The sequence below is a fragment of the Suncus etruscus genome, chromosome 3, assembly GCF_024139225.1.
Source record: "Suncus etruscus isolate mSunEtr1 chromosome 3, mSunEtr1.pri.cur, whole genome shotgun sequence".
Taxonomy (NCBI): domain Eukaryota; kingdom Metazoa; phylum Chordata; class Mammalia; order Eulipotyphla; family Soricidae; genus Suncus; species Suncus etruscus.
In genome coordinates this window covers 163,487,636-163,559,724 of record NC_064850.1, presented here as the reverse complement: position 1 = coordinate 163,559,724, position 72,089 = coordinate 163,487,636, and the positions used below count along the sequence as shown (strand labels likewise).

Here is a 72,089-nt window from a genome sequence, read left to right as displayed (position 1 = left end):
ACAATTTGCTGATTTAACTATACTTCATCCATCCCTCACCTTTTTCAATGAAATTTCCTTGAAATTTCTTCCCAGGCCTGACAAACCTAGCTGTCCTCAGGTTTTGGAGTTTTTTGGTGGGTTTTTGTTTTGTTGTCGTTTTTGGCTTTGGGGCCACACCTGGTGTTAACTTCTTACTCTGCTCTCAGAAATCACTCTTGGCAGTCTCTCAGGACCATATGGCAGGGGTCCTCAAACTACGGCCCGCGGGCCACATATTGTATTTATTCCCATTTTGTTTCTTCACTTCTAAATAAGATATATGCAGTGTGCATAGAAATTTGTTCATAATTTTTGTTTTTTCCATAATTTGGCCCTCCAACAGTCTTAAGGACAGTGAACTGGCCCCCTGTTTAAAAAGTTTGAGGACCCCTGCCATATGGGATATCTGGGCAGGTCAGCAATGTGCCAGGCCCATTCTCCCTTATTCTTGACCATCTTTGAGTACCCCACTCAACATTTATAAAACATTGATGTGACATGCTCTCCAAGTCTATGATTTTCTAAAGTCAGGATGGTGGATATTTTCCCTCCATAAAGGGGAGGAAACTCACCCTTAGTTTTGTTGGTGGGTGTGGCCCAAAAACCTAAAGGGGGGGAGATTATTTTGGGATTGGTGAGAGAGCTCAAGAGGTTGGAGTGCAAGTTTTGCTTTCAGGAGGCCTGGGTTTGATTCCTGACACTGAATGTTGCCCCAAACACTGCCAGGAGCGATTCCTGAGCACTGATTTTGGAGTAGCCCCTAAGCATTGTCTTAAAGATACTAAGTTTACACACAAAGCATTATATAAAATTAAAAAAAATGTTTATATAGTCTGAGGCTAGAGGCAACAGGTAGGACACTTTGGTGTTTGTTTGTTTTTTTTTGGGGGGGGCCACACCCGGCAGTGCTCAGGTGTTACTCCTGGCTGTCTGCTCAGAAATAGCTCCTGGCAGGCACGGAGGACCATATGGGACACCGGGATTCGAACCAACCACCTTTGGTCCTGGATCAGTTGCTTGCAAGGCAAACGCCGCTGTGCTATCTCTCTGGGCCCTCATCTCTGGTTTTTATTGCTTTTCTTCTGCTTGTGGTTGGGTTCCTTTGGTCTTGGCTTTTTTGTTTGTTTGTTTGTTTGTTTTGGGGCCACACCCGGTGGTGCTCAGGGGTTACTCCTGGCTGTCTGCTCAGAAATAGCTCCTGGCAGGCACAGAGGACCATATGGGACACCGGGATTCGAACCAACCACCTTTGGTCCTGGATCGGTTGCTTGCAAGGCAAACGCCGCTGTGCTATCTCTCTGGGCCCTCATCTCTGGTTTTTATTGCTTTTCTTCTGCTTGTGGTTGGGTTCCTTTGGTCTTGGCTTTTTTTTGTTTGTTTGTTTGTTTTGGGGCCACACCTGGCGATGCTCAGGGGTTACTCCTGGCTGTCTGCTCAGAAATAGCTCCTGGCAGGCACAGGGGACCATATGGGACACCGGGATTTGAATCAACCACCTTTGGTCCTGGATCGGCTGCTTGCAAGGCAAACACCGCTGTGCTATCTCTCTGTTTTTTTATTTATTTTTTTAACAAAATATTATATAATCTTTCATAGTTTATATTCTAAGAAAAAATAGAAGATGAAAACTACAAAAAGAACACTACACAGAAGCAAGACAAAATACATATGTTAGAAACCGTAGAGAGGGAAGGCACTTGTCTGCCATTGGTCATCCTGGATTTAAACTGCAGCATCTCATGATTCCCTGAGCCCAGAGCTTGGAGTAAACTCTTAGCACCACAAGGTGTGGCCCAAAACAACAACAAAAAACCTAAAAGAAAAGGTTTAAAATCAGTTATTCACCTTAATCTATGAGAAAGGCCAGAGCAGCAATATAAAATGAGGGGAGGGAGTGATAGCGCGGTGGTAGGGCATTTGCCTTGTATGGGACTAACCCAATTTCAATTTCCAGCATCACATATGGTCCACTGAACTGCTAAGAGTTGTGCCTGAGTATAGACCCAGGAGGTAGCCTTGAGCACTGTCAGTTGTGGTCCAATCCCTCCCCCTTACTTTTTTTTTTTCCCCTCGCACTCCAGCTTCCAGGTAGAATACGTGGCAGTGGCACAATACAGTGATGGCAGAGCTCAAAGGATGTTACTTTAAACTCAGAAAAACCCTTCATTCTGACCAAAAGAACTCTTATACTAAGAGTGGTATAAATCCCCATTGCTTTTATTCTCTTGTGCCGTCAAACTGTGTGGACCAGGATACAGATAATTTAAGTAAAACTACAGAACGGGAAACTAACCCTAGTTTTCTGACTGGAGTACTTAAAGACTCATGTTTCTGGAGAAGATTAGGGTTATTGCAAAGATAAGAGAGATCCTCTAAGGACACCGAATAGCGTATCAACTCTATATATTGTTCACCTCTAAACTAAACATGATCCTAGTAAGGTTGCACAGATATTGATAATTGAGCTACTGGGTAAGATCTCCCCTCATGATTCAGACTGGCCAGTCAGTAGGTGGCATACACAAAGAATAGCTCCATGTGACCAGGCCAATTTTGAAAACAATCCTCGGAACCATAGCCTATGATGCAGAGCAGAATCTGTGGTGTGATACTAGCTTGTTCCTTGGAAGACAATAATAACAAAATATTCACATTCTCCTATATGATAATAGAAATCTGATGTAATTCAAATGCATAGGATACTAAGCAATATTTTAGTAGGTATAGTGAAGAAACAGGACTATTTTTATTGCCAAGGAAAAGAAAATCAAATCCTGCTAATCTCTGGGTGACATGTTAGTATTATAAAAAAACAAACAAAAAAAAAAAAACAAGATGAGCAGTATAACCATGATTCTAAAGAAAAACAATGGAAATTTTAGAGCTGAAAAAAATAAAACCACCGAGATAAACTTTCCATAAAATAGCTCAATGAAAGAATGCAGAGGGCAGAGGAAATAGCTGTAGGTCAATAATAAAAATTCAATCTAAAAAAACAGAATAAAAGAGTGAAAATCAACTACAAAAAAGAACTTATAACAAAAGTACAATTAAATCCTTTGTGAACATGGATACAGAAATCCTCAGCAAAACACTATCAAGTTGAACCAGTAATGTATAAAAAGAATAAAACACTCAAGCCAAATGATGTTTAATATGAAGATTATAAAACTTCCAATATTGAAAATCAAAATATTTCATTAGATTAGTAGTTTCAGAGAGAAAAATGCCATGGCCATATAAGATAAATGGATACAGAAATTTTAAATATTCAACATTTACATAAACTAAATATAGAGGGGTACTATAGCTCTCATATAAGATATTTAACAATTATTATAAAACTATTAAGCATATCCTGTTAACAGAAAGACAGATGTATAGGTCAATATAACATGAAAAAGTTCCAAAAGTAACCTATAAATATTGGCAATAGACTTTTTCTAAATATGCAAAAGGAATTCAATAAAAACAAATTTTCATCAAATGTAGCAATTATATATTTATATACAATCTCCCACAAACCCTTAGCCTATAATGCACACTTTATACACATATTAATATATAAAAATTAATTTAGCATTACATGTAAAAATATAAGCCTTTTTGAAAACTATATAAGAGAACATCTTTATACCCCTTTATGCCCTGGAATGAATATTCTTGGAGGATGTTGGGTTGGGATTCACACCTCAGTTTTCTGACCATTCCTAGCTTTGTGCTCAGGAATTGAACTAGGGTCAACTACATACAAGGCAAGCACCTTAACTCCTGTGCTACCTCTCTGGAACCTATTGTTGGTATTCTTATCAATGACATCAATGTATATATATATATATCTATATATATATATCTTATCCTTATTTTCTTTCATATATATGTATATGAAAGAAAATAAGGATAAGATGGAGTTAATGAAGATTAAACATTTTCTCTTTGAAACATTGTTAAGAGGATAAAAATAAGATTACAGGTCAGAAAAATTTGTAAATCACACATACATATATAGGATATATAGAGAATTGTGAAATTCAATTATGTGTGTGGGAGAGAGAGAGAGAGAAAGAAAGAGAGAGAGAGAGAGAGAGAGAGAGAGAGAGAGAGAGAGAGAGAGAATAGCAGGTAAGGTGCTTACTTTGCACAGAATTTACCTGCATTCAATCTCTTGTACCCATATGGTCCCCTAAATCCCATGGGAGTGATTCCTAAGCATAGATCCAGGAGTTAGCCTTAAGCACCATCAGGTGTGATCCCCCCCCCAAAAAAAACCCAAAACATTTCAAAAAGAAAAAGGAACCATTTAAAACATAAGGGGGAGGAAGAAATTTTGAAAAGCCACTTTAAAAATGAAAAGTTGCTCAACATCATTCACCTTTAGAGAAAGACAAATTAAAACCACATTGAGATATGACCATACACAGAATGATGAAACAATAATCATTCACTATAAAAGATACCACGTGCTGTAGACTTTGTGGAGCACCTGGAAAATTCATTGCTGGAATATAGAATGGTACAGGCACTCTGCAAAAACAGTTTGGCAGTTTTCTATCATGTTAAACATTTATTTACAATACAGACGTGTCAGGACCACTTGGCACAAGATACCATAGACAGGGTGGCTTAACTAACACGTTAGTAAAAGTAGTTTACTTCTAACTTCTGGATTGGGAAGTCCAAAATCAAGGTGCCCACTCATTGAATTCCCAGGAGCTGACACCCTTCTGGATTTGCTGTGTCATATTGGAGAGAGAAAGTACAGGCTGTGGCTCTTTTATCAGGCACTAATCATCACTATGGCTCCAGCCTCATCACCTGGTTTTTTTGCGGGGTGTTTGGTTTTTGGGTCACACCCAGCAGCATTCAGGAGTTACTCCTGGCTCTACACTCAGAAATCACTCATGGCAGGCTTGGGGACCATAGGGGATGCTGGGATTCGAACCACCATCCTTCTGCATGCAAAGCAAATGCCCTACCTCCATGCTATCTCTCTGGCCCTGATCACCTCTATTTTGGGGGGTGGGTTTTGGGCCACACCTGGCGGCACTCAGGGGTTACTCCTGGCTCTGTGCTCAGAAATCTTTGCTGGTAGGCTCAGGGGACCATTTGTGATGCCAAAAATCGAACCCGGGTTCGTCATTGTTTGGCCACGTACTAGGCAAATGCCCTACTGCTGTGCTATCAGGCCTATAAACCTGTCTTCTAAAATGTCTATCTTCTCTGGTCCTGAGAAACACAGCACAAGGGTTAAAGTGCATTTATGTGGTAGCTGACTCTGGTTCAGTCCCTAATATCACATGATTCTCTGAGCTGAGTACCACTAAACTGACCAGGTAATTGGGAACCACAGGTTCTGAACAGCACCGCATCCTATGGTCCTTGCATTGAACTGCTGGCCCAGCTGGCCAATCTGTTTCCTAGGAAGAGGTCAGGGAAGAGTTCTAAGAACTGTATGGAATCTCCCACAAGCCCTAATAAAGATCCATCTTCAAATACTACCTTGGGGATAAGGCTTCAATATATAAACCAGGGGTGTAAGCACAGCCAATCTAGTACTTCATGAACCAGCAAACCCACTTCTACGTATTTTTCCAAGAGGGATAAGTTCATACAAAAGCCTTTTCATGTGTATTTATAAGTAGCCTTTTCATAATCACCAACAACAACCAGAAACAGAAAGTTCTTCAATGGTTGGGTGGCTAAACAAATGTGATACCCACTGTAAAATACTCAGTATTTTATATATACCCACTGTAAAATAGTACTCAGCCATATAGTAAAATAAAGTGTGGCATAAAGCAATATAGACAAATCTCAAAGGCATTCTGCTGAATGAAAGGTATGTAAAAAGGTTACATACTTAGGATTCCATTTTTATTACAACCTGGAGAAGTCAAATCCATTTTGATGGATAATAAATCAGTGGCTTCACAGGTTAGGATTCTAGAAAAATTGTGTTAGGAAAGAATTTATGGAATGATGAAATTATTCTGTCATGATTTTGGTGATAATTTCACTATTCTCTATATATGTGTTAAAGTTCATCAAACCCATATTTGCTGGCATATAAGACAACCCTTCAACCCATGAAAAACTTCCTAAAAGTCTTAAAAGTAAGTTACTTCTTAAAAGTAAGAGGGGTGCGGATCACTCGTCCCTGAAGCTGGAACAAGTTTCAGCATGCCGTATACCAGCATATAATATGACTCCCAACTTTTAGGAAGTTTTTCATGGGTTGAAGGGTCGTCTTATATGCTGGCAAATACGGTATATGTTCAAACATTTTGCTACATATTACTTTTTAAAGGAACAAGACTATGAAATAAAGAACAAATCATAAAGCAAATGGATAAGACAAGGATTTGTTCTTAGAAAAATTAATAAAATTGATAAACTTCAAGAAAAGTGATAAGGAAAAAGAAAACAGAAGTTACTAATTTCAGGAATGAAAGAAAGGGCATCTTATTTATTTCTAATGGCTGTAAATAGGATAATAAGAAAATAATCTGAATAATTTATTCAAGAAGTGTGACCATTTGCTTGAATTAAATAAGCTTTTTGAAATACACATGCTTCTTTTCTTTATATCTCATTGGCCAGAAAGAAATCTTGTGACCATTCCTAGCAGCCAGGAAGGTAAAGTGAGGACCTGGCAAAGGGAATAAAATGGTATAGATAGCTAATCTCAAACACAATTTATTCCTGTTGGATGTCTACATTACTGCCCTCTGAAGGAACAAACAATAGGACTTTGTAGAAGTAAAGGTGCATTGTGTAGAAAAGTCTGAATGTCTACCACAGCTAGCTTTTTTAATTCATTTATAGCCAAAAGACTTGATTCAGTACACTTACAAACCAAAATTGAAAAATTTTAGACTTGCTTTTCTGCTTTCCTGTGTGAGGCAGCCAAGAAGACGAAATCGAACATAATGTCTTCAGGGGCCCGCAAGGGCAAGCTGTCCCCACCCAATAAAGGTGGAGCCAGAGGAGCACAGCTGCTCTACTGCATTTCATGGCCTCGGGCATCTTCTAGCAAACAAACCCCACCACAATACATAGTAAAAACCACACTACAAGCGTGGCAATGGGGAAAGAAGACATAAGACAACACCATGCATAGAAAATGAAGATGACAGCTCTGATGACCCGAAAAGTACCAACCACCTGGTTAGCCCCTCAGATAAGGAGTTTTGAACACAAATATGCAGAATGTTCAGAGAACTCATAGAAAACATAGATTGAACTGAACAGACCACAATATGGAAGTCAGAAAACTCCAAGTTCAAGTAACAGGACTGAAAAACTCAGTAGATGAAGTGAAGGCCTCAATGAAAAGCCAGAGTGGCAGCAGATGAGTACAGAATCAGTGAGCTAGAGAATGAGATGCAGAACAACTCCATACAGCAGAACAGATTGGAAAGGAACCTTAAAGCAAATGATCAAACAATGGAAAAAATAAACTCAAAGAACGTGAACAGATGAAAATAGAAGTCCTTCATAAACTCAACAGAAACAACATAAGAATCATTGGAGTCTCAGAGACCCAGGAAAAAAATCCACAGGAAAAATCAACAGTCAAGGATATCATTGCAGAGAAACTCCCAAAGATAAAGACTGCATACAACCAAATCCTGCATGCCAGAAGAGTACCAGCTAAAAGAGTCCCGAAGAACATTTGTCCCAAGACATATCCTAGTCACAATGAGAATCCCATAGATAGGGAAAGAATACTGAAAGCAGCAAGATCAAAAAGGGAAATTTCATTCAAAGGAGCATCCTTAAGATTTACAGACCTGTCACAAGAAACCCTCAGGGCCAGAAAGCAGTGGTGGGATATAGTGACAAAACTCAACAAAATGAATGCTTCACCTAGAATACTGCACCCAGCCAGACTTTGAAGGAAGTATACATAGATTTACAGATAAACAGCAGCTCAGAAACTTTACAGACTCAAAACCAGCCTTAAAAGATAAACTGAAAGGTCTACTTTAAGACAAGACAGGCCTCAGGACACACCAAACTTCTACACAAAGATGGCTAGAAATTCCATGACAATTATATTTCTCAACCATCAATGGGCTAAATCCAAAAAACAATTCGAAATATCAACGACAGCAAAAATTGGTTCTTTGAAAAAATAAACAAGATTGATAAACTACTAGCAAAACTCACAAAGGGAGAGAGAGAAACTTAATAAACTGGATTAAAAATGAAAAGGAGGAGATCACTACAGATAATACATAGATCCAAAGGGTAATCAGAGACTACTTTGAGAAACTCTATGTCATGAAACATGAGATCATGGAAGAAATGGGAAAAATAAAATAAAAGGAAAATAAAAGACATTATTGTAATAATGCCCAGAGACAACAGAGATGAGGACTGGAAGGACTGGTTCATGACATGAAGTTCACCACAAAGAGTGGTGAATGCAGTTAGAGAAATGACCACACTAAGAACTATCACAACAATGTTAATGAGGGCCGGAGAGATAGCATGGAGGTAAGGTGTTTGCCTTTCATGCAGAAGGATGATGGTTCAAATCCCAGCATCCCATATGGTCCCCCAAGCCTGCCTGGGGCAATTTCTGAGCATAGAGCCAGGAGTAACCCCTGAGAGCTGCCAGGTGTGACTGAAACCCCTCTCCCCAAAAAAACAATGTTAATGAGTAAGAGTAGAATGCCTGTTTACAATACAGGTGGTGGAGGGGAGAGAAGGGGAGCATTGGTGATGCAAATGTTGCACTGGTGAAGGGTAGTGTTCTTTATATGACTGCAACCCAACTAAAATTATGTCTGTAATCAAGGTGCTTAAATAAAGATATTTAAAAAATATATGATTCACTGTGTATGGCCCAGAGTATTCCCTGAGCACAGAGCCAGGGATAAATCTGAACACCACCTGTCTGGCCCCAAACCCAAAAATAAAAACAAAGAAGAAAAAGAATAAAAAGGTTATTTTTGTTTTGTTTTGGTTTGGTTTGGTCTTGGTTTTTTTGGACACACCCGGTAATGCTCAGGGGTTATTTCTGCTATGCACTCAAAAATCGCTCCTGGCTTGGGGGACAATATGGGACACTAGGGGATTGAACCGTGGTCTGTCCTAGGCTATCGCTGGCAAGGCAAACACCTTACCACTCCATGCCACTGCTCTGGCCCCAAGAAAAAAAGGTTTTAAAAGTTGGGGCCGGAGAGATAGCATGGAGATAAGGCATTTTCCTTGCACACAGAAGGATTGTGGTTTGAATCCCGGCATCCCATGTGGTCCCCCTAGCCTGCCAGGAGTGATTTCTGAGTGTTGAACAGGGGGTCTCAAACTCAATTAACCATGTAACTAGCTTCGACTGATGCAACATTCTCTTTGGTTGCTTTCTTGAAGAAATCTTGTTGCCTCATTAGACATCCTTTAAGACTGGCAACTCGCTTGGCTCTCTCATTTCCTTGATATTTTGCACATTCCTCAGCATGTTTAGTTGAATAATGGCGTTTCAAGTTGTATTCCTTGTGCACTGCAACTTTCTCTGAGCAAATAAGACATGTGGGGATGCCCCTGTGCTCAACAATGAAATACTGCATTTCCCACTTTTCCTGAAATTGTCTGTGCTCATCATCAATATTTCTCTTCACTGCAGGCTTTGGTGAAGTCATGATGAAGGTATGACAAAATCTAATTCTGTAATAAACTTCTCTCCCTTAGGCCTTCTATAATGCAAGGGACAGTGGGCAGAAGCAGTGGAAATGATGTCTGTGCTAGGCACAAAGTATTTGCGATTATTCACTTACTGAATATTTGCAATAAAAAATCGCATTAGTAGAAAAAAAATCACAAAATATCACATTAAGCATTTGCATACCCCAAACGGATCTGTTTGGGGTACGCGAATATTTAATGTAATTTTTTTCTTACTAATGCGATTTTTATTGCGATTATTCGGTAAGTGAATAATCGCAAATACTGTGATATTTGAAATGTTTACGGAGGGCCGCAAGTTTGATACCCCTGGTGTAGAGTCAGGAGTAACCCCAAGCGCTGCCGGTTGTGACCCAAAACCAAAAAACAAACAAAAAAAGTTTATGTGGTCCCCACTAATCACCAGAGGAGCCAGACCCTGCCTTCCTTGCACGTCTGAGATCAAAGTCAGGATCTATTACTTGAACTATCTCTTCCAGCTATTAAATTAAGCATTGACCTTAAAGTACCTAAAGTGGGGGACAATTTTTGTTTTTGGATTTTGGGCCACACCCGGTGATGCTCAGGGGTTACTCCTGGCTATGCAGTCAGAAATCACTCCTGGTTTGGGGACCATATGAGATTCTGGAAGATCAAACCGCAGTCTATTCTAGGTTAGCGCATGCAAGACAAACACCCTACTTGCACCACTGCTCCAGCCCCTGGGGTCAAATTTTTTGAGCTGAACAAAAGAGTAGCGTTCGGACTTCAGGGAAAACTTCTTTTATGCCTGTCTGCCTGTGCTTCTGAATCCCCGAAGGTTGCCTCAGAGGCCTAGGGAGCACACCCCCAAAAAACTGCATTTTGAAGCTGCTCAGTAAGTACATTCTAGCTGCGAGGGTCGCTGTCCAATAAGCTGAGGTCTCTGGCCTGTGGTGGCTCTGCCCTGCTGTGCCTTTGTTCACTCTGAGGACTGTCAACTAGAGGCAGCAGAAGAGCGCAGCGGCCGCGCACTCTTCCTAACCAATGAATCCCACCACAACACGCAGGAAAAACCACACTACAAGTGTGACAATGGGGAAACCTCACAAGCAAACACCATCCACACAAAAGCTCAGATGACCTAATAAATTCCAACCACCTGATTAACCTTTCAGATAAGGAGTTTAGAATAGAAATATGGAATATGTTCATAGAACTCAAAAAAAGCATAGATCGATCTGAAGAGAACAAAAAGACAGAAATCAGAAAACTCTAAACTGAAATAACAGATCTGAAAAACACGGTTGCTCAACTGAAAACCTCAATGGATAGCCTCGCCAACAGGGCATCAGCAGCTGAGGAGAGAATTGGAGTACTGGAAGATGAGATGCAGAAAAACTCAACACAAAAGAAGAAATTGGAAAAGAACCTTAAGACAAACAAACAGGCAATGGAAAAAGTACGAAGGCATGCGAACAGATGAAAATAGAAGTCTTTGATAAACTCAACAGAAACAACATAAGAATCATTGGAGTCCCAGAAACCCAGGAAGGAGATCTCCAGGAAGAATCAACTGTCAAAGACATCATCAAAGCGATACTCCCAGAGTTAAAGACTACATGCAATCAAATCCTGCATGCCCGAAGAGTACCAGCTAAAAGAGACCCAAAGAAAAACACCCCAAGACACATCCTCGTTACGATGACACATCCCACAGATAGAGATAAAATACGGAAAGCAGCAAGATCAAAAAGGGAAATTACATTCAAAGGAGCACCCCTAAGAGTTACATCAGACATTTCACAAGAAACTCTCAAGGCCAGAAGACAGTGGTGGGATTTTGTGACAAGACTGAATAAAATGAATGCTGCACCGAGAATACTGCACCCTGCCTGACTCACGTTCAGGTTTGAAGGAAGGATAGATAACTTCATGGATAAACAACAGCTCAGAAACTTCACAGATGAAAAATCAGCCTTAAAGAAAAAACTGAAAGGTCTCCTTTAACACAAAAGAGACCAACAAACACAGCAAACTTATCTACAAAGATGACATTAAATCCTAAGACAATCATCTCCCTCAATGTCAATGGACTAAATTCACCAATTAAAAGACACAGAGTGGCAAAATGGGTCAAAAAGATGAATCCAACCTTCTGCTGCCTACAAGAAACACATCTGAATAGTTAGAACAAACGTAGACTCAAAATCAAAGGCTGGAGGAAAATCATCCAATCAAAGAACACCCTCAAAAAAGCTGGTGTGGCCATATTAATATCTGATGACACCAACTTTATACTCAGAAAAGTGGTAAGGGACAAAGGTGGACACTATGTACAAATCAAGGGATATGTGCAACAGGAAGAAATCAGACTACTAAACACATATGCACCCAATGAGAGACCAGCAAATTATCTAATACAATTACTGACAAATCTGAAAGACGAAATCAATAATAACACAATCATTGTGGGAGACCTCAACACAGCCCTATCAACACTTGATAGGCCAACCAGATTAAAACCCAACAAAAACATACTAGCCCTGAAAAGCGTTATGGAAGAAAGAGGACTAGTAGATATATACAGGTCACTCCATCCCAAAAAACCTGGATACATATTCTTTTCCAATGTACATGGGTCATTCTCCAGAATAGACTAAATAAATAGACACATAAAGCATACCTCCATAAAATCAAGAGGATAGAAATCCTGCAGGCTACCTTTGCTGACCACAAGGCTCTGAAGTTAGATGTGAACTACAAAGCCACACAGAAGAAAAACTTTAACAATTGGAAATTAAACACCCTGCTACTGATCAACCTGTGGGTCCGAGATAAAATCAAAAAGAAAATCAAAACTTTCTTGGAAACAAATGATAATGAAGACACAAACTGCCAGAATCTATGGGACACAGCAAAAGTGGTCCTGAAAGGAAAATTTATAGCTCTACAAGCACACATCAGGAAGGAAGAAGGAGCATACTTGAATAACTTAATGACACAGCTCAAAAAATTAGAAAATGACCAACAAAAGGAACCAAAAATTAGGGAGACAGAATGAAATAACAAAGCTGAAAGCAGAACTCAATGAAGTGGAAAACCAAAAAGCAATCTGAAAGATCAACGAAAGCAGAAGCTGGTTCTTTGAAAAAATTAACAAGATTGATAGACCATTGGCAAAACTCACAAAGAAAGAGAGAGAAAGAGAGAGAAAAATCTGATAGCCTGTATTAGAAATGAAAAGGGGGAGATCATGACAGAAATTGCAGAGATCCAAAGAGTAATCAGAGACTACTTTGAGAAACTTTATGCTACTAAACATGAGAACCTAGAAGAAATGGAAAAATTATTGGACACTTATAACCTTCCACATTTAAGTAAGGAGGATGTAGCATATCTAAACACCCCCATCACTACTGAGGAAATTGAAACTGTAATCAAACATCTGCCCAAAAAGAAAAGTCCAGGCCCAGATGGTTTTCCTAATGAATTTTTTCAAATTTTTCAAGAGGAACTACTACCAATCCTAGCCACGCTCTTCCATAAAATTGAAAAAACGGGAACACTCCCAAACAGCTTTTATGAAGCCAGCATCACCTTGATACCAAAACCAGACAGAGACGCTGCCAAAAAAGAAAATTACAGACCAATATCTCTGATGAATGCTGATGCAAGATCTTCAACAAAATCCTGGCAAATAGGATCCAATGCATCATCAAGAAGATCATACACTACGACCAAGTAGGTTTCATCCCAGGAATGCAAGGATGGTTTAACATCCGTAAATCTATCAACATCATACACAACATCAACAACAAGAAAAATAAAAATCACATGATCATATCAATAGATGCAGAGAAAGCATTTGATAAGGTCCAACACCCATTCTTGATCAAAACTCTCAGCAAGATGGGAATAGAAGGAACCTTTCTCAATCTAGTTGGAGCCATCTACCACAAGCCAATGGCAAATATTATCCTCAATGGAGAAAAACTAAAAGACTTTCCTCTAGAGCTCTGGTCCTTTGGGCCTGGGAGGGCTTTCCTCCCTTCCTGGGGCAGGATTTTCAGCCGGCACGGGCTGGCTCCTGGCAGACCTCCGTATGTGCCAGGGGCCTCTTGGCCCGGCCTAGGGTAGGGGGGCCCGGACTTGGGTCACCCGACCCCCCTCTCCCCCTTTCCTCCGGATCTCCAGGTGGGTTTCTGGGAGGACCTGATGGGGCACCCTGGGTTTTCCCCACCCCCAGGCCAGCTGCGGAGATTGGCCTAGGGTGGGTCTTGAGCTCTGGTCCTTTGGGCCTGGGAGGGCTTTCCTCCCTTCCTGGGGCAGGATTTTCAGCCGGCACGAGCTGGCTCCTGGCAGACCTCCGTATGTGCCAGGGGCCTCTTGGCCCGGCCTAGGGTAGGGGGGCCCGGACTTGGGTCACCCGACCCCCCTCTCCCCCTTTCCTCCGGATCTCCAGGTGGGTTTCTGGGAGGACCTGATGGGGCACCCTGGGTTTTCCCCACCCCCAGGCCAGCTGCGGAGATTGGCCTAGGGTGGGTCTTGAGCTCTGGTCCTTTGGGCCTGGGAGGGCTTTCCTCCCTTCCTGGGGCAGGATTTTCAGCCGGCACGGGCTGGCTCCTGGCAGACCTCCGTATGTGCCAGGGGCCTCTTGGCCCGGCCTAGGGTAGGGGGGCCTGGACTTGGGTCACCCGACCCCCCTCTCCCCCTTTCCTCCGGATCTCCAGGTGGGTTTCTGGGAGGACCTGATGGGGCACCCTGGGTTTTCCCCACCCCCAGGCCAGCTGCGGAGATTGGCCTAGGGTTGCGCTTGAGCTCGTGAGATTGGCTTGGGGGGTGGTGTTTGATCTGTGGGGTGACAGATAGTTTGTCAGTTATACTCATGCTGTCACTGGCAATTTCATACTAGTCTACATGATGCAAACGTATACTCCTCCCAACCATCACTACCCCCGATTTACCCCTCTTAAGTTCTATAATACACAGTTTTAATCTCAGACCAAAGACATACAGTGGATCTAACAATCCCAGAACTATTTAGAAGGACATAAATTAAACACATATATCTTTTGAATATTTCATGTATATTTTCTTTAATGGTGTAACTCTCTCTATATTCTTCTACCATGATGTTTCTATCCACTTTCATCTTGTCTTTTCTTTGTAAGCTGTTCAATAAGGATTGTTGGTGGAACTGTCCCTCAGTTTGATGCCTATGATTGAACTATGTCATGGAAATTGCTGGTCTTGTTCCTATGGCCTCCAGATGCACCAATAACGCTTCATGGCATTGATCCTTCTTTGCATAGACACATTAAAATAGGAAAACACTATACCTACAGATAAGTTCTTATCTAATAAATCTCAGTACAATGTACCTTACACCCTGAACATTGATAGAATGACCTGGCACAGGCCTCAGAGGAATGGGCATCCTCCATTCACGCCAGAACCAGGCAAGCTATCTACGAAACATCCAAGGTCTTTTATAGCAACAGCTGGAAGCAGTCCTCTACCAGGAAAGACACTACCAAGGGTCTGACATCGACCTCCTAAAAAGAGACTTCCGATTACACTGAGAAGACTTGACAACAACAATGACCTGCTCTACAGGACATGGTTCTCTCTAGTGCCCCTTAAGTGTGAGATGAAACGAGAGGATGCTCTGCACCATCCTGACTGCAATATGGGATATGCAGACTCCAGGACCTTTAATACAGAAGCATGATACCAACAACAGAGACTATGTGAGGAATGAAGGTGTATTGCCACTACAGACGATGACTTGAATTGGACAAACTAGTTTGCCTGGAGCCTAGAGTCAGTCCTGTGCCAGGAAACTTCAGGGGTAGGGTCTCCTTGTATTTAGACCATAATTTTTCTTTCCATGTCTCTTATATTTTGGTGGGCCTATGCAAACAAATGCCACTCTAACACCATTTATTACTACTTTCCCTTGACTCCAATCCTTAAGAAAAACAACCCACTAAAACTTTTGAGGTTAAACTAAACTAGTAAGCATGTGCATGGAACAAGATAAATGTACTTTGCCCTCAATGTTTAAGGAGTTACATAAGTCTAATCTCTTTGGATTATATTGTGTGCTGCTAAGAAATAGTATGTAATACAACTGGGGATTTGAGGGACAAATTAATTGTATTGTACATGGGTTCAGTTTTGTTTTTCTTAATTTTCTTTGGTTGAAAGATCAAGGCTGGGATATCATCGATGGGACTACCGAGAATTCTGCTTATGGGTGATTGGGCTTCCACTGTAACTTTACCCTGTCCTCTCTCTTTGCATCTTTGTTGTCATAATTAATAAAAGCAAAAAAAAATGATGAGACATCAAAAAAAAAAAAAAAGACTTTCCTCTAAATTCTGGTACAAGACAAGGCTGTCCACTCTCACCACTCCTCTTCAACATAGTACTGGAAGTTCTTGCTATAGCAATCAGGCAAAAAAAAGATATCAAGGGAATCCAGATAGGAAAGGAAGAAGTCAAGCTCTCATTGTTTGCAGATGACATGATACTCTTAGAAAACCCTAAAGATTCTACCAAAAAGCTTCTAGAAACAATAGATTCATATAGCAAAGTGGCAGGCTACAAAATCAACCTACAGAAATCAATGGCCTTTTTATATACCAATAATGATAGGGAAGAGATGGAAGTCAGGAAGGCAATCCCATTCACAATAGTGCCACACAAACTCAAATATCTTGAAGTCAACTTGACCAAAGACGTGAAGGACCTATACAAAGAAAACTATAAAGCCCTGCTCCAAGAAATAAGAGAGGACACATGGAAATGGAAACAGATATCCTGCTCATGGATTGGCAGGATTAACATAATTAAAATGGCAATACTCCCCAAAGCATTATACAGATTTAATGCGATCCCCTTAAAAATACCCATGACATTCTTCAAAGAAGTGGATCCAACACTTATGAAGTTCATCTGGAACAATAAACACCCTCGAATAGCTAAAGCACTCCTAGGGAAAAGGAAAATGGGAGGCATTACTTTCCCCAACTTTAGACTGTACTACAAAGCAATAGTTATCAAAACAGCATGGTATTGGAATAAAGACAGACCCTCAGATCAGTGGAATAGCTTGAGTTCTCAGAGAACGTTCCCCAGACATTCAATCACCTAGTTTTTGACGAAGGAGCAAGAAATCCTAAGTGGAGCAGGGAAAATCTCTTCAACAAGTGGTGCTGGCAGAACTGGTTAGCCACTTGCAAAAAAGCGAACATAAACCCCCAGTTAACATCATGTATGAAGGTAAAATCCAAATGGATTAAAGACCTTGATATCAGACCAGATACCATAAGGTATAGAGAATACACATCAGTAAAACACTCCATGATATTGCACTTTCCAAACAAGTGGAAGCAGAGAACAACAGATGGGAAAACATTAAACTGAGAAGCTTCTGCACCTCAAAAGAAATAGTGCCCAGGACACAAAAGTCACCCACCGAGTGGGAGAAACTATTCACCCAACACCCTTCAGATAAGGGGCTAATATCCAAAATATACAAGGCACTGACAGAACTTTACAAGAAAAAACATCTAATCCCATAAAAAATGGGGAGAAGAAATGAACAGACACTTTGATAAAAAAGAAATACAAATGGCCAAAAGGCACATGAAAAAATGCTCCTCGTCACTAATCATCAGGGAGATGCAAATCAAAACAACGATGAGATACCACCTCACACCGCAGAGATTGGTGCACATCACAAAGAATGAGAACAATCCGTGTTGGCGGGGATGTGGAGAGAAAGAAACTCATTTCCACTGCTGTTGGGAATGCCGTCTAGTACAGCTTCTATGGAAAGCGATATGGAGATTTTTCCAAAATCTGGAAATTGAGCTCCCATTCGACCCAGATATTCCACTCCTAGGGATATACCCTAAGAACACAAGAATACGATACAAAAACCCCTTCCTCACACCTATATTTATTGCAGCACTATTCACAATAGCCAGGCTCTGGAAACAACCAAGATGCCCTTTACCAGACAAATGGCTAAAGAAAGTGTGGTACATATACACAATGGAATATTATGCAGCCAGCAGGTGAGATGATGTCATGAAATTTTCCTATACATGGATGTACATGGAATCTATCATGCTGAGTGAAATAAGTCAGAGGGAGAGAGAGAGAGAGATGCAGAATAGTCTCACTCATCTATGGGTTTTAAGAAAAATAAAAGTCATTTTTGTAACAGTCCTCAGAGACAATGAGAGGAGGGCTGGAACACCAGCTCACTCCATGAAGCTCACCACAAAGAGTGGTGAGTACAGCTATAGAAATAACTACACAGAGAACTACCATAATCATGTGAATGAATGAGGGAACTGGAAAGCCTGTCTGGAGTACAGGTGGGGGTGGGGTGGGATGGAGGGAGATTTGGGACATTGGTGGTGGGAATGTTGCACTGGTGAAGGGGGTATTCTTTACATGATTGAAACCTAATCACAATCATTTATGTAATCAAGATGTTCAAATAAAGAAGAAAAAAGAAAGAAATTATATTCTCCAAAAAAAAAAAAAAAAAAGAAATCATACTAATTGGGGCCGGAGTGGTGGTGCAAGCTGTAAGGCATGTGCCTTGCAGGCGCTAGCCTAGGATGGACTGTGGTTCTATCCCAATATGGTCCCCCAAGCCAGGAAAAAAAAAAGAGTAGCATTCAAGAGGGCTGGAGAGTTAGTAAAGTAGTAAGGCAAATGACCAACTGTAGTTTTGAGCTCCAGCACTGTATATGCTTCTCCATGCCCTGCTAGGAATGATCCCTGAGAATAGAGCCAGGATTAAGACCTGAACACTGTTGGGTCTGCTTCTCAAACCATAATAAAAATAATTAATGAAAAGTCTAAATCATCTATAGATGACTCTTGGGTGTGATCTACTAACACTAAATGCTTCTTTACCATGTGAAGACTTACTTTACTTCCTCTGCCTCAGGACACCTCCCTTCCCTTAGACTGCCATCTCACTTTGGTGCCCAACTGCCTGATTCTACAATGAGCTCATTTCCTTTGCTTTGTGGTATGTATTTTCTATTTTGTCTATTTTCTTATGATATGATATTATGGAATCAGTAATTCATTTTAGTCATCTTTAGTACTCTGGAATCTAGGTGGCATCACTCTGGGTTTTCATTTGTGTTTTGCTTGCTTACATATTTATTTGGTTTAGGGCTATACCTGGAAGTACTCAGGGCTAGCTCCTGGGACCATGTGATGCCAGGGATGGAACTTGGGCAAAGTATACACTCAGCCATGATGCTATCTCTCTGCCTCATGTTAAAACACTAATCAGTGAGGAAAGTTTTTCAAGTAGCCAAATGTGCTGCCTCCCCATGAACTTTTGTCCCTCAGACTAGAGGGATGACTTTTACAACATGAAGGAATGGGATGACTCAGAAAGGGACCTAAGCCTGGGAGGACCCTGTGATTGAGGTTAAATGCCACCAGTAGCTAAGCTTGCTATTTTATTTTTTAGTGAAGCACTGTGATTCACAACGTCAAGATCGAATTTCTTGATTCACATTCAAGTACACAATGTTCCAACACCAATTGTCCACTTTGCTCCCTCAATGTTCCATTTTCCCTCCCAAACCTCAGAGTGACTACTTCCCTCCACGACTATCATAGTGTTCCTTTCCCATCCTATCATACCCCCTTCTCTTGCCCAAGTTTACTACTAAAAACTAGTTCTCATGTTCTTTTTCTGTTGTCCTTTTATAGTCTGATGCTATGCCATAAAGGAGAGTCTGGCAAGAAAGCTTCAGCACTGCCCAGGAAACAAGAACTGCCTCTACCAGACTCCGGGGAAGACAGGAAAGAAAGTGGCGAAACAGCTTGAATTAATAGCACGCTATTACATCTATAGAGAATCATAAAGTATGTGTTCTGAGAAAATTCAGACCAGCAGCAGTAGCACAGATCTGACCAAAGTAGACTTGTATTGGGTCCTCTGATCTGCCTGAAGCCTGATACTGTCTCTGGTCTACGATCTCTAAGAGGAAAATAAAGGCCACCATTCAGAAAAGGACCGGAAGAATAGAGTTCCAAACTGGTTGTGCTTAGTCCCTGACCTCCAAAGAGCAAGTTGGGAAGGAAATCTTCAATGTGATTCCATCTATGTTCTGAAAAAGTATAATGAAACAGAATTCTAGGCAAAGGAAGGTATGGAAATTTTCAGTGTTTAACTTCCCACATACTTCAGCTTCCCTTCTTCCCTTCCCCAAATAAATTATTCATAAAATATAAAAATCACCCTATATAATAAATATAATAATAGTATAATATAAAATAAAAGGTTGCCCTAAATCTTTAGGATTAGAAGAGAAAGCAGCTGTTGTCTTAATATAAATTAGAGTCCTGGTATTGGTATGGAGATGGTGAGGCCTTTCTGGGCTTGACCTGGCTCCCACAGCCCCTATGGTCTGGCAGGTCTGAAGGTTGCAGGGTGAGGGCAGAGAGATTCACAAAGCAGTCAGATGAAGTTCCAGGAGTCAGCCAACTTTATTTCACAGTCCCTACCGCCACGCACATCTCCTCACGTGGCCTCTTATACTAAGCCTTTTCCTAGCAGCTACTTCTCTACTCCTACTGGGCTCTCTCGGCCTCTGCCTCCCTTTCAGCTGCTTTTTTCCAGGCTTCCTAACTGGCTTCCAGGCTGACTAACTCCCTTTGATGATGCTACTGCTGCTGCTTCTCCGATGATACTGAATTGCTGATGCTGAGTCCGATGCTGTATCTCTGATGATGATGGCTCTCTCTCGCTTCTCTAACTCTCCTTCTTACCCCTCTCTCCCCGCTGCAGACTCCTCTACCCGCCCATTCCAGGTGTGGGCAGTTCTCATCATTCAGGTGGGACAGATGAGTTGGGGGAGGGGGATACCCACAGCAGCCAAGCCCACCTATGGCAGTAGGCAAGGAAGTGAGTGAAAGGCTGGAAGGCTGGATTTCTAGAGATTTGTAAATAAAAGGACAAACAGAGGCCGGGGAGATAGTACAGCAGACAAGGAGCTTGCCTTTCATACACTGACCTGGAATTTTTATCACTGGAACCACATACAGTCCCCCAAGAACCACCAGAAGTGATTCCTGAACAGAGTCAGGAGTAAGCCCTGAACACCCCAAAACAAAAAGAGAGAGAGAGAGAGAAAAAAAAAAAAGGAAAGCAGCATCATAAGATTCCTAGGGGTTCTGGGGGAGACCCTGTTATTGCCAAAATGTAAGGGAGTGCTATAGCATTAGTTCTTTGATAACTTGCTCTCTCATTCAGAATACAACAGAGGCTGAAGCCCCCCCCCCCACTTCCTGCAATCCTCCCCCAGAAAGGGCACTTTGCTAAAAAAGGGAGAAAGCCAAGACCTGAGGATCTTAGAACACTTCTGCAAGGCTGGGCCTGCGCCTCTGACATAGAAGTTAGACAACAGGCCTCCTTTGTGTGGTTTCTGATGCCTAACATGTGACCCAGCAATGTGACCCACACACAATTCATTCATTTATTCAACAAACATTGACTGAGCTCTCTATGTACCAGGCGTTGGTCATCCGACGACTCAGTGGGCAATTCTGTGGTGAATAAGACAGTCCCTGCCCTTGTAGAATGAAGGAACAGAAACGCAACCAAGCCAGGGAGTCAAAAAAGTGAGATGGATGTCTACGAACACTTGTTAGGGTGGTAAGACTTCCCTGAGAAAAAGTACTTCAGTGAAGCTGACCACTCGGGCCACAGAATCAGTCCTAAAGTAGGAACTGACTGACCCTCAGAATTCGGCCAGGCAAGGAGCCGACAGACGGACGGCGCGGGGCCTTGGAGGCCCATGCCAGGAGCCTTTAGGTCTGAATTCAGGTAGTGAGAGGCAGCAGTCTTTCAATGAAGTACTTGTGATCGCTTCTGCAGCCGTTTCCTCTTATTTTTTAAATGCAAAGCCGAATGCCGAAGACGGCCTCTTGAGAGATGGTTCAGGCAGCTGAGGTTGTGCAGCAGGCAGGCCGAAGGCCAGGTTCCGCCTGGGACCCCTTAGCCCAGAGGAGCCTCTCGCACACCTTGCACCTTGGATTTGCAAATGCAAGTTGCCCGTGCCTCAATGGTCTCGGCTAGGAGGTGGGGATGAAGCAGAGTCCCAGTGTCCTGCCGAGGGTCAGCTGTGAAAATCACGCAGGACGGTGCCTGGCACGACGCAGCGGGCGCACCAAGTTCTTGACTCCTTCCGAGCATCCCGGGGCGGTGGCGAGGACGCGATGAGATCACGCACGCCAGGGGGTTATGCAACCGCGAGCACAGCTCTCTCCCCGCCAGAATCCTCCCTTTATTCTCCGCTCTCGGACGCGGCGCCCAGAACAGAACCCGGCGCCGCGCCAAGCGCCGTCCGCCTCAAAGCGCTCATTGTGGCCCGGGTGTCGGGTTCCGTTCCGTTCCGTTCCGTTCCGCCGCGCCCCGCCCCGGCCCGCCCCCGCCGGGCGCGCGTCTCCATGGCAACGCGGCGCTTCGCTCGCCCCGCCCCCGCGGCCCCGGACCGGAAGCGGCCGCGCGGGGGCTGCTGGGAGACGCGGCTCGCGAGCGGTTCTGCGTCGGCCGCCGACTGCCAAGCGGCCGCGGCTCCGGAGCAGGAGGTTCGCGCCGGGCGGGCGGGCGGGAGCCGAGGCGCGACGAGGGCGCGGGGCTGGGGAAGAGCGCGGGCCGCCGGGCGGGAGCCGCGCAGGGCCCTTGCTGGGCTGCCGGGGAGCGCGAGGGAAGGCCGGGCCGCCGGCGGGGCCTGCGCGAGGACGCCGAAGGCTGGCGTCGGGCGGGCGCGCGACTCGCTCCCGCGGTCCGTCTCCGCGGCCTCCCTCCCCCCTCTCCTCCCCCCTCCCCCCAGGGCCGGTTTTGTTCTCGTCGAGGCCTCCCGGCGGCGCGCGGGGGCTGCCGGGAGAGGGCGGCCGCGCGGGGGCTGCCGGGACTTGTAGTTCGCGGGCCGCGGCCGGAAGTGCCGAGCTGGGTTTCAGCCCGAGGGACGGGGCCTGGGAGCTCCCGGGGACGCGGGCGGCAGGAAGGTGGGCGAGCCCGTCACCCGGAGCCCCCAAGCCCAGGCACTGCCTGCGCGCCCCTCTCTGCTGCGGCTTTTGAGTACAGCGGCAGAGAGAAAGGCAAGGTAGAAGGACCCCAGCCCCGCGCACGTCCAGTAGGTGCACGATTTCATGATCCATGCTGTCAGCAGTGGCTTGGGCGTGACGGTGCAAATGAAGCCCCCAAAAAGGGTCAGAAACAGCCCCGGGCTTCCCTGAAGATGGAAGCGGGGCGAGGTGGGACTCATCTTCCAAGGAAGGACTGTGAGCGGCTCTTCTTGGGAGAACAGGCCGTGACTCATGCCTGTTGTTCGGTGGTGAAGCGCTGCTTGGCATCCTAGTGGTGGTGGGGGGCCTCTTTTTGTCTTACGCTGGCCCCTCTGGCTGAGCCAGTGAATTTTCTTAATGTGTATTTGAATTTCAGGATGTTCCTAAGTGTAACTAATAGCTTCTTTGAACTTAAAAAGGTGTTTTGTTCAGTGTTTTTTATTCTTTTCCTTTCTTTAAGCTGATAAGGAGGAATTCCCTAGTTTTGACTGGCAGGAACACCAGCCCTACTGGGTAGCATGCATTCCGGGGCTAGGTGTGTTTCGATGACACTGAGGTGAGCACGCTTTCCCATGGCTTTGTGATTCCTGGAGTGAAATGGGGTGCTCGGGATAGAACCTGGGTCAGGTGAGCACTAAGCTACTTCCCTACCTGATGTGATGTCTCTCTGGCCCTGTCACTAGAATTCTTAATCCATTAAAAGACTAGATACTTTACTTCCTTTTGTCAGAATATGGCCAAGTTGAAAGGATATTTGATCTTTTTTCCCTTGATGCCTTAGGAAACCCTAAGAAGAGTGCAGGACAGCTCCCCGAGGCCTCCTTCCATCCGTGGCTTTCTTTCCTTGAAGTAATACATCAGGATGTCTGCACAGTCAGGGGAAGAAGATTCCATACTTATCATCCCAACTGCAGATGAAGAGGAGAAAATCCTGAGAGTGAAGCTGGAGGAGGATCCTGATGTTGACGAGGGATCAAGTATTCCCTGGAACCATCTCCCCGGCCCGGAGGTGTTCCGGCAGCGGTTCCGGCAGTTTGGATACCAGGATTCCCCTGGGCCCCGAGAAGCTGTGAGCCAGCTTCGAGAACTTTGCCGCCTTTGGCTTAGGCCAGAGGCACACACGAAAGAACAAATCTTAGAGCTGGTAGTACTGGAGCAGTTTGTGGCCATCCTGCCCAAGGAGCTGCAGACTTGGGTTCGAGAGCATCATCCGGAGAATGGAGAGGAAGCAGTGACAGTGCTGGAGGACTTAGAAAGTGAACTCGATGACCCTGGACAGCCGGTGAGCCAGCTTATGTCACCTCCTGAGTCGGCAGCAGTAGGCATAATAGTAGTAGGCATGAGCCACTCAATTAATCGCTCCTATTTTCCTTATTCTTGCCACTGTTAACTGTTGTCAGGATTTCTATGCAGTGCGCCCTTATGATATTTATTGTGTGCAGTTAGCTCTTGTTCATACTCTAGCTGAACCAGTTTTACTATTTACAGGTTTCTCTACGTCGACGGAAACGGGAAGTGCTTGTAGAGGAGATAGTTTCTCAGGAAGAAGCTCAGGGATTACCAAATTCTGAGCTTGATGCTGTGGAAAACCAGCTCAAGTGGGCATCGTGGGAGCTCCACTCTCTACGGCACTGTGGTGAGAACTAGAATTCTGCTTGCAACTTTACTTTTTCTTCAGAAACTTTGTACAAATGGGCATTTGGGATAATTCATCTTTTTTACAAAAGCTATTTTGCTGAAATAGGCTCCCTAACTACAAAAAGTTTTAAATGCATAGGACATTAGTTGGTTTTTCTCTGTATATTGGTAATTGATGGCATGTATGTTTTGTGTACATTGATAAAACCATGCGAGGGATTGAACCCAGGTCCATCCCTGATCAGCTGCGTGCAAGGCAAAAAACCCTACTGCTGTGCTATTGCTCTGGCCCCTCATAGGACATACTTTTATCCCATTATATTTAAGAACCACTGTTTAGGTTTTTGGAGGAAGCATTTCTTTTCTTTTTTTGGGGGGGGGGGGTTGGGTTACACCCAGCGGTGCTCAGGAGTTACTCCTGGCAGGCTCGGGACCATATGGGATGCCAGGATTCAAACCAGGGTCAGTCCTGTGTTGGCTGTGTGTAAGGCAAAATGCCTTACCCCTGTGCTATATCTCTGGCCCCAGGTAGCATTTCCTGTTAGAATATTTCTTGCCTGCTTAAATTCTAGATTAATTTTCATTTACTCACACTGCCTTATTCTAGCACTCTAGTCTTTACTAACCAGGGGAACATTTTTCTTTGCCATTTGTCCCCACATTCATACAAATCTGTTTTTCTAAATATTCAGGCCTCACCACTACTCACTAGCCCTTTAAATTTTAATTGTTCTCTTTCCTGACTACTACTGAATTATTGATTATAAACTTTCGTTATTTACTACTTAAAAAAATTTGGGGGGGGGGTGGTGGCGCTAGAGGTAAGGTACCTGCCTTGCCTGCGCTAGCCTTGGACGGACCGCGGTTCGATCCCCCGGCATCCCATATGGTTCCCCAAGCCAGGAGCAACTTCTGAGCGCATAGCCAAGAGTAACCCCTGAGCGTTACCGAGTGTGGCCCAAAAACCAAAAAAAAATTTTTTATTGCTTGGTTTGGGACACACTTAGCAGTTCTCAGGGATCAATCTTGGTGGTGCTTGGGGGACAATATGATGTGCTGGTAGGATACAGGATTGAACTCAGGTCTGTCACATAGGGTGAGTGCCGTACCTGCTAGACGATCACTCCAGCCCTGTTTATATTTTTCTGAGTGTTGTCCTCTTTCTGTCACTATTATTGTTACATGTCAAAGCTGGAGGCTTTGATTAAGATTTTCTTATTTCTCTACTTGTAGATCATTCGGGCTTTTTTTTTTTTTTTTTTTTTTTTTGGCGGGGGCCACACCCAGTGACGCTCAGGCTACTCCTGGCTATGCACTCAGATTCTATTGCTCCTGGCTTGGGGGGGACCATATGGGACGCCAGAAATAGAACCGAGGTCTGTCCTGGGTCAGCCATGTGCAAAGCAAACACACTATCGCTCCGACCCCGGGCTTTTATTTCTTGATCCTTTTCTTTCTTAGTCCTGTATCATTTCTGGACCCAGATTGCTTATTTTATATACCATTGTACTTTTGAAGGGGCTTGATGGGTCATGACTGGTAATGCCCAATCATGACTTTGTGCTCAGGGGATCACTCCTGCTAGTGGTCAGGTGACTATTCAAATGTACTATCTCTTTCACCTATCACCATTCTATTTGATGTAATTTCCCCCTTTCTCAAAGGAAAATACTGTAATTTTGTAAAGGCCAAACAAAGTTTAACCCAACTCGAGCTGTATCAATTTGTCTCTCTAACACATATAGTCTAGCTATCTTTTTACTCATTTTCTGACTACAATTATATAGCCTACTCACTTATGTTACCATTTTTAAAAATGCAGATATATTTTTAAAACCTCTGCTTATGTGATCATGACATTTTCTCATTAATTCATTTACTTGGTTATTTCATCTTTTTTTCTTTGGAGTGTAAGCAGCCTCAAGACTATTCAGAACTATTTAGAAATTCATGCAAACTTTTTATTTTAATGAAATTTTTAAGAGTTTTTCTTCGCAATTCTTTCTCAGAATAGGAAGTGAATGACATTGCATTTTCTTTTTATTTCAGAGGATGATGCCAGGACTGAAAATGGAGCATTAGCTCCAAAACAAGAGATTTCTTCAGCTGTAGAATCTCAGGAAGTTCCTGGGACGCTCAATATAGATGTTCCTCAAATTTTCAAATATGGAGAAACCTGTTTCCCCAAGGGAAGGTTTGAAAGAAAGAGAAATCCCTCTCGAAAGAAACAACATATATGTGATGAATGTGGAAAACACTTCAGTCAGGGCTCAGCCCTTATTCTTCATCAAAGGATCCACAGTGGGGAGAAACCCTATGGATGTGTTGAATGTGGAAAAGCATTCAGCAGAAGCTCCATTCTCGTGCAGCATCAGAGAGTACACACTGGAGAAAAACCTTACAAATGCCTTGAATGTGGAAAAGCCTTTAGCCAGAATTCTGGGCTTATTAATCACCAGAGAATCCATACTGGGGAGAAACCATATGAATGTGTTCAGTGCGGGAAATCGTATAGTCAGAGCTCAAATCTTTTTAGACATCAGCGAAGACACAATGCTGAAAAACTCCTAAATGTTGTGAAAGTGTAAGCAATTACAAGAAAAATCAGCACTCAGGTTTTTTTCTTTAGAAATGAAGACAAAATTTAAAACAAATTATTCATAATGGTTTTGTTTCCCTATAGACTGCTAGAAAATCCAATGGGGAACGTAAGAACTTGTCACTGACCATTATTATTTTGTCTGGAAAGGAATAGTGTCATATCCTAGAAGCTGAAATTTTAAACTGAATTCAGGTATTGATACCTAAATCTTCTATGTGATGTTTATATTATTTTTTCCAAATAATGAGCTACCTAATTCTTTGTCCCTTTCTTAAAAGTTTCCTTTTTAGACAGATTCTGTGTTGATTTTTAAAATGTTCTTTGTAAGGGTACATTTCCTTTTACATTAAAAGGCAACATTAGAACTTATAATGAACAAAAACCCAACACATCTTTTCAGAATGTCCTCTTCTGTTTCCTTTTATCTAATTTGAATATACATTTCAGAAAATAGAAGATAAAGGATAACTAAAAGCTTCAAAGTAAAATGGGCCTTAAAACTCAAGTAATATTTTTAAACATCAATCACTGAATGGGATGTCAAGATTGGGGAGGATAGACCAATATTTTGGCTCCCAACAGATGAAGTATATCAAGAAGGTATCTAAGTATCTGTGTACAGGAAACTCCAAAATAGTTTGTAACTTGAAAATATCTGCTGTTGTAAATGTTCTCCCAATCATTAGAAAATGCTAACCTCCAACAATTGTAAATCTACTACAGTAGAAATGGCATTTGGAAAGAATTTGTAGTGAAAGACAATGATACAGGGCAAGTATAAGCATAAGATTAATGGTCTTGGCTTTTGAAAACAAAAGACTTGAAGATTATTATTTGCCTTCATTTTTGTTAGGGACAGAAATATCCATGACAGGCAACAAATAATTAAATTTGCTATTCTTTGTTTCAAAGGAGTTGAACACCAGGCTTATAAAGCAGTCACACGTTTATTAGTAAACTTCCTATACCGATAAAGGCACTGTGCTAGGTACTGTAATCCTACCATAAGTAGGTATTTCTTCCACTGTACATCATTGGGGTTGATACATATATATACACATATATATATGTGTGTGTGTGTGTGTGTTAGCCTCTTCCCCTTGTCAGACTAGCCCTGGGGGAGGTCACCTCTGAGGTTCCTAGAGCCATAGTTTTCTGACCAGGGCATTGTATTTGGGGAAAGGAAGACTCAGTTCAGAGAGCTAACTAGATAGCCCGCAAATATTCAGAGGTGAGTCCAAGATATTCTCACACTTTGGAGGTATGTGGGTCTTTAAAGAACTAATCAATTTCTAGTAGCATTGACATACTTAAATGTTAAGTTGAATGGATTGTTCTATTTAAATAAAACAATTAGTTTATTAATTATCAGAATTTATTAAACTATTTTTTTAATTTTCAGTTTTAACACATTTTTAAAAGTGTATAAAAGGTAATACATTATAGTAGTAGAATTATATACTCCTTGGCTGAAATTCCGAGTACTGTGGTTTGCCTATCTAGTAGAAAACTCCGGAAGTTAAAATATAGACTATGAGAAAAAATTTTTTTCATAGTAGGCATCATGTGAAATATTTCACAGTTCCAGAGATATTGGTTACATCAGGTGCTTGGATAAAATTTAAAAAATGGAAGGTGAGATTTGCATGAGCTTTTTAAAAAGCCTAGTAATAAATGCAAGGCCAGTTGGTGGAGAAATGAAGCAGATGGAGCTTGTTTATAGGTTTTTTGATAACAATTATAAGAAATGTGCTTTATAGATTAAGATTTATTGAAGTATATGTAGTAATGTTATAATGTATTATAAGTTATACAAGAAAACATAGGGACTTTTTTGGGGTCTTTTTATGGCTAATAGGAAACAAGTCAATATCCAATAAAACTATAAACACTTCTACTCCAAGGTAAACTGATCTTGAGTTGATTTATTTATTTGACTTCTTGCCACATAGGTTTTGAAGTGGCAGATTTGAAAGAACTACTGAGACAACAGTTCTTGTGTCAGAGTTTTTAAGATGGGAGCCACCTTTTGGTGGGTAGAATTTAATGCTTTTTAGATCTTAAATGTTCCTGTATTCAAAGAAACTTCTCCAAGGCTGAATTGTCATAAATACCAAAGATAAACGTTTGGTATGAGAGCTTAGAAAAAGTAGTATTGATGTTGGCAGATAAAGTGTTTATCTTGTTGCCTCTGATTACCTACCTGTGCATAGTTGAGAAAGGTTTCTGTAGCTCAGGAATGACATTGTGTAAAGTAAAGAATGGACTGGACCCAAAAAGATTGATGATGGTACACACAGGAAATGAAGTAGTGATCTCTGTGTTAGTAACCTCTGATAGACTTAAGTCCCGCTATACAAATTGATTTAAAGTCACTGAAGTGATCATTTCATCCAGACTTTGATTTGTACCTACAGAATAATCATACTGACTTTCCGGAGTGTCAGGCCTCTTAAACAAAAGAGCAGTCACTTTATAGTTTACAGATAACATCTGTACAATAGGCAGTTTTTGCTAAAAATTTCTAAATTTTCTGGGTATTTTGGAGGCTAAAGGCTCCATGTTCACACCCAAGTTGGCTCTTGATTGTTTAGTAGCAATATGTCTTAACTACTTTTATATATGTAGAATGAGGGTTCTGTGTGTTTGAAATAATCTGCATGCCAGACATTGGATTAGATGCTAAATCTGTCCCACTTAGGTTTGTAGACCAGCAAGCAGTAAGAGTCAGATTGTGTGACTTGCATGAGGCTAATAAATTAACTAAAACCTCAAATGTAGTTCTGTGAACTGGGGCATTTTTTTCACTATTACATGAATGATGGCCATTCAGTCTTCATTAATTTTATGCTTTTTGTCTTGTGGTTATATCTAAAAAAAATTTTCTTTTTAGAAGTCTTATGCAAAGTAGTAATTATTTGGTTTCGTATTCTTTCAGACTTGGGTATATACTATTTAAGCAAAAAATGTGTTAATAGTTAACTCTTGTGGTCGCAGTATGCTGACACTGAGGCTCTCTGTTATGGATTAACTCCTAATCCTTATATCAACCACACGAGCGAGGTAGGTACATTTTAGATACACAACCTTGAAAGTTTCCTCTCTGCCCTCCAATTTGATAAACATTACTTTTCATAGCTACTTACATGACTACATCTATTGCATGAAGATACTGCCATTTATCCAGCCCTTATTGGTGGGAAAAAATATTTTTTGTCTTTTCCTCAAAAGAATTTTATTACAAAGTTTATGGTTTATTTAGCTTTCTGTGGTAATTTCTGTAGGATAAATCAGTAGAAGTGTATTTATTGGGTCAGAATGAGCACATTTAACCTTGTCGGAAATAGTACCAAAAGGATTCTAACCATTTAAAACGCCCATCAATGGAGTGCCTGTTTGCTTATATTCCAGTTCCCACCAATGTTGAGTATTACTACTCATAGTTTTGCCAATAAGCAGATTCATCTTTTCTTTCACTAATGAGAAATATTTTTTTATGTTTAGCCACTTACATTTTCAATTGTAATTGAATCTGCCTAAAAATTATGAAGATGTGAGTGAATATCTTTGTACAAAACTAAGTGATACACAGAATAAGAGCAAAAAGGCCCCTTTCTCCAGTGTTTCCAATCATACTCCTGTCCACAGTTTAATATACATCTACTTCCCATACATTTCCTTGTGAATTAACATGTACACATCATTGCTGTTTTCAAATAAATTGTAGGTTTTCTTTAGTTTTTTTGGTCTTGAAAACATCTTAAGGTCTTTCAAATTCTTCACTGGTCGAAGAGGATCCAACACTATGAAAATGCATTTTGTTCTTATTTACATTGCCAAAGTAAACCTGTGGGCTTTCTTTTTTTTTTTTTTTTTTTCATTGTGCATGTGTGACTATGTAGGAGGGAGTCATAGAAGTGGAGTGTTGGTCAAACAATGTGCTCTCTGATAAACCTACTTTGCCTTCCCAATATTACTCATTTGTAACTAGCCTTACCTACATTTGATAATTTTTATCTGAAGTACAAGAAGACAAAAAGTACTTATTTAGTATCTCTGATTAATAGTGAATTTGAGATTATTTTCATGTTTATTGGCCATTGATGGTTTTACCACAAATTGTTCATATCCTGTACTTGCTTGTCTATAGGTTTTTGTATGGGTATGAGTAAGTATTTCTGTTTAGTTTTTCCCCATTTTCCAGTAACAGAACCCTTATTTATTGTGGGAACTGATTTCCTTCTGGATTTGGTGAGTACATAACCACCAAACCTAGCCTTCCTGAGTTCCACAGCACCATAGACACAATGATTGAAAAATGGGCATGTAACTTAAGCCAGGCTAAAGAGCCTTCAACCGACTGCTGGAATTTTTGGGAAGAGGCTCTGCAGAGATCCCACGAACTAAGGACTAGATCAGCCTAAATTCGACCTTGGTGCAGAGACTACTAAGGAGCAACTCAGAGGCTAGCAGAGGAAAAAGAACTTAGAACTAAGTTCAGATGTCATTTTTCTGGAGGCCCTGGATCCAGCTGTGCCTAAAGCCTGCCCTACCTCTGGACTTTAAAGTTTTGTGAGCCAATAAAGTCCCTTTCTTGTTTAAAATAATTGAATTGGATTTCTGTCCTGATTAATATGTTGTTTGTATTTTCTTATTGATTTGTAGAAAACCTTTTGTAATTATAAATTCTAGACATATACTTTACGCACTATATAGGTTTAATAAAATTAGCAAGGCCTTCCATGTTTTGGCCTTTGTCAACCTCTGCCTTTTGTTACTAGACTTCGCACCATGCATAACACTTTATATTCTAGTAATAAGCACTGGTGTTAGAGAATGCTTATAAATGAGAAGCTTTTCATAAATATGATCTGTGATACATCTTTATCCTTCCTACAGATTGATTAGTTGGGGTTTATACTACTCAATCTGCTGTACCTCCCAACCATTATTCTTAAGCACTCCACTTTACAGAAGTACTCTTTATGACTTGAAGCCATCTTCATGACTTAACCGTTTTTCTCAACAAGGCCTTATTTTATCTTGGGCCTATTGTATGTAGTTAAAGTTGTTCAGGCCCAACACTGATCTGGGGGGCTGGAGCAATAGCACAGCAGTAGGGTGTTTGCCTTGCACATGGCCAAGACAGGACAGACCCCAGTTTGATTCCCAGCATTCCATATGGTTCCCAGAGTCTGTGAGGAGCGATTTCTGAGCATATTTGAGAGTAATGGTAAGGGTAAATGAACTGGAAAGATTGCAACTTAAGTTATTCAAGGAGGACTTCATTGAGAAATTTAAGGAGTAAGTGCTAGGAAAGAAAACTGCAAGCACAAAGAGCTTGATGTGGCAGAGATGTGGTAAATGCCAGATTTGTTGAAGAACAAGCAGGGCAGTATGGCTGGGGTAGAGTGATCTTGGTGGAAAATTGTGGATAAGGCTAGAGAGAGATGGATGAGTTTGGTAGATGGCCCCAGAAAAGCTGTCTTTAAAAAAAAAGTACTGGCCAGAGGCCAATATACCACAGGGCTATACTGTATGTATAGCCAGCAGGGCATTTATTTGCCTTGCATGTGGTTGACCTGGGTTCGGCCCCCAGCATTCAGTATGGTCTCCAGAACATCTCTGAGTGAGCCCTGAAAATCACTAGAATTCGGAGAGCAAGAGGTGTACCATAGGTGAAGAAAAAGTTGAACAATGTATCCTCAAACAAAAAATCATAAAGTATTCCACGAAGCATATGTAGTGCTGGGATGATCACGCCAGATCTGCCAGACTAGCTCTGATTTCTTTTTAGTATTAAAAAAAAAAAAAGTATTACAGTATTACAGGGGTTAAGGTGCTTGTCTTGCTCGGGTCCAGCACTGCTTATGGTTCCCTATAAAGAACCAGGAGTAACACTGAGAATCATCAAGAGTTGTCCTCCCCCCCCCCACACACACACACACAAAAGAGGAGGGAAGGGGCTTTAAAAAAAGTGGGGGACCCAGGGTAATAGCACAGTGGGTAAGGCATTTGCCTTGCACGTGGCCTACCCGGGTTTGGTCCCCAGGATTCCAGTTGATCTCCTGAGCCTGCCAGTAGTAATTGTTGAGTACAGAGCCGGAGTAACACCTGATCACTACCAGGTGTGGCCCCAAAACAAACAAAAGAGATCCAAAGGTGTGGGTGAGTGGAAGAAAAAAAAACATATGAAAGAATTAAGAGGAGAAAAACACTGGAATTCAGAATCAGGGAGGTGTAACCTTGGACATCAGTGAGGCAAGAACTATGATACCTAGCAGCTTGTCCAATGCTTGGGGAAGGAAGACCTGTAGCCATCTGACTTGGTCTCTGTTAATGATGTCTCTCCCTCTAAACCCCATTATGGAATGGGAGAGTCAGAACAAGCCCTAGAGTCCAGGCCTTAATGGTTTTAGATTCTGATAATTTAATCAATTTCTGGTGAAATAAAAGAAACTTTGTTGCAAAAAAAAAAAAAAAAAAAAAAAAAAAAGAACAATGATACCAAAGAAGGGCAAATTTGCACCCCCAGGAAACATTCCTAATTGTCACAATTAAGCAGTAGGATTTATTGGCCTTACAAGGGTAAGAAGCCAAGCCACAGATGTTACTAAATTTCTTAAAACTATACAATAATAATGTTATATAATAACAATTATCAATAATACTGAGGTTGAAAACTGAATTAGAGTAGGGGAGTTTTCAACCCCTCTTTAGGGGTAGGACTACCTAAAACACAGACTTGGTATGGAGAGTGCTCAGTAAACTCAGAATCGAGCTGCCATATGACCCAGCAATTGCTCTCCTGGGTATCTATCCCAAAGTTGGAAGGACATTCATCCCAAAGTATGTGTGTACTCCCCTATTTATTGCAGCACTTGGTACAGTAGCCAAGATTTGGAACCAATCTCATTGCCCAACAACAAATTAGTGGATTGTGAAGATGTATTTATACACTATGGAATAGTACATAGCAGAAATGATACAATCATGGATTTTGCAGCAACATGGATGGATCTACAAAATATGTTAAATGAAGTAAACCAGAAGAAGGATAAATACAGAATGATAGGACTTCTCTGAGGTATTTAGAATATACACCATATGTACATATAATACTCCAAGAACAAATATAATGGTCTAATAGGGTAGTAACTCCAAGCATCATAGTTGTCAGCATTTAGCGGGGAGAAGTATTCAATACCTGTGGAAGAGGAGCAGCACAAAGCCTGGACTATCCATTATACCATAAAGCAACAACGAAAACCATTTAGAGTGAACAGGTATGTAATCAGCTTTTAACTACGAAGGCCTATAATGTCTTAGGGTACTTATCCACAGGTACAGGTGAAGATTATGATTGGAAGCCAGAGACTCCAGCTGCAGTGATTCCTAACAATATGTTTTAATGCCTTAATCTTACTAGGTATAAAATAACCTTTCAGCTTTTCTGTCCATAGTGGTTCTTGGATACAAAAGGTGGACACCCTAATTTGACACCTCAGTCTTCAGTCAGACAAGATACCATGTACAGTTTGCATTATACTAATGTCATGATAAGACACCCCAATGTACCCTTTTCCTTTGGTTTATGTCCTCTATTAGGACCTGAAGCATATGATCATTCAGACCACTGAAACAGTCAACTGTGAACCACAGACTTAAGTTACAGAACCTACTCATGGAACACATATTGGCAATTTAACATCCCCCCCTTCCCTACTTCTTTTCCTTCTCCCCTTTTCTTCTTCCTCTTCTTTATCGCCATCAATTCAGTTGATGTTAAATAAAACCCACACTGTTAGTTTCTCTTTAGGAAAGGAACTTTGATACATAAGATGCAGCAGACAATACTACATAGGGTAGCCACCTACATAGATAGGCCAAACTGCCACATTGCTTAGTACTCTAGAAGTGAAAACTTTATGTATCCTAAAATGCTCCAGCCATTATCTAATCCTGAAACCTTCATTTAGCAAGGCCCAACCCCATCAGTGATAAAGGCCTAGAAAGTGGGAAAATCTTTCAACTCCAGCACACTGACACAATTTTCCTCTTTTTATTTATCTCATTTTTAAAATTTATTTTTACTGTATTTACTTATTTTTCTTTTCTCCTCTCTTTTCTTTTCCCTTCCTTTCTTCCCTAAGCTATATCTAAGCTAATTATCTTAATTCAACCATTTAAGAGCTCAGACCCATCCTATTAGGGTCAGACCTCCAACGACATATTAAAAATAGATCACTGGGACTGGAGAGATAGCATGGAGGTGGAGCATTTTCCTTGCATGCAGAAGGATGGTGGTTCGAATCCCAGCATCATTCCATATGGTCCCTTGAGCCTGCCAGGAGTGATTTCTGAGCATAAAGCCAGGAGTAACCCCTGAGCGCTGCCAGGTGTTATCCAAAAACAAAACAAAACAAAAAAAATTGCTAATGTATATTTTTATATGGGCATGCATACACAGAGGTCTCCTAGATGAGTGCCAAACCTAAATTGTAACAATTCATGCCTAAAGTATATATAGGCCCTCCTATGTACTATCCCTCCTCCCCCTCTTCAGAAATCCCTCTATGCCTTCACCCCCCAATCCCGATCTGATATCCCTCCTTACTTAACACTCTACCCTCAGTTCTTAATTCATTAGGTATCAAAACCAATCTCCTGCCCCAACAAACCATCACCCAGCTCCCAAATGAAAGGACACCCTCTCAGCCCCACATGTGTACCCCGGCAAGAAACTACAACCAACATCCTTGCTGACTCATGGTCTGTGGCCCTCCTCACCCCCCCCCCCCCAATTTGGACTATAGCATGAGAATGGACTCTGCTCCAGAAGGAACCCCAGTGCAAGAACTTTACCCTTTCTGCCGCAGTCATTTCTCAAACTCAACAAGACCAGGGTGTGTGATGAAAATGTGCCCTGGATTTCAACCCCCACAAGAATATCTCAAAAGACTTAATGGGGAAGCCTTTATTGCCTTTATATACCTCTATAATACTACCTCTAGTCTGTTTATTCCCAAATGTGAGGTAGTTTCTTATATCACTTTTTTTCTTAATCACTTTTTTTTGGGGGGGGGTGAGGTGGGTCACACCCAGCAGCACTCAGGGGTTCCTCCTGGCTCCTCACTCAGAAATCGCTCCTGGCAGGCTTGGGGGGACCATATGGGATGCCGGGATTCGAACCAATGACCTGCATGAATGGCAAATGCCTTACCTCCATCCTATCTCTCTGGCCCCTCTTAATCACTTTATAAATTCATTTTTATTCTATTATGTATATGTGTGTATGTATTTTTATTTTTTTCTCTTCCTTAAGTTCACCTGTTTTGGTTTTGCTTTGTACAAAAACCTGCAAGAAGAATTCTTGCCTGGGATAAAAGTTCAGGTCAAAACCAGGGCACAGAGATGGTGTAGCCTGACATTACCACCCCCAAATGCACAAGCAATATAATATAGTACCATTTCTTTTTGCAAAGGCATACTAAAAACAGGGAAATTTTATATAAAGAAACAAGCTCTTATCTACTAGGGATAAGAACTCATACATTTCACAATGAGTCACCTCACACCCTGAACATATATCATGTAGACCCAACGTAGACTCCATGTGATCAGACAGCAACCGTCCAATCCTTAACCCTAGATCTCAGAACTAGCACAGTTCTCCACAACAGCACCAGTAACCAAACTCCCCCTGGGAAATTCAATACTGCTCTGGCACCATCATGTGCCAGCTTTGATATGACATCTGACAATGAGGAAACAGTAAGAACATGATCTAAGAGCAGGTTGTCTTATCTCATCACCTAACAATAGGATGAAATCAGAAGCCACGTCAAAATAAAAAAAGAAAATAAATAAAGAAAAAAAAAAAAAGAAGCCACGTCATCCTTTGATCTGTGCAAAAACCAAGATCGCTAACTACAGAAGACTGACTTTGTCAACCATGACTGAGTAGAACTTATCCTGGGACCAATAAGAAGACCCTAGCCTAAGCTTTGGCCTACTCTCTGTACAACAATCAAGAGCTCTAATTCCAAGTCTGACTGTGAAAACGGTGACTGAGCAGAACTTCTGGAAACATAATGAAATACTATATCCGAGGCATTGTCCTATGATCAGTGCAAAAAGAAAGACCACCAACTACAGAAGACTGATTAAAGCAACAGGGATGGAACAGAACTTCTTGAACCATAAAGTAAGACTCTATCCTAGGCTTCATCCTATGACCTGTGCAAATACCAAGACCTCTGGTTAGAGTCTGGATTTTATCATCCAAAGGAGCAGTGGAGCAGAAAGTTTCCTGGCACCATAAAAATACCTGGGAGTGTGAAAAAGAGCAAGTATGGAGCATGTAGTTATTCCCATGACAGTATGCTTCAAAGGCAGAGAAACCCTGTATCTCTTAGGCCAAGGGAACTCCCTCTCTAATCTCCCCAATATTTACTGTGCCTATGCAAAACAAAAGCAGAATTTTTTTCCTTCCTTCTCTTTTTTTTCTTTATTATTTTGTGCTTGTGATTATTGTTTGGTAGTTGTCTTTATTGCTGTGGTGCTTTTTTGTAGTCGCTGGTTTTGGTTTTTTTTGTTTGTTTTGATTTTGTTGTTATTGTCATAGTTTTGTTTGTTTCTTTTTGTATTTTTTTATCTTTTTGTCATGTTTTTCTTCTTTTTCCCTTTTCTTTTTTTAAATTGATATTTATAAGATGAACTCTGTTTTTTGTTTGTTTGCTTTTCTTTTTGGGGGGGAGTTTGCTTGTTTTTGTTTGTTCCTCTTTCTTTTCGTTTTCCTTTTTCTTTTCTTTTTTTTTCTAATGTTTTCTTTTCTTTTCAAACAGAACCACATAACCCGAGTCATCTTGTTCTGCCTCATACATTGAGGGAAAAATGGATGGTACCAAGACCAAACAGTCACATGAACATTAGGTAGAAATAAAAAAAAAATGAGCAGACTTAAACACAAAATCTAAAGTCAACAACAACAGAATAGATACCCAATCTACATCAAGCTAGACACAGAGGGGACCACTTATATTAGCAGCCTGGGGAGCACAGGAGGGAGATATGGGATGCATGCTGGGAACAAGGGTGGATGGAGGACAACACTTGGTGGTGAAAATTTCCCTGATTCAATGTCACTATGTGTTGGTGTACCTATCTGAGACACTGGATTTGGGTGTAGCTACCTAAGACCCACCCATTTCTGGGAGGGGTTTTGGGAACCAGATATTAGGTGTAACCTTACCTGCAAAACCCCGCCCATTCCTGGGAGGGGTCTTGGAATAGGTAGATAAACCCTGAAGCCAGGGAATTAAGGGCTCTGCCCTGCTGCACTCGCTGGGTGGCTTTGCCTCTTTTGGTCTTTGACCAGGATGGAGGCCAAAGGAAGATGGCTGAATTATAAGATGCAGGGCTAAGAATGGCCGAATGCTTGAAAGGTTATGAGATAGGCCACACACCTGTGGTGGTTAGGGCATGAATAAAGATGATGCTTCCTAATGCCTGCCTGTGAGTGAGTTCAGTTCCCGCCATTCACCTAACCTGGGACCCACTGGCTGAATGGGGGTTGCTGAGCCACGTGGCCTGGGATGGCAGAGAGAAATCCATCGCCATCCAGCCCCATCGTTAAATATTTGATACAACAACTATGTACCTAAAATATTACTGTGAAAGATCTGTAATTCACTTTCGTCACAATAAAAATTATTGGGAAAAAAAAAGAGTTGCTTGGAAGCATAAAATTGACCAAAGCAATTTAAGCACACTCCCAAATAAAGTTCAAGTACATTCAAACTACCTGGTACCCAATAAAATAGGTGTACGGTGTCTAACAGAAAAATTATAAATCATGTGAAACTACAAACAGAAAAATAGAGTGGGGGCCAGGAAGATGGCGCTAGAGGTAAGGTGTCTGCCTTGCAAGTGCTAGCATAGGACGGACCGCGGTTCGATCCCCCAGCATCCCATATGGTCCCCCAAGCCCGGAGCGATTTCTGAGCACATAGCCAGGAGTAACCCCTGAGCGTCAAACAGGTGTGGCCCAAAAAACAAAAAAACAAGAAAAGAAAAATAGAGTGGATCCAGTAATGATCTATAGGTGTTCATTGGTAACATGACATTGCTTCTGGGTTCTCTTAGAGAACAGAGCTAGGTGTTTTGTTATTTGTGGGGGGAGGCAAACCTGCATGCACACAAGGTTTACTCCTTGCTCTGTGCTCAGAAACCACTCTGCAGGCTCAAGAGAATCATATGGGATATCAGGGATTGAATCCAGATCTGTCCTGGATTGGCTGTGTGCAAGGCAAATGCCCTACCACTGTACAATCACTCCGGCCCCCAGAACTAGGTATTTTATGTATATTTTCTCACCCATATGGAAACATGTTCTATCATTGTGTATGGAAGAGATCCTATTAATGTCTGATGCTCACTGGTAATCTCATTGCTATTGTCCCCTAGCTTCCTCTCAGTGCTCAAGGGGATCAGGGGCACTCTGGTTGTGCTCAGGACTAAATTAGGCAACGGGCCCCTAGGACGAATTCAGTGGTGCTCTGGGGATCATGTGATACGTACGACACAAATGACATGCTGGGGCCACTGCTGCTAGTTGTGTGTAAAGATGCTAGGAACTGAACACAGGTTTATGTGCAGGCATACACTGTACCATATCCCTAGCTTGAACTCAGTATTTTTTAATTGATTACTGGATATTGTGCTTGAAATTTTAGTTTTGGGGTCTGTTATTCTCCACAGCACACATCCTATTTTATCTTTTTTCCTAACTGGAAACTAGATTAGGAGTGGATAATTCATAAGCTAATTTGACTCAGGTTTTACTCTAATACTGCTCCCTAGAGTATATCTTATTTGGGGAGGAGAGAATACACAATTATTTCTCAGGTCTTACTCCAACCTCTGTGCTCAAGAATCACCCCTGGCAGGGTCTATGTCTATGGAACCATAAGATGTGCAGGGGATCAAATCTGGGTCAGTAGCATACAAGGCAAGTGCCCTACCCACTGTGCTATCTTTCGGGTCCAAGTACAGCCTTTCAATATTTTCATCAAGATTGTTGGGTATTTACAAAAACAACTCTTGGCATGGTCTATGGCTTATTCCCTACCACAGTGAGTCCGCTAAAAGTCTCTCTTAACTTTTAGAATTCTTGGTCTTTCGTCAACTTAAGCATCAACAGAGGACTAGAGCAATAGCACAAGTAGGGCACTTAGTTGCACTGCATGTGATTGACCCAGGTTCAACTTCCAGCATCCCATATGGTCCTGAGCCCTCCAGGAGTGATTCCTGAGTGCAGAACTAGAAGTAACCCACACACACAGATGTGGCTCAAAAGAATCAGCAGATGGGATTCAATTGGCATAAAATGTCAGATGCAATAATCATTTCTGTTCTCATTTTTCTGATACTCTATTCCTTTAATTTTTATTAGTATTACTTTTGTAAGTAATTTCTATGGCCCAGTAAATAGATTTAAAAAACTGAGGAAGAAGCATCGTATGGCTGCCTGTTATCTAAACAGAAGGTATTTAGTAATACAATTCACCAAGATTCAGAAGGATCATGTGTATGTGTAGTACACAAATTTGAGTTTATCTACAAGACACTAGATGTATATAGTAAGTCGCTGAGCAGTTGGCACGGGGCCCACTTTTGATGACTCTTAGCTTGGCTGTGATGGGCAGTTTTAGGACCAGCAACAGCTACTGGGGCTCAGTAGTGCTGAGGGCCACCCTGGTAGTGCACTGGGGCTCAATAGTGCTCAGCAAACTTTAGGGGCTCTACATGCCAGGCATGCATTCTAGATCTTAGACCTAGATCCCTGGTCTAAGATCTACATTACTGAGAACAAAAAGCCAGAGTCTTGAAAAATCAAACAAAATAAAACTAGACCAAAAATTTTCTGAGAAAATGGGACACTAGAGTTATATAATCATATGTTTAATATTAGAACAGTATATGCCATATTTACACCCAGGAAATTTAATGATAAATAGCAAAATGTAGGATTCAACAACTGTCAGGAAATAAGTGTAATAGCAGAGTAAATACCAATTAAGAAGAGTTTTAAATTATCCATACTCTCGAAAATAACTTGTTTTGTATTCAAAAGGTAATTCGAACTTAGAAGTTTAAGATTATGACAAGCATACATTTCATTCCTTGTTCTGATTATATGCCCTAGTTTTATATCAGGTAAGTTTCTGGATTAATAGTTACATGCTTCTTATATAAGATTTCTCCTTAAAAATGATTTCTTCTGACTTTTTCTTCAGTTTAATAAGTACCTAATATTATTATATGCTGTGAGCCAAATTTTGTTTGCAGTCTACAGCACCTGCAAACAAATCCTTCATGGAGTTCGGGAAAAATTCCACGGGAAAAGGTGGGCACGCGGAATGGCTAATGACGGAAAATATATTGTAGAAATGAAATGAAACCACGCAGATTGCATGGGGACTTCATTCCAAGAACGAAGACAAATTTATTTTTTAAGCTGGCAGCTTTTAAAAGGTAGAGGCAGGAAGGCAGATGCAAATTTTAGGCATCAAAGAGGCTGGGGAAAGAAAGGGAAGACCCTGGCTAGATTAGCGTATGAAGAGCTGATGCTGAAGGTGAAAAGGGAGCTTGTAATTAACAGGGAAGTTGGAAGAGAGGAATGTTTCAGAGTTTCGGGGGAAAAGTGAAAATTACTTTGTTTTGAGCTAAGTTTATGGAAAAACCTTGGTTTAGGCGCCAGAGTAGGAAAAATTACAGGGAGCAGTTAAATGGGAGACTTTTGGCTGGATTGATTGCTGTCCTCTGTTGTAGGAAGAAATTACTAAGGCCTGATTTCTAATATTGGTTTAAAATAAAGAGAGAGATAGTTACAGCCACATATTTAGAATTATTGCCAAACCCTCCACGCAAAGGGTCAAGTGATTTTGACTGCTCTAAGCGGGCCTTTTTGGCAAATAATTCCTTTTCAGGAGAGCACTACACTTTGGTGTGTGCTCTTCCTGAGTGGGGTGTGGCAATTATATAAAATGAAATTGTTTTCTACCCAGGATTTTTTGTTTCTTTTAAAATTTTGAACATTTAGGGGGGCCAAAGAGAGAGCATGGAGGTAAGGCATTTGTCTTGCATGCAGAAGGTTGGTGGTTCGAATCCTGGCATTCCATATGGTTCCCTGAGCCTGCCAGAAGCAATTTCTGAGCATAGAGCCAGGAGTAACCCCTGAGTGCTGCCTGGTGTGACCCCCAAAAAAAACACCCCAAAATTTTTTTGAACATTTATACTTAGGAAAAGTGTTGAACATTGATTAAAACTTTTTTAATAACCATCAAAGCATTATTTTTCTGGTATACTGTTTTTAGTACTAAATGAATTACCGGTAGGTATAAAACAAAACATTTTTCTACATTTCACATATTTGTATTGTCTTCTCAGAATGGAATTTCTCATGATTATTAAGATCATAGAATTGGCTAAAACTTCTGTACTGAACACACATGTAGGATTTCTGCCTTACATGGATTCTTTAGTATTCTGTAAGATCAGTGCATATGCTGAAATCTGTCCCATGTGACTCACATTTATATGGCCTTTCACCAGTGTGGGTTCTTTAATGGTTAATGAGATCAGAACGTCGACTAAAGCTTTTATAACACTGATCACAATAATGTGGTTTCTATCCTGTGTAAATCCTGTGATGTAGAATAAGAGCTTAGCACTGACTGAAAGCCTTTCCACACTCATTACATTTGTAAGGTTTTTCACCAGTGTGGACTCACTGGTGTTTGATAAGATCTGAATTCTGACTGAATCTTCTTCTGCACTGTGTGTTTTTCTCCTGTGTGAATTCTCTGGTGAAGAATGAGGTCATCTGAGCAGACAGCCAGGAGTAACCCCTGAGCAATGCTGGGTGTGGCCCAAAAACCAAAAAAAAAAAAAAAATGAGGTCAGAACTTTGACTGAAGGCTTTCTTGAAACTATCACAATGATAAGGCTTTCCCCCAGAGTGAACTCTCTGATGTTTAGTGATGTTTGAGGTCTGAATAAAACTTTTATTGCACTGATTACATGTCTATGGTTTTTCCCCAGTGTGGATTCTGTGATGTTTGACAAGGTCTGAACGACGACTAAAACTTTTATTACAGTCACTTTTATTACAGTATGAATTCTGTGATGCAGAATAAGATTTTTCACTTGTGCAAATTCTATGATGTTTAACAAGATCTGATCTTCGACTAAACATTTTATGGCATTGGTTACATGGATAAGGCTTCTCTCCAATGTGAATTCATTGGTGATTAACAAGATCTGAAAGTCTACTGAAGCTTTTTCACACTGGCTACATGGATAAGGTTTTTCTCCAGTGTGAATTCTCTGGTGCAGAATAAGGACCAAGCTCTGATTAAAAGCTTTCCCACATTCATTACATTTATAGGGTTTCTCTCCAATGTGGATCCTTTGATGTTTAAAAAGATCTGGGTTCTGACTGAAACTTTTGCTACACTGATTACATGGATATGGTCTCTCTCATTCAGTGCTAAAAACACTATACCAGAAAAATAATGCTTTGATGATTATTAAAAAAAAGTTTTAATCAATGTTCAACACTTGTACTAAGTGTGATTTTCTGATGCAGAATAAGATCTGAGCTCTGAGAGAAGGCTTTTCCACACACATCACATTTATATGGCTTTTCACCAGTATGTATTCTTTGATGTTTTATAACATCAGAACTCTTGACTAAAATGTTTGTTACACTGGTTATATCTATAAGGCTTTTCTCCAGTATGAATTGTCTGATGTTTAATGAGATCTGAGTGCTGGCTAAACCTTTTACTACAATAAATGCATTGATAGGACTTTTCTTCTGTATGAATTCTCTGATGTATAATAAGATCTGAGCTCTGAATGAAAGCTTTCCCACATGTAGCACATGTATATGGTTTTTCACCAGTGTGAACTCTTTGCTGTTTAATAAGGTCTGAGCTTCTACTGAAACTTTTAATACACCATCTACAAGTATAGGGTTTTTCTCCAGTATGAATTCTTTGATGTAGAATCAGAGCTGAGCTCAGACTAAACCCCTTTTCACACTTATCACATGTATAGGGTTTCTCCCAATGGGTTCTTCTATGTCTTGTAAGTTCTGTATTCCAAATAAAGCTTTGTCCACATTCATCACAGTTATATTGTCTTCTTCCAAAGAGGTTTTCATCCTTTTCATTTAATTCATCCAATTCACAGAATTCTTTGTACTCTGTATCCTGGAAAGTATCATCTCTGGGGCTGCCAGATTCTTGAGTCAATTGTTCAAAATTTGCTGTAAATTCCTCCTCTAAAGTTAACTCTCCATTCTGGTTCTAATTTCGCCATCTGTAACAATAAATAGAATGTAAAGAGAACGTGTTTGGGTTTTTCTTGGGGGGGGGGTTGGGCCACACCTGGCAGTGCTCAGGGGTTACTCCTGGCTCTCTGCTCAGAAATCGCTCCTGGAAGGCTTAGGGGACCATATGGGATGCCGGGATTTGAACCACCATCCTTCTGCATTAAAGGCAAACGCCCTACCTCCATGCTATCTCTCCGGCCCCGAGAATGTGTTTTCAATGCTATAAATTCAAGGGTAACTAGATGATTTTTTAGTAAAAGTACAATATGGGAGTTCTCCAAAGCACTAAAAATTAGAATAGAAAGGGAACCTAGGAAAAATCAAATAATTAATTATAGTAACCACTTGAAGAGGTGGTTTGCCAAATGTATTTTGGATATATCTGTAACAAGATGGCTAGAAAAAATTATAGTGATTAGTAAAATTTATTTAGAGATAATAAACAATTTAAATAAACAGTGTAAAGGGTACAGGAATCATGAGATGAAGTATAAAAATGAGTTGTCATTGGGAAGGCATAACAGCTAGCCCTGTGAGAGTTTGCAATTAGAAAAAAGAAAGGGATATCATGACCAGGAATAGTTAGAATAGAACCCTGAGTTTTATCCTACCTCTTATCCTGATATTTACCAAGAAAATGGTCAAGATATTGCATTCTGAATGAATAAAATTGAATAACCAAACCACCTAACTAAGGTTAGGTGAAAAAAGGTTAGGAAGGTATGATCAGAAACGTTTTATTTTGAATTGACATTTGAGAGGCCATTCCTGTGCTTGACAATACCAGATACTTTTTATAAAAATTATTAAAAAATAATACTTTAAATGAATCATTGTGAAATAAAGCTACAAAGCTGTTCATGATTTTCAGTCATAAAATGTTCAACTCTTCACCAGTGCACATTTCCCACTACCAATGTCCCCAGTTTCCCTCTCGCCTTCCTCCTACCTGTTCTGTGGCAGAACAGAACATTTTTCTTTATCAATCTCTCTTCCTTTTATTTTTTTAGATACTATGGTTTGCAATACTATTACTGAATGGAAATCATGCAAATCACTTTACCTCCTCTCAGCACCCAGTTCTTGTCCAGAGTGATGGATTCCAACTATCATTATCATAATGGCCTCTTCTCTGCCCTAATAGCATTCCTTCACTATTTTTTGTTTGTTTTGTTTTGTTTGGGGGCCACACCCAGTGATGCTTAGGGTTTACTCCTGACTACGCTTTCAGAAATTGCTCCTAGATTGGAGGACGATATGGAATGCTGGGGATCAAACCCAGGTCCATCCTGGGCAGCTGTGTGCAAGGCAAACGCCCTACCACTGTCCTATAACTGTGGCCTCCTTCGCTATTTCTGACAAGTTTCTGACTATGGATGGTCCTCCTGGCCCTCATTTCTATTGTTTTTAGATATTATTACCATGTTATCTTTTATTTTAATAATATCTACCACAAATACGTAAGAAAGTAGAAGTTCAGAAGCACCACTGCTTAACCAGATCATTGAAGCAGAAATTGAATGTCACTGTCGGACCACAAATGGGCTAGAGAGCTAACAAACATGGCACAAATTGGTCTCAAGGACAAAACCTGAAAATCTTCAGGTTTTATTTGAGAAGAGGTGTTTTTGTATAAAGAACAAAAGATGTATACTCAATAAGCTAATAATGAAAACCAAAAATCTCAGTAATGAAAAATTAGGTACAAAAGTAGACAACAGAAAGATGCAGAATATCAGGCAAAAACAAGTAAGAGGCCTCCCAATTCTTACCACAGGCTGTGTTCTTTACACTGACTGTATAGAAAGAGGAGGTACAGTAAATGCACCCCAGATACACCTCAACCCAGGCCCTTTGCCTGGTCTGTAATGTGAATTGGGGGACAACAAAACAAAACAAAACAAAACAAGAAAACTATACACTTAAGTACAAAACTTAAATAAACATTTTATGTAAATTAAACACTATCAAAAAGGCAAAATAAAAAAGCAACAGTTTGCCAGAGTGATAGCACAGCAGGAAGGCATTTGCCTTGCACATGGCTGACCCGGGTTCGAGCCCCCACATTCCATATGCCCCCTTCACCTGCGAGGGGTGATTTCTGAGTGCAGTGCCAGGAGTAGCCTTTGAGTACCCCTGGGTGTGGCTCAAAAAAACAAAAAATAAAGAAAAAAAGCTACAGCATCATACTTAATGAACACTTACATTCCCAGTGACAGAAGGGTTAATATTAAGTATAAATCTGCCCAATAATGGCTGGTTAATTCCTCTCCAGAGAATAGTAACATAATTAGGGAGTTAGTCTTGACCTTCAGCAGATGGTAGCTTGGCATACAGAAATGACTTTAATAAGTCAACCTTGATAAACAGAACTCCATATTGTTTATTTAGTCCATAGCTAACATTCACCCCTGCTGTCATGATCACTTTGTAGATGAATCCAAGGGAAAGCACCAGTAAAAAGATTGTTTGAAAGAGCCATCTATTTATTGCTAAAATCTGGTTTGTAGTGTTAGGTTCTAAGGAATGTTAGGATCTAAAATTTGATTTAAAATTAACTGTAACCTAGCTAAGTACCTACCTAAGTATCTAAGTACCTCTACCTAAGTTCATCCATGACAGGCTCAAGTTTTAAAGAACAAAGACTAGGCCAGAACAGCCAGTTTCAGGAACTTTGAAGGCATGTACCAAAACAATTAAGGCAAACTAGCAACATGGACAGCCCAGTAGGTGCCTGAGCCCCTCCTCTTTGATGCAGACTCCAAAGCCCTAAAAACCAAAATATTCTACTCTAGATATCTAGCCATAAAAGGAAACACCCAAGACAACAGCTAATCAGCTTAAAGATTGACTGTGAAAGTTTGATGCCTCTGTAACCCTATTAAAGGAGCTTGAGGGGCCGGCGAGGTGGTGCTAGAGATAAGGTGTCTGCCTTGCAAGCGCTAGCCAAGGAAGGACCTCGGTTCAATCCCCCGGCATCCCATATGGTCCCCCCAAGCCAGGGGCAATTTCTGAGCGCTTAGCCAGGAGTAACCCCTGAGCATCAAACGGGTGTGGCCCCAAAAAACAAACAAACAAACAAAAAAGAAAGAAAAAAAAAGGAGCTTGAGAACTCAGTAAGGGGTCATTGCCTTAGAAGAGTGACCCTAGCATGCTAGTAAATAAACTCCCATGACTTATTGCAGTGCTGTTCATCTTCTGTGGTCTTTGTATGATGGATCTCTAATACAAAGTTAACAATAGTATCCAAAAATTATAATCAGATTTTTTGGGCTTTGGTCTATACCCAAGAGTGCTCAGGGATTACTCCTGGCTCTGTGTACAAAAATCATTCCTGGCAGGACTTAGTGAGCCTTATGAGGTAGTCAAATCCAAGTTAGCTGTGTACACATCAAGGGCACTATCCACTGTATTCTTTGCAGCCCTATATTTTATAATTTACCTGTTAGAGGTGAGAGTTCTTGATATCTGTAATCGAACTCGATCTCCAAAGGCTGCAACTACAATTTGGAGTCTGCAGGGAGCAACTGGAGGTGGAGATGATTCTTCAATGGGCTTTTCGGATCCGTGCCAGGGATCTGAACATTACAGACAAACAGGCACCTCTGGGGTTGGAGGAAAGTCATTGTGGAAACTGTGGGGACAGTCTCTGGAGATCAAAGAAGGGAAGGAGAAAATAAAAGATGAATTTTCAAGTGCTGTTCTCTTCATGAGAACTACGCTTCCTTGAGCTCATTGTTTGGTGAGTCGAGGCACGCATGATGCCTGAATGAGCCTGGCAGGGATGACTGGTGGCCATCATAAGCGAAATGTGCAAGAGCATCACACAAAAGAGAGCAGCCCGCGTGGCTCTCTGTGTCTGAGTGTGTGAGCACTTTACTCTAATGTGTGATACCCAGTGAGCACCACAACTTAGTATGTGCTGCTCCAGTCATGGCAACATCATATCAAGGAAAATAGTGTGTGGGGAAGTAATCTCCCAGTTTCTCATGATTACTTAATTCCAAAGCTACATCTGAATTTTAAAGTATTCTTATATAACACCCAACACCCTGCTCTGGTGACACAGACAATGTTCTAATCCAAGAGAATTTTATTTTCTCAGTTCTGGAGGTCAAAAGTCTATGACCAGGGGCTGGAGAGATAGCACAGCGGTAGGGCATTTGCCTTGCATGCAGTTGACCCGGGAGGGACTTGAGTTTGGTCCCCAGTACCCCATATGGTCCACCGAACCTGCCAGGAGTAACTTCTGAGTGCAGATCCAGGAGAGGCCCCTGAGAGCTGACAGGTGTAGCGCCCCCCACCAAAGTCCATGATAATGTACTGAGATGGCCATGATTTCTCTTAAAGTTCCAGAGAAAGATTTATACCATGTCTAGCTTAACTTCCTGTTGATTGTAGGCATTCTTTGTACAGACATCATTTCTGTTTCTTCAGTCTCTCTTGGTCTTCTCTTTCATGAATGACCTCTGAATCTAAATTCACTTCTTCTTTAGAGGGGTGCAGTACTCAGGTGACCCGTTGGGATTGTTAGTAGAAATATGGATGTTCATGCCATTCTGTCAGTGGCAAAGAAGTATGTGAAAGGGACAGTACTAGAAATTTCTATTATCTTAGAGAAAACATCCTATGAACAGTGTTGGGAGAAATAATGAACATTCAAGATATTCTTCAAGATAATGAGGAAAACGGGCAAGAGCTGTACAGTGGGTAGAGTACTTGCTATACATATGGCTACCCAAGTTTGTTTCCCAGGTCCATATGATCCACCAGGAATAAGCCCTGAGCACTGCTAAGTGTAACCAAAAAACCACCAAATAACATCGAAAATAGGACAACATGTGTTTCTTGTGATAAGTCAGCAGGAAGTTGGCTGAATTATGTCCTGTTGCTGGATGGAAAATAGACTTTAAAGTGATGAATTAGGTATTTGTTGCAAGTCAGCCCCTAAAGAGGTTGACTGATGGAGGGATGGAGGATGAAGTCTTTCCCCTCCAGCTCAGAGCACGCATCTGCCACCCTGTCTAGTCGACAGTTCTGAAGTGAAATGGTGGGTAAACAGCTCGCAGACAGTCAGGCTTGTGGAAATGTTAACTTTATTCGGTGAACAAGACTGAAGTCCAAAGTCTCAGCCTCAGTTCCAGCCAAAAAGCCCTTCGCCATTCACAGACCCTTGTTTTTATCCCCCAGAATCAGGTACCACCCAATGGTGGGATCAGATACCACCTAATGGTGGAAGCAGAATCAGGTCCCACCCTAGGGTGCGGGCAGAATGCCAGGTCACACCCTAGGATAGGGCACAATCACTGATCAGGGTAAGGTCAGTAACATAATAATCCCATAAAATGTTTACATACACAACAGGTATTCATCTGACAAGAGTTCAAATTACATAAGGAAAGCTTAGCTAAGTAATATTCTTCTCCATCACTTCTTCCCCTCCCTCCTAGTTCCGGCAACATCTGAGTGTTCACTGATCTCCAGCGCCCTGCCTACCTGTGCCCTTAGAAACTCCCTTTGACTTTTATCTTTGAACCATTTGGGTTGTTCTTCGAAGAATCCTTCCATCTGTTCCTCACATCCCACCCACACATGTTGGAATCTCACAACCTCTTCTTTCTTTTCCATCAAATCTCTCTTGTTGATGTTATTCCTTTCTTCAATTACATTTACACTTAGTAAATCTTGCTAAATTATTATTTAGTTTTTGGGTGAGAGTGATAAGGAGGTAGGTTTGGGTACCTACTATGAGGCTCAGGATCACACCTGGAAGTGCTCAGGGAACCATTTAAGATGCCGGAGATTCAGCAGATTGACACTTAGGCACCGCAAGCGCCTTATCCCTCTTTATGCAATATCTATCTATGAGCGCCTAAATTCACATTTCTAACTTGTTTTCTGTTTCGCATCTCTTTTGCTATTTTTACACAATATACAGCACTGTCAGATTATGTACAGTTATGACAAACCGTATGTGCATAACCTAAACAAATTACTAACGCATTTCTAATTCCAACTCTCCAGAACTGACCCTATCCCATCCTGTAGCCTGAGTACACTTCAACCAAGACTTAGAGAAATAACTACGTTTTGAACTATCCTAATAATGAGAATGTACGAGGGAAATAGAAAGCCTGTCTAGAGTACAGGCGGGGGTTGGGTGGGGCGGAGGGAGATTTGGGACATTGGTGACGGGTATGTTGCACTGGTGATGGGTGGTGTTCTTTACATGACTGAAACCCAAAATCAATCATGTATGTAATAAAGTTCGTTAAAAAAAAAAAAGAATTGATTCTGGAGCAAGTGCTCAGTTTCTTTGGGTGGGACTCTAGCTCCTGCTTCCCCTGCGTGGAAAACTCCGCTTCTCTAAGCCATGTTAGTGTAGCACATTCCCCAGGGAAAGTAGACTGACCTTTCCCTGCTCCTCCGTGGCGTCCATGCCACAATTCTGCCGCCTGGTAGGTAGAACCTTAGCTATGCACTCTGGGCTTAGCAGGGCAGGGCCTCTTTCTCTGTACTATTTCCTGTAGCTTCTAAAACTGTCATTGCAGACAGTCAACATGTTTGTGGTACATTTGTGTCAATGATCTGGTTCCCTCCCACCCTCATTTGAGAGCATAGGTTCTATTTTGATCTCCTTGATGCATGCTTAACTCACTCAGTCTCCCACTTATCTCTTTGCCTATCCCTTCCCCTCTTCCAGGTGCCTAGGCAAACTTTTAGACAGGTTCAAATCCTCCAACTCTCCTTAGCATCCAGCGTAGCAATAGAGCCGCAGTCCTCCAGGCTTCCTAGGGTCTCGGCTGCCCCCACCCCTGGCTCGCACACCTGCTCCCACCGGCTCGATATTAACCCTAGAGCCAAAGGTGAGTGAGGAGGTCGACTCCAGTCACTGGCACTGTCCAAACCACCAGTCCGGCCGTGCCCCGTCCCTGTCTCCTCGGCCCCTGTGCCTGGACACGAGTGCCTGTCCCCATCCGTGGGTCTTTCTGTGGGTCTGTCTTCGCAGGTGTTGCCCATTGGACTTTCCTACTCTGGCTTCTCCAGAATCATTCGTGGCATGTAGTAGTTATAAATTGATTTCTAAGCACTCGGCCCTGCCCCAAGGTAGCCCCAACTCGGGCACACAGGGAGATTGTGCTTGCTTGCCTTTTTAACAACTTGTGAATGCCTTATGAATTCTGCGATGCCAGGACTCCGTCTCCACCTTCTAGGTTCTGAGACTGGATAAAGAGCTTCAAAATCGGTGCAGAAGGGAAGGGCAAGGGAGACAGCTCAAAGGGCTGGCATGCATGCTTTGCAATGCAGGAGCCCTAGGTTTGATCCCAATCCTGCTAGGTTCCCTGAGCACCTCTGAAAGTGTGGCCCTCAAAAAAAAAAAAAAAACAAAAAACAAAAACAAACAAAAAGGGAAGTCACCGGGCCTTCTTAGAGAGAGTCCTTGGAGTGATGGAGGAAGGCAGGCGTTTAAAGGCACTTCAGCATCACAAACAACCAAGAATATAAATTAAGAGTGATTATTTCACCCTTAAGCCATGTGACCTGGGACAAATTACTTAACTGTTTTTTTTTTTTTTTCAGTAAAAGCCATAGCACAACAGCTGTGTCCCTCTCTAGAATTCTCTCGTTGGGATGTACTCTATTTTACTGATTCAGATCTGACAGGTAAATTCCCCAAATCTGGCTTCTGTGTGAAGGAATGGGTGAAACAGTCAATAGGCTAATTTCACTATTTCCTGTGGGTTTTTGAGGTGTCCAGATTGTCCTTTTTGGGGGTGGGGTGGGGGCACTCAGGGGTTACTTCTGGCTCTTTGCTCAGAAATCGCTCCTGGCAAGTTCTGGGGACCATATGGGATGCCCGGAATCGAATTGGGGTGGGTCCCGTGCTGGCCCTGTGCAAGGCAAACGTCCTACCTCTGTGCTATCTCTCCAGCCCCCAGATTGTCCTTGATTGTTACCTGGTCCAGGAATGATGAGAGCAAAAGAACTATGGCCCTAGGTGTAGATTGTGGCCCTGGACTGATTAGTTTGGATATGGAAGGCTGTGCTTGCAGACCATTTTACTATCTCTAGAAATCAACTGCTTTGGGGGAAGGAGCTGCATTAGAGCCAGCAAACGCTCAGAGATTAACATACCAGAATAAAAATACTGGTGTGGCTGGAAAGGTAGTTAGTACTGGGGTTGAGGCACTTGCCTTGATTCCACTGACCCTAATTAAAATCTGCAGCCCCATATATAGTCTTGCCTAAACACAGAACCAAGAGTAAGCCCTAAGCAAACTTATGTGCACCCTCCCCCCAAAAAATGAAGAAGACAGGATTAATACACCAAATTTCACTCCAGATGTTTTGTATTATTCCCAATTCCTACAGTAATACTATAGCAAAAGCATTAGCTCCATTTTGGGGAGAGGAAACAATATCTCAAAAGTCCAATTGGTAACTAATTTCACACAGCTAACAAGAAGTTCCCTTGTGTTTCCAGAGGTTTGAGTTTCTTGATTTCAATAAATTATTTGCTCTTTTTGTGAGTTGACTCACCTCCGTGCAATATGAGAAGTGCTTGAGGGACTTATTAGGCATTTGGTAATGTTGAAAGCTGCCCCTTTGAGGCTTTTCTTCCTTCACTACAGTGATATTCACTCTTATTTACACATATAATATCTACTGTGAGTTGGATGACGGATATTTAAGATGTGAAAAAGTATTGATGTAACTTATGGTCTCATGGTGAAGAAGATAATTGCACTAAGATATACATTCTTGGACCGGAGAGATATAGCATGGAGGTAAAGCATTTGCCTTGCATGAGGAAGGACGGTTGTTCGAATCCCAGCATTCCATTGTCCCTGAGCCTGCCAGGAGCGATTTCTGAGTGGAGAGCCAGGAGCAACCCCTGAGAGCTGCCGGGTGTGACTCAGAAAACAAAAAACAAAAACAAAATAAAGATATACATTCTTTTTTTGGGGGGAGGGGGGAAAGATATACATTCTTATGAAGTGAGAGGGAAATGTTCTAAGAGAAAGGAACAAAATTATCATTTATCCATGTCTTCTAGCAGTGCTTGGTGTGAGGGTTCAGGAATTTAAGAAGTTGGGCTCCAGTCTGCAAGCATGTGCAAGCATGAGTGAACTTTCTCAAAGATATTTCTGACTTCGTGTTCAGGAGTCACTTCTGGTGGTGCTCCGAGGACCATCTGAGGATATGAGGTATTCTGTACTTTCTGTCTCCCTGTTGTGAGATTTCTTAAATGTCATTTCCACGTAAAATCTAAAAAAATGCACTTTGTATAGCAAAATATAAGAAAAAAATTTTAGGGTGGGAGAAAAAAAGAAAAAAAACTGTCAAGTTTCTTTTTTCTCAGTAAGAGATGAGGTTATGAATAGAACATCTACTAATACTGATCGAAGTAGATTTGAAGCAGGGCTGCTTCATAGGCATTTTTGAGCTGAGATTCTTGAAATATGCTTAGTTATTAACATTCCCTTTCTTTCAGAGCCAGCCAGCAATTTGAATCCTTGACTTCCCTTTCACTGTGCCCCTAAGTCCTGCCAAATCTTTCATTTTGAGCTGAAACTACTACTCAGCACACAGATCAGACCCTTCAGCCATCTTTGATTCATGGGAATCAAATAAAAATTCTGTAATATAAATGCCAAGATCCTCACTGGCCTGACTTTCTCAGTTACTGTCTCTTCCTTCCTTATTCTTGACAATTTATGACGCTTTCGAAGCCCCATCCCATTGTAAGTTCTGACTTAATAAGTGTGTTGTAGTCTTTTTCATGGCAGATTCTGAGTCATAGCCAGAACTGACAATCCTTACTTTGCCTCGACTCCTAAAGCACACCCCAGCCCTTCCCCGCCCAGTTTTCTCCATAAGTTGCATCTTCTCATTCTTCCCTTTCTCCCGACTCTCACGACCTTCCTCTACCCTGTCTTACCTGACTGGCTCCTATCAGATTGTTGGAATGTCTCTCCTGGCCTCTTCCCCAGCCCTGTCTTGGTTTTATTCCATTCCCTTAGCCTCAACGCTTTCTCCATCCATGGACTATCACATTGTGTTCACATTGTGTTACCTTCCCATGCTGAACTAGGGGTTCTTTTTGTTTCATTTGACCTTTCAAGTGGTGCTTAAAAGTTCTGAGGGCCCCACCAGTGATTCTCAGCTAAAAGTATGACTTTTGAATGCATAGGCTTAATATCAGCAGTGACATGGATACCTAGACCATGCTGGCAGTGCTGGGGGTCTCCAGGACTGATCCAGCAGTACTTCAGGAACCATATGGTGCTTGGAATTGAACCCAGGTCTGGTACCTGCCATAACTTCCACACTATCTCCATGTCCTTAGCTCCTGGAGTTTTTGATGATAGATAACCTTTCAAGTTTTATTCCTGTTCAGAACATTGCCTACCATGTGTCAAATATTCACTTGTTGAAATAACAAGTGAAGGGATTTGTTTTGGTACTCATGGTTTAGTATTCAAGAATACTTATGGGATGATGATGTGACTCAAGTGATAGAGCACATGCCTAACATGTTTACATTCCTAGGTTCACTCTGTGCCACTGCATGTCCCCAACCCTCCAGCAGTACCATCATCAGGAGTGTTCCCTCAAATGAACAATAGCAGAGTGCAGAACTCTTCATTGAACATATATACTCTGGCCATTTTCCATCACCTTCCCTAACATTTTCAGCATTATTCAGAATTTACATTATCAACTCAGATTACCACACAATTGTTTACAACACAGTTTACATTATCACTCAGGATAATAGGTGATATTACATCCTTTAATAAAGAGAATATACCTTTTAGGAGTTGAGCAACTCTATTTTCCTTTTCTTTTTTCTATGTTACGATTTTCATGTTTAGGGTCTTGGGCAAATAACTTTATAGTCAAGAACCTCAGTTTTCTCATTGGTGAAATGGGGAAACTAATATTTGCTTCTTGATAACTCCTGATAAAATAATATCTACAAAGTGCTGATCCATATCAGCTATTTATTTAGTGCAAGTTATCTTCTTTAAAGTGACCTTACAGTTTATCAGAAAGTTGAATCTGTCATTGGAGAGACAAATTTTGCTGCTTACTATCTTTGGTTAGCTAATGATTCTCAGTAGTTTCATTTTGAAAATGGGTAAAATTATAATTGTCCTTGTGGAATTCTTAGAAAATATTAGAACATTTATTTTAAGTATCCAGTGAGTGCTTGGCATCTAGGAGGTGCTCCATAAAATGATGATGTTCATTCTGAGATATACTAATATATTGCATTGTTTTTCCTGCTTTTCATGATCTACAAGCACTGTTTCTTGTCAAAATCAACACTAAAAAGTTGGATCAATTTTGTTGATACTAAAATTTTCTGTTGTTACAAAAATCTGACCAAGAATCAGACATAGTCACTTGAGAGATTAAAGGGAAAGCTAAATTTTACTTACACATGCAGACTTGATCTGGATAATTCCAAAATGGCTCACTCAACACAGTTCATGCAAAGCTCATAGAGGTTAGATACAGGATACACCAATTATATGAAAACAATTTTCTCATCTGACTTAAACAGTGGTTGCTAACATACATAATGTTTGGTACAACCATGATAAATACATTCATTTCTAGGCTCCATATAGACACTTACTAATTGTTTTTCTGTGACCCTATTTCATTCTTCCTCAAGCATCCTGATCTATCTGGCTTTTCTGCTTTAGTCTGGTCATATCCTGTTGATTTATAGTCTGTTCATCCTTGCCCAGATTCTAAAATGTGTCACTCAGAGGTCTTGTCTCTAGTTTCCTAGTTTAGTATCTGAATTTTTCCACTATACTATTTTATGTGCTGGAAAAAATCATCTTTAAATGTATCATTTATCCAGAAGTGCTCTTTTAATTGTTGTTGTTGTTTTTTACCGGGCTATGCTGCCTGGTAGCTGGCCTTCTGAAATCTATGTTTATATTTTTTTTTAATTTTTAATTATGAGAACAAAGATGCAAAGAAAGAGGACAAGGTAAAGTTACAGTGGAAGGACAATCACCCATAAACAGAATTCTCAAAAGACATCTCCTTGCTGGTACATTAATTTTGAACTTTCAGCCAAAGGACATTAAGAAAAGTAAAACAGAGCCCATGTACAATTACTTTGTCCCGCAAGTCCCCAGATTGTAGTACATTAAAACATTTCTTAGCAGTACACAAAGCAATATAAGGCCATAAAACTTATGCAACTCCTTAAACATTGAAGGCATAGTATTTTTTTACATTTCAATGCACATGCATATTAATTTAAGTTAACCTCAAAAGTTTAAGTGGGTTTTATTTTAAGGATTAGAGTCAAAGGAACACTGTAAAAATGGTGTTAGAGTGGCAGTTATTGTTTGCATAGGCCCACCAAAATATGAGGGGCATGGAAAGAAAAAGCCTTGGCCTAAATACAAGGAAACCCTACCCCTGAAGTTTCCTGGCATAAGACCAACTCTAGGCTCCAGGCAAACTAGTTTGTTCAATCCAAGTCATTGTCTATAGTGCCAATACACTTTTATTTTTTACATAGTCTCTGTTTGTTGGTATCATGTTTCTGTATTAAAGATCCTGGAATCTGCATATCCTACATTAAAGTGAGGATGGTGTGGAGCATCCTCTGGTTTCACCTCGCAATTAAAGGGCAATGCCCTATCCTAAAGCAGGTCATTGTTGCCAAGTCTGCTTAGTGTTAAGTCTCTTTTGAGCAGGTCAATGTCAGAGCAGCGGTAGGGTCTTCCCTGGTAGAGGATTGCTTCCCAGTGATGTTATAAACGACCTTGGATGTTTCGTAGATAGCTTCCCTGGTTCAGGGGTGAACGGAGAATGCACATTTTTCTGAGGCCTGTGCCAGGTCATTTTGTCAATGTTCAGGGTGTAAGGTCCCATTGTACTACAAGATTTGTGTGTTCCAATCTCTATTAGATAAGATCTTATTTGTATGTATAGTATTTTCCCATTTTAATGTGCCTATGCAAACAAGGAACAATGCCATGTGGCGTTATCGTGCATATGGGGGCTGCAAGAACAAATCCAACAATCCCCATGACATGGTTGAAACGTAAGTATTAAACCGAGGGACTCTTTGACCAAAATTCCTTATTGAACAGCTCACAAAGAGAAGAAAAGATAAAAAGTGGGGAAAATTGTCACTGTATAAGAGAATATTGTATAAGAGTTATAGCTGTCAAAGAAAATAGACATAAAATATTCAAAAGCCATACGTGTCCATTATATGTCTTTGAAATAGTTGGGGATTGTTAAATCCAGTGCACCACTTTGGTCTGTGATTAGGACTGTGCTGTACTGAAGTTAAAAAGGGTAATTGGGGGTTACTAATGCTTTGGGGTAAGAGAGTTGAGTAAAAATGAGCTTTACAGGGGTGTGTGAAAGGGCAAAATACAAGATGGACATTCTGCATATAAAACATAACTTAAGGATACTATTAATATATACTGTGTGAGCGGGGGTAATAGCCCCCGCGCGGTTTTGAACATGTAGACTGTTAAGAAATTGCCAAAGACTGCCTTAGTGAAACCGAGCAGCTCTCAGCACCCACCTTTTCTGGCCGCCTGGGCTGTCACCCAGGGAAGGCCTGGAGGCCGGGGGCAGCAGAGGGGATGGCTGGGGGCTTACCAAGGCTCCCAGCACCCCCAAGCTAGGGAGAAGGCCTTCGATCTGGGGTCTCCCCAGACCCTATGCCAACAGGAGTTAGCCTCCGGATCAAGAAAGGATTCGGTAGAGCACCGTAAGCCAGGATCTACCCGCCCTCCTCCCTGTGCCCTTCCCACCCTTGGACTGGGGAAAGGGCGGGGAAAGCTTGGGAGCCCCTCCAGCAGGGACCACCCGACACCCACCTTTTCTGGCCGCCTTGGCTGGCACCCAGGGAAGGCGTGGAGGCCGGGGGCAGGAGAGGGGATGGCTGGGGGCCTACCAAGTCTCCCAGCCCCCCAAGCTAGGGAGAAGGTCTTCGACCTGGGGTCTCCCCAGACCCCATGCCGACTAGAGCTAGCCACCAGATAAAGAAAGGATTCGGTCTATATTCTAAGAATTCTCCTCCCCTCACTCCACCAGTGTGGCATCAGCATTATTTATTTCTGGAGCAGCCTAAAGAAGTGGGATTCTCAGTAGGGAAACTCAGGAACTAACCTCCCATCCATTCTTTGCCTCAAGGTTGTCTTAGACATAATGTCAGCAGGGGCCACTTGGTCTACCATGCTGAGAAAAAACAAGAGGGTTTTATAAAGTTGAAAGTAGAAGAACAGAATTATGTCTGGGAACAAGACATTGGTCTTCAGAGCAAAGCTGGAGCCTAGAGAACTTCCACCAGAGGTTTAGGTAATTTAGCTACCAGGATCTCCCTGGCCTCTTGGAGTTGTGTCACAGGTGGCAGAGGCCAGAAGTGCACAGCCAGGAGCAGATCCTGGAGCTGATGTTGCTGGAGCAGTTTCTAGTCATCTTGCCCCAGGAGCTGCTGCAGGGTTGGCTGCTGCAATACCAGCCAGAGGATGGCATGGAAGCTGTGACTGCTGGAGGAGCTATAGCAAGATCTCTATGAACCAAGGAAACAGGTGTGGGGCGCAGGGGAAATTGTGTGTTTCGCCTGGTCTAGTTATTGGGGGACCATTTTGATTGTTATTGACCTAGATGTCAGTACTATAAATATTTTTGCTTTGTTTTTTGTTCACTGGATCCATCACCATAGTTTTTGACTTCTGTTGTTTTCTATATAATCATCTAAATAAAGTTCTGGATCTTCTTACTCTGTTATTTGTGATATTTTCCTTTTTTTTTTTTGTTTGTTTGTTTTTGGGCCACACCCAGCGTTGCTCAGGGGTTACTCCTGGCTGTCTACCCAGAAATAGCTCCTGGCAGGCACGGGGGACCATATGGGACACCAGAATTCGAACCAACCACCTTTGGTCTTGGATCGGCTGCTTGCAAGGCAAACGCCACTGTTCTATCTCTCCGGGCCAGTGCTATTTTCCTTTTACCTCTGCAGAGTCACAGTGCTGATGCTTGATTATCTCTAGGACATAGCTAATGGCCAAAGAATGTTCTTGACGGAAGTTAAGTCCAAGTCCATTAAAGCATTGAAGTCTTGGAGAACCAGAATGAGGCTTTTGAGCCCCAGGCTTTTCTTGAGACAGATAAGGAGACACAGTCCCCTGATGGTTGCAAATGAAGCTGAGGACTGTCATCTCTTTCATCTTTCACTTACTTACTTGCACTTACATGGGCTCTGCTTAGAATCTGCAATTCTAATATAATCAACTGTAGCTCGAGTTAATAAGGTCTCTAACAAAATTTTCTAATGCTACCGGCAATATTCAAAGACAATTATTTTTTAGTATGTTATGCTCCCACTCTTCAATATGGAGATGACCACTTTTATCAGTAACAAACGCCAAATTGTAATTTGAATAGAAAAGGTTTCATATAAGAATTCTTCAACTGAGGCCTGTGTGGTGGTGCTAGAGGTAAGGTGTCTGCCTGCCTGCGCTAGCCTTGGACAGACCGAGGTTCGATCCCCCAGTGTCCCATATGGTCCCCCAAGCCAGGAGCGACTTCTGAGCGCATAGCCAGGAGTAACCCCTGAGCGTACCGGGTGTGGCCCAAACACCAAAAAAAAAAAAAAAATTAGAATTCTTTAACTGTTAATTCATAACAATGAGGCATTGATTACTGGCTGTAAAGACAGCTCTAAAGAACACACAGGAAAAGTGTCTAAGCCTGAGACTGAACACCCAAAATCTTTTTTAAAGGGGCCATATCTTCCTCCTCTCTGACTCAGCTGAGTGGCACATATGCAGAAGAGGACAGTGAAGACCTGGTAGATAGAAAAGTGCACTCCAATAGAAGAGTGCATTCCAGTGCTGTATGAGTAGAACTTGCTAGAAAGCTGAGCTTTGGGGTACCAAGAAAGCCCATTTTGGGGTACAAGATTGTGTATGCTAGGGCTGGGGAGATAGCACAGCGGTAGGGCATTTGCCTTGCAAGCAGCAGACCCAGGTCCAACAGTGGTTTTATTCCTGGCATTCCATATGGTCCCCCCACATCTGTGTTGCCAGGAGCAATTTCTGAGCACAGAGCCAGGAGTAATCCCTGGCAACTCCCGAGTGTGGCCCCAAAACAAAACAAAACAAAACAAACAAAAAAGATTGTGAGTGCTATGCTGCAGAATTCACTAAGAAGCCATGCTCTGGAGCCTAAAACCTCTCCAGGCAACTCTGCTGTACAGCAAAACTTGGAAGGAAGCCAAGCAGAGGTTAAGTACCCCTGAGAGTAATTGGAGGATGATTGTTTTGGGGTGCACCACATGCTATAGGAAAAGTGCACTAGAACCAAAATAAAATTCCTGTCCTCCTGCAGCTATTCCCATGACATCAGTTGTGAGATATTCTATTTGCTAGCAACCCAGGGCAAACTGTTCTAGCATTATAGGTGCAGTTGAAGGGTGAATTTGAAGCTGAGAATCAATTAATTGATAACCAGTAAAGATGTTGAGAACTAGATCCAAAAGAGTTTTTATTTTGTTATTTGCAAAATAATTCCAATGATGATTTAATACTCATTAATTTGTTCTCATTATACTTTGGTTCCATCCAACTACTCTTCTGATTTAACCTTTGCCAAGAAATCTTATTAACTTCCTAGGTAGCTTAGCTACAATAAGAAGTTAATTAGTTCATTATAGTTTGACAGTTATATTAGTCATTAATTTTTGTTCTTTTTTTAAAATCAGTTTCATGAGGTTGGTTAATATGAGTCTACCCCAAGAGGTAATTGGGTTCACTGCATGATGAATAAATTAGATTTTTGTGCCCATATGACCCAACACTAGACCCTGAATCTTGTTATTCACACATCTATATACTAAAAACTCCTAGGAAACTCCTAGCCTTCCCCCATGCATCATTAAATTTATCTTCTGTATCACGTCAGAGCTATAACCATACTTGAGAATACAGTGCTATTCAGAGGGCCCTCACTGCCATATTTGTCAGTATTTGGGGACTCCAGTGCTATCCTTAGCAATGCTCAGGATAGTATGTGATGCTGGGGGTTAAACCAATGTCAGGGCCATGCAAGGCATGTATCCTAAACTCTGCACTGTTCTTAACTTTTGAGGGGGTGTTAGATGACACCTTGCTTTTACCCAAAACAAAGGCATCCCCCAACTTCCCCTTTCCTTTACACCTATCCCTTTGATATATAAATGTACATCTAGACTGAAGTAGCTTGATATATGTATCTTTATCATTCACTTGACCTTCTCCCTTATGGTTGAGAAATAAAGAGAGGTTTCAGTTTTGGCCTGGCTCACAGAGTGAGACCACAAGTTGAGAAGCTAACCAACCCCATGCTTCTTTCCTTACTGGCTTGGTTTATTAATTTTTCTTGGCTACCCATCTTTTTTTTTGGGGGGGGTCACACCCAGCGGTGCTCAGGGGTTACTCCTGGTTGTCTGCTCAGAAATAGCTCCTGGCAGGCACAGGGGACCATATGGGAAACCGGGATTCAAACCAACCACCTTTGTCCTGGATCGGCTGCTTGCAAGGCAAATGCTGCTGTGCTATCTCTCCGGGCCCTTGGCTACCCTTCTTAAGACTTGGCCAACTGGGGTTGGAAATATGGCATGGGAATTTTCTGTATGGCAGGGGGTTAGGGGCACAGCCAACAGTGTACAGGGCTTACTTATGCCTCTCCACTTAACAGTTACACCTGTGCTCAGGGAACCATATAGGGTATCAGGGATCCAATCCTGATCAGCCTCATACAATGCAAATGTTGTACCCATTGTAGTGTTGCTTTTGTTTGTTTGTTTTTGGTTTCGGGTCATACCCAGTGACACTCGGAGGTTACTGTTGGCTCTGTACTCTGAAGTCGATCTTGGCAGGCACAGGAGACCATATAGGATGCAGGGATTTTAACCACCATCCTAGAACCGCTGCATGCAAGGCAAATGCCCTACAGCTGTATTATCTCTTCACCCCCCCAGGTTATTTTTCTTGCACACAGCTGATCAAGAACTGACAGTGGTTCAATTCCCAGCATCCTATATAGTCTCCTGAGCCTGTCAAGAGCGATTTCTGAGTTCAGAGCCAGGAATAACTCCTGGGCGCTGTCGCTGGGTTTAACCAAAAAAAAAAAAAAAAAAAAAAGAAAAAAAGAAAGAAACAAGAAACAAAAACAAACAAAACCCCCCCACAAGAAATTAACCAGCAATGAAGTCCTTTGATCTGTCCTGGAAAGTATTCCCAACTTTAATTCCATACTATTTCCTTTTTTTTTAATAGCAAAGTCATTATGAGGACTTATGAGCAAAGTCTCTTGTGAGGTTATAAGGAAAATATACCTTGACCTTGTTTTTATTAAGTGTCTTAAACTCTGAGTCCATCTATGTTACTCCTTTTTTGGCATCTTAATATATCTCTGTGGACTTGCTTCATTTTCTACATAGTCATTTGAAGTTCAGGGACCAAAACAAAACAGTCCATGAGTATCTAATTTAAAACTTGTATCTGGCCCAGAGCGATAGCACAATGGTAGGGTGTTTGCCTTGCACATGGCCGACATGGGGCAGACCCAGGTTTGATTTCCAACATCCCATATGGTCCCCGAGCCTTCCAGGAGCAATTTCCGAGCACAGAGCCAGGAGTATCTCCTGAGCACCACCAGGTATGACCCCCCAAAACAAAATAACAAAAACCGATAAACAAACTTGTATCTGTTGCACTTAATCTTTTTTAAATTTATTTAAAGAAAATGCATCACATACTTGACATAACTAATCATAATACATTTGTTTCAAGATGACAAAAAGCAAAGTTATTAAAAATAGAAAATATACAGAAGGGGCCGGCGAGGTGGCGCTAGAGATAAGGTGTCTGCCTTGCAAGCGCTAGCCAAGGAAGGACCACGGTTCGATCCCCTGGCGTCCCATATGGTCCCCCCAAGCCAGGGGCAATTTCTGAATGCTTAGCCAGGAGTGACCCCTGAGCATCAAATGGGTATGGCCCGAAAAACCAAAAAAAAAAAAAAAAAAAGAAAAAAAGAAAATATAAAGAAAACCTAAAAAATGGAAGAGAAAGGAAAGAAAAAGTTTAGTAGCAAGTATATTTGTAAAACTTATTGTATCACCAATGAACTTATTAGAGCAATAGCAGAAGGTTTAGTAAGCTCTTCTTTTTTTTTTTTTAAGGATAAGAGTTAAAGAAACACAGTAAAAAAAAAAAGGTGTGTGTGTGTCAACTGTTGTATGCATAGACTCAGCAAAATATGGGAGAAATAGAAAGGAAAAGCCTTGGCTTAAATACAGGGAGACCTTATCCCTTAAATATTCTGTCATAAAAGACCAACTCTGGGCTCCAGGCATACTAGGTTGTCCAACCCAAGTCATTCTCTGTGGTCCCAGGTTTTCGCACAATCATTGTTGTTGGTGTCAGGTTTCTTTAGTTGGAGATCCTGATTTCTGTGTATATCATACATTGAAATCAGGACAACCTCTGGTTTCACCTCACCATTATAGGGCAAAGCTGAGAGCCCAGACCTGTCAGCAGGGTGTTGCTGTTGTTGCACTTAATCTTTTATTCCATCTTTATCCAGTGGCATCCTGTTGTTAACTTAGTTACCTCATGGAAACATGCTCTGTTCTCAGTCTTCCTTGTAACTGTAACAAAATGTCCTTTAATTGAGGTATGATCTCTTTTTGCCTTGGAGTAACCTTGCCTAGGTTCCTGTTAGCTCTCAGTAAGTTGGTCTCATTTTAGATTTGAAGTGCGTCTTCACCTCTGCAGAACCATTGTGGATCATTTTATATATTTCAACCAGGCCATAAGGTTTAATTTTCCTAATCTATAATATGTGTATGTCTAAAGGACTTTAAGGGATAACCTGAAAGTAACTTAATAATTGTTGAGATATTTTTCTACCCCAGAATAATTTAGATTGCATCTGCCATCACTTTTATTTGGGTTTTGTGGCCACACCCAGAGGCTCTTGGGAGTTATTCCTAGCTCTGCACTCAGAAATCATTCTTGGTAGGCTCAGGGGACCATACGGGATACTGAGGATTGAACCCAGGTCTATCCCAGGTAATCTGTGTGCAAAGCAAATACCCTATTGTTACTCCACCCTGGATTTACGTGTAGCGACCTGAGACCCACCCATTTCTGGGAGGGGTCTTGGGAACCGGATAATAGGTGTGACTTTACCTGCTCTTCATCTAAGTGCCAGCAGTTTTCATCATCTATACTAGCACCTGCTGTTGGATCAGGAGCACCATGAACTTGGTTGATTTCAGAATTCTGAGAAAGAATTTCATCTGCTAATTTCTGAGCCGTTGGCAAAACTTCTGTGTGGTGCACTGTGATCAAATACTGTACAAACTTTTGTAGTTGGTCTCTATTCATTTGAAAGAGAGTCTCTGAAATGGGAAGATGAAGTTTGACCTGATCTGGCTTGCGGATGCGGTATAAAGACAGCGCCACAACGTGAGCACAATAAAATATGTCCTTGTTCCCACAGCTGCATGTCACTGAGGTAATCTTGCAACGATCAAAGCTGATGGCCACGTTGCAAACAGTTTCTGGCTCTGACTGTATTGCAGGTTCTGTCACTGTGCCGCTCAAATGGAAACCCAGTTCATCCCAGAGCTGCCTATATTTGTCAGTCATTGCAGTGCCTTGTTGCCTCCAAAGTGACAGGCGTGGGTCTGCCATGAATTGCTCTGTTATCAACGTCAACATGCGGGCCCCATTGGAGTCCCTCATCTTCAACATTTCCCGCACCTTTGCAAAAAGCAAATTAAGCTGCTTCCCTGATCCGTGGTACCCGCCCTGGGAAAGGAACAGTTTAACCTGTTCTTGAACCTGCTCTTTATGTGGGCAATTCCCATGTCTTCTCAAAAATCTAAGGCTGCTTGTAGTTTTCTTTTACAATGTTTCTCTGTGATGGGTATTCCATATTCTATAAAAACTGATAATGGGCCAGCCTATGTTAGCAAAACTTTTGAATTTTTTTGTAAGGAATGGCAGATAAGACATCTCAGAGGAATTCCTTACAATTGTAGGGGACAGGCCATTGTAGAAAGGACTCACAGAACCTTAAAAACTCAATTGCAAAAAAATAGAAAAAGAGGTTTACCACCAACGGATTTGCTATCTTTGACTCTTATCACACTAAATTACTTTAACTTACCCCAAGGGGAAAGCTACACTGCAGCGGAAAGACATTTTAAAGAAGATATTTAGAGACAAGAAACAACCCATAAACCTATTTGGATCAAGGAGGATGAAAAATGGATAGCTGGCTATCTTCTCCTAAGAGGAAGGGGTTATGCCTATGTTTCTATAAATGATGACCCTCCCAAGAAATTTTGGGTTCCATTACGTCTTGTTAGAAATCGGGCTAGCACAAATGATCAGGTTCAGACTACAAACTCCCCTACAGAGAAAAAGCAGAATACTTCAGACACTAACAGCAGTAATATTACTGAGGTCTCTGGGGCAGGGAACGATTTAGCTGTCACACACCATACAATGAGTGAGACTGATGGTAGTGATAAACCCTTACACTCCGAGATGCAAAAGGAAAGACAGGAACCTGTCTTAACTGGGCTCCAAAATATAGGAAACTCTTGCTACATGAACTCAATATTGCAATGCTTGTATAATATTTCAGACTTAACTCAGTATTTTTATAAAGATCATTATAAAAAGGATATTAACAAGAAAAATCCGATGGGGCATGAAGGTAAATTAGCCAAAGAATTTGGTCGGCTCATAAAAACCATGGGAAATGGATTTCATAGATATATTAACCCTGAAAGCTTCAAAGTAACAATTGGTTTACTTAATGACCAGTTTGCTGGACACAATCAGCAGGATCCTCACGAACTACTGATGTTCCTAATAGAGGGATTACATCAGGACTTGCTTACTGTAAATCTAATGACAGACAAAACTACACATCTCATGGGAAATGAAAATTATGAACAATTTAGTCCAGAACACCAAAAGGCTCACAAATCTATTATTTATTATCTCTTTCAAGGACAATTCAAATCTATACTCCAGTGTCTCACTTGCCACCAAAAGTCTGAGGTTTATGAGACATTTGTTCATTTGTCTTTGGCTGTTACATCTACAGATAAATGTACATTACAGGAATGCCTCTCTGAATTTTTTAAAGAAGAAGAATTAAGAAATGACAACAAAGTTCTGTGCAACAGTTGCAAAAATAGAAGGGATTTTTCAAAGAAAACGTACTTATGGAAACTGCCACCAGTACTTATAATACACTTGAAACGTTTTGCTTTTGATGGCAAACAAATAAAAAAATTGCATACTTATGTAGATTTTCCTTTAGAAGACCTCAATTTAGAGGAATTCACTTCAGAGAATAAAAGCAAGATTAAGAAATACAACTTATCATCGGTGTCAAACCATTATGGTAAAGTTCACTATGGACACTGTACTTCATACTGTAAAATTGCTGCAAAACAACACTGGATCAATTTTGATGACAAGAAGATCAAAAAAGTCCCTAATACATTGGTGAAATCCACAGCAGCATACATCCTGTTTTTTACTTCTTAGAGATCTACAATGAACACCAGATAATCATTTTACTTCCTTATCAGTTGCTATTAATGCTCTAGGATTCTTTCCACAGGCATGATCAATGAATATAGATTGAAAATCATGAATCCCCAATGTGTTTCCTTGTAGGATGGATTTATGTCTTAATTTCATTATTGCTCTAGGTCTCAGTTAATCATGAAATTTTACAAATTAATTTAGTCAAGGTTCACCTGAAAGAGAAATTTCTCATCATATTAATGTTGTTTTTCTTTCTAGGTATACTCATTTAACGAATTTCACTCTTTTTATTTTAACATCATTGCTTTATTTCCCTCAATTTAGGTTTTAAGACGCTGACATAATGATAATTTTAGGTGGACTTTCTTCACAGTGCTTCTTGCCTCTCATTGATTATCATAAAGTTACTGTTATACAATAACTTTGTATATATACTGATATACACGTATAGTAGAGTTGTCCATGTTTGTATTACGCATGAAATTCTCTTTCAGATCTGCTAGGCAAAAAAAAAAAATTTTTTTTAGTGAATTTGAAATGATTTATCTAAACAATTGCCGGCTATTACATTTAAAGGAGCTTTTAGTTGATTCAGCTGAATTCTCTTTTCTTTTGCTCTATTTTGGATCCTTTCCAACAAATATTTTTTAGTATGAGTGAGTGTTATGGCCATATTTTTTGTGAAGTCTGTGTATGTATGTCTTGTTTAGTGTCTGTCTGTTCTGTATATTTTGTATATAGTTTCCTTTTTCCTAACTTTATTTTCCCCAAATTAGTCTTCCTTATCCTTCCTTCTCTCTTCCTAGTCCTTAACATTTTAATTTTCAGGATTTCACATGTGCAACCCATCTCCTTCACCCACAACAAGCTTCCTGATCTCGGCGGGAAGAAGAAATCCATGACTGTTGGAGTTTTACACCATATATGCTGCAAACTTGTTGGAAATGAAGCCACCTGGGATTTGTGTCACAATGTAACACCAGAGAAAAGATCCATGGACAAGACCCACAGTCTCTGGATCCCAGTTAAACTGTGCTATCTGAATTTCTGGTTTTCCATCCACATACAAAATGCTATTGTTGACCGTTTCTACAATGGCTACCCCAAGATTGCACCGATCCCAAAGGAAATACAGAAGCCCAACCAACTTATGATGTAATGATGTAACGCTTGGGGATGCCCCAACACATGGATGACTGTACTGGCCTTCCTTCTTCATTCAGCTTGATGTTATCTCCTGTACAAGGCTTCAACACGCTTTTCCAGACCCATCAAGTGTCTTCTGCCAGTCTTTTTGGAGTTCCAGACCCCTCATATTTACAGATTGGTATTGAACTCTGTAGAAATTACATCTGTTGTTTTTCCTATAACTGTAATCCTTTGAAGTTATATTTGGTACTACACTTCTTTTGACTATCGTAATTAATGTTTTTCTATTTTAGTTTTTAATATTAGGAATCGATGTATTACATTAAGGTTTTGCTTTCTTGACTTTAGGTTTGTGAGTTAGATATTATTGTCTATAATTTCCCAAATGATATTTTTGTCTGTTCTCAGGGTTTTTTGCGTGGGCGCATCATAGGCAAAATACTAGGTTTATAGAAGGTTCCATCCATTTTGGATGGGCCCTCAAGTTGTTTATTTACACAGGGAGGGTCTCTGCCTTAAACATTTTGTTTTGGTTTGTGACTTAAGCTCCCATCTATAAATAGTCGACATCAATTTCAGACATCTTATGGACTTCAGACCGGATTAAGAACTTGGACTAAGTTCAGATACCTATTGATCATCATTGCAGTGGCTCCCCACTGTGCAGAGGGTGTATGTGCCACTTCTTCCGAAATAAAGGCCTAGTTCAATGCCCTCAAAGATGGGCTTTCTGGTCTACCTGAACTTGAATGAAAATGGAGCTGGAGAGATAGCATGGAGGCGAGGCGTTGGCCTTTCATGCAGAAGGTCATTGGTTCAAATGCCGGTATCTGCCAGGAGCGATTTCTGAACGTGGAGTCAGGAGTAACTCCTGAGCACTGCCAGGTGTGACCCAAAAACGACCACCACCACCACCACCAACAACAACAAATAAAGAAAAGGTGCTTCTCCTTGCCTGCTACACAACCTTTCTGGTGTCTCTTCGAAAGATCTATGTACGTCTTAGATTTATCTTGTCAGGAGCTTGTAGTTGATTCCTTGATACATGTTTCTGGTTTTAGACACCCTGTGCTTAGATTAGAAGTTTTTCTTTACATTTTCCTGTGATGCGCTTATGCAAACAGCCGCTCTTTTATTAGTGACTAATTTTTCTTTTAATAATTGTAGACAATATTGTTTGTTTACTAAAAACAAAAGGGGGAATTGTTGTGTATGTAAATATTTTGGGGGATTACTATGTTGCTCACCCTAATCTGATTAGGTGATTGTGCCCTACCCTAGGGTGTGACCTGGCATTCTGCCCCCACCCTAGGGTAGGACCTGATTCTGCTTCCACCATTGGTTGGTATCTGATCCCACCATGGGGTGGGACCTGACTCTGGAGTATAAGAACAAGGGTCTGTGGAAGGCGGGGGCTTTTTTGCTGGCTGGAACTGAAGCTGAGTCTTTGGACTTCAGTTTTGTCCATCCGAATAAAGCAAATATTTCCACGAGCCTGACTGTCTGCGAGCTGTTTACCCGCCGTTTCACCTCAGAACCGTGGGCTAGACAGGGTGGCAGACACGTGCTCCGAGCTGGAAGAAAAGGGCCTCATTCTCCATCCCTCCATCAGTCAACCTCTTCAGGGGCTGTCCTGCTACACCCTATCGCTGAGCTATCAGTCTGGCCCATGCCATCACTTCTTAATTCTTCTGAGTTAATGATCAAATTAGATATGAGAGCTTATGCCTCCAAAAGTCACTTGTCACTGTCTACATGCACCTTTCACAGCTATTTACACATTATAAAGTGAATCCTAAGACTGCAATCTCATTCCAGAATGAATCAGGAACCCATAAAATTCCTTTTCTTAAGATCTGCATTGCATATTTTGTTTGCTTATCAACCTAGAACCTAGAACCCGCCAAGTCTCAAATTGCCTTAATGGATTCTAGTTTTTGCTTACTTATGTCTGTCCAATATGAACTTCCAAAGCAGTTGGTATGGTTATTTTATACTCTATTTTATACCCTACTAATTTTCTAGAAGCACTCCTGATTCCTGACTCTTAGACAACATTTTTCTTAACAATCATTATCACTTCTCTTTCTCTCCCTAATTACATAAATACTCATTTATGAGCAAGGAGATAATGCAGAAGCTTACCTTGCACATGGCCAAGACCCTAGGTTATATACCATAACTAAATATGGCCTCCTAGAAACCATCAGAAGTGACTTCCTGAGAACAGAAATAGAAATAAGCTTTAAGCACTATAGGGTAGGCAGCCACCCCAAAAATCCAAACCAAATAACCCAACCTCATCTGTGACTCTATCCCATTATTGTTTTCTGACCTGTCAACAGTACACTTATTTATCACTATTTCCCTTACTATGTTTCCCTGTTTAACCATATCTCCTCTCCAGTTCATACTGACTATAAGTCTGCCTTATCACATAGGGTGCTGCCATGTCTGACTATAGTTAATTTTCTAAATTATAATTGTGGAAGCGTTTTTAAGAGTTTGTCTCCTACCAAAGGCATTAGCCTGCCGGGGTCCAAGCTGGAAAGACTCTGACAAGAAGATTTTCATGAAACCTAGTTTAATGAATAGAATGGCATGGTAGAGAGGCCAGGAGTCGAGAGAGAGAGAGAGAGAGAGAGAGAGAGAGAGAGGAGGAAGATAAAGAGTGGGAGAGAGAGGGAGAGTTAGGGGGAGAGGGCGAGAGAGGGAGAGGAGAGAAAGGGAGAGGTGGAGAGAGAAAACGAGGAGAGAAGAAGAGGGGGGAAGAGAAAAGGAAAGGGGAGAGTGAAGGAAAAGGGGAGAGAGAGGGAGAGGGAGAGTGATCTGGGTTTAGGACCAGGAATATGTCAGATAAAGAGCCAGGTAAGAGGAATAGGCAGGAGAAACAGAAGCAACAGGTTAAAGCCATCTGGGAAAAGGCAGCCAAAGTGTATAAAACAGGAGCCAGTAACAATCTACCAGCCAGTAGCTCATGGACTCCAGCTCCAACAGTCCACAGCAACTCACAGGTACACACTTGAGGTGGGGGCTTTTATATAACTCTGGTAACTGTCAGCTAATAACAGTTAACCAGGTGGCCATTTTAAAGGAGCACAACCCTTTTATGGGTATACCCTAAGAATCTCTTATCAGAATCTCTTATCTCTTAAAATACCTATTTTATCTGTTTTGTTACTTTCTTTTGATTCCTTTGTATCCAACAAAGAGAAAAAGTGACACTTGAATTTTCGGCTCACATTTCAGGTGTCAAGTTGGTAACTAACAAAGTATTGACGGCAAAGCAGGAAATTATTGAATGTGTGGTATCAGCAGCCATGATATCCTCTGAAATAATTTATGTAGATGAAGACGCTTCAGGATGTTTGAACAAGTTGGAGCAGCTGAAATTAAATGCTGAAAGGATCAAAATGAGTCAGCTTTCTTCTCAAGAAAAGCATTTTAGTATGACAACCTGCAATAACATATCCACAGAAGAAAGTGTGCTTGAATGTAATGAAAGTGAGTTTTAATCTAAATCTAAATGTTATACGAAGCAGAGCATTCACTCTGGGGAATGCTGTACAAGTGTTATGATTGTGGAAAAGCATTTGCCAGAGTTCCAAGCTTAATAGACATCAGAGAATTCATACTGGAGAGAGACCTTACATGTGTAAAGAATTTGACAAAGCCTTTACTTTGAGCCTAAACCTTGTTAGACATCAGAGAATTCATAGTGATGAAAAACCCTATGAATGTTGTGATTTGGAAAGCTTTTAGGAACAGCTCAGAGCTCAGGCATCAGAGAATTCACACTGGAGAGAAATGTTATGAATATGGGAAATTTTCAGTCAAAGTTCAACCCTTATTCAGCATAAAAAATTCA

The 72,089-nt window shown here is 41.3% G+C and overlaps 1 protein-coding gene, 1 non-coding gene and 2 pseudogenes across 2 annotated transcripts; 3 read left to right on the top strand and 1 right to left on the bottom strand.

Moving 5' to 3' along the window:
* Positions 1-22,198: 22,198 nt before the first annotated feature.
* On the top strand, positions 22,199-27,281 carry LOC126003461 (zinc finger protein 24). The gene is made up of 4 exons (XM_049769710.1): positions 22,199-22,317; positions 23,579-24,079; positions 24,286-24,433; positions 26,485-27,281. The coding sequence occupies exons 2-4, from the start codon at positions 23,660-23,662 to the stop codon at positions 27,021-27,023; spliced, it is 1,107 nt and encodes a 368-aa protein (XP_049625667.1). The 5' UTR covers positions 22,199-22,317; positions 23,579-23,659; the 3' UTR covers positions 27,024-27,281.
* Positions 27,282-30,697: 3,416 nt separating this feature from the next.
* LOC126004510 (zinc finger protein 271-like) lies at positions 30,698-50,880 on the bottom strand (annotated as a pseudogene).
* Positions 46,197-46,329, top strand: LOC126005092 (small nucleolar RNA SNORA51). Its single transcript, XR_007494270.1, has one exon. It is a non-coding gene; the product is annotated as a small nucleolar RNA SNORA51 (small nucleolar RNA).
* A 20,318-nt stretch (positions 50,881-71,198) lies between the features above and the next one.
* The window catches only part of LOC126004509 (zinc finger and SCAN domain-containing protein 30-like), a 1,112-nt pseudogene continuing 221 nt past the window's right edge, over positions 71,199-72,089 (top strand).

What these genes read in the sequence shown, in the direction of transcription:
- LOC126003461 (XM_049769710.1), top strand. Translation starts at nt 23,660, where the DNA reads ATGTCTGCACAGTCAGGGGAAGAAGATTCCATACTTATCATCCCAACT. An exon ending in TCGATGACCCTGGACAGCCG is followed by an intron (nt 24,080 to 24,285) that starts GTGAGCCAGCTT and finishes TACTATTTACAG; the next exon opens with GTTTCTCTACGTCGACGGAA. An exon ending in CCACTCTCTACGGCACTGTG is followed by an intron (nt 24,434 to 26,484) that starts GTGAGAACTAGA and finishes TTTTTATTTCAG; the next exon opens with AGGATGATGCCAGGACTGAA.